Source organism: Pantherophis guttatus, chromosome 1 (genome assembly GCF_059756535.1).
Source record: "Pantherophis guttatus breed Tessera chromosome 1, ASM5975653v1, whole genome shotgun sequence".
Taxonomy (NCBI): domain Eukaryota; kingdom Metazoa; phylum Chordata; class Lepidosauria; order Squamata; family Colubridae; genus Pantherophis; species Pantherophis guttatus.
The window spans coordinates 46094223-46161631 of NC_142063.1; the positions used below are offsets into that span (position 1 = coordinate 46094223).

The 67409-nt window shown below is 36.9% G+C and overlaps 4 protein-coding genes across 12 annotated transcripts in view; 3 read left to right on the top strand and 1 right to left on the bottom strand.

Annotated features, from left to right (window-relative positions):
- Positions 1–4888: 4888 nt before the first annotated feature.
- Positions 4889–21274, bottom strand: CPSF2 (cleavage and polyadenylation specific factor 2). 2 transcript variants are annotated; one of them, XM_034418351.3, is made up of 15 exons: positions 21172–21274; positions 19550–19658; positions 18248–18407; positions 18039–18144; positions 17096–17225; positions 15291–15406; positions 13941–14128; positions 13407–13697; positions 12640–12740; positions 11576–11776; positions 10930–11082; positions 8296–8521; positions 6359–6661; positions 5581–5715; positions 4889–5483 (listed from the first exon to the last, which is right to left on the bottom strand). In XM_034418351.3, the coding sequence occupies exons 3-15, from the start codon at positions 18323–18325 to the stop codon at positions 5391–5393; spliced, it is 2121 nt and encodes a 706-aa protein (XP_034274242.1). In that variant the 5' UTR covers positions 18326–18407; positions 19550–19658; positions 21172–21274; the 3' UTR covers positions 4889–5390. The 2 variants fall into 2 exon arrangements, with proteins under 2 accessions (XP_034274242.1, XP_034274241.1); XM_034418350.3 differs by having other exon boundaries at positions 19473–19658.
- A 261-nt stretch (positions 21275–21535) lies between these two features.
- Positions 21536–25810, top strand: NDUFB1 (NADH:ubiquinone oxidoreductase subunit B1). The gene is made up of 3 exons (XM_034418355.2): positions 21536–21658; positions 23063–23207; positions 25372–25810. The coding sequence occupies exons 2-3, from the start codon at positions 23071–23073 to the stop codon at positions 25406–25408; spliced, it is 174 nt and encodes a 57-aa protein (XP_034274246.1). The 5' UTR covers positions 21536–21658; positions 23063–23070; the 3' UTR covers positions 25409–25810.
- A 1024-nt stretch (positions 25811–26834) lies between these two features.
- Positions 26835–46636, top strand: ATXN3 (ataxin 3). 8 transcript variants are annotated; one of them, XR_015728644.1, is made up of 14 exons: positions 26835–26985; positions 29496–29660; positions 31028–31072; positions 34662–34747; positions 35225–35291; positions 37137–37224; positions 37454–37586; positions 38384–38559; positions 41445–41568; positions 41660–41752; positions 41862–41945; positions 43084–43169; positions 44207–44367; positions 45059–46201. XR_015728644.1 is itself a non-coding variant. In XM_034418352.3 (11 exons), the coding sequence occupies exons 1-11, from the start codon at positions 26920–26922 to the stop codon at positions 44299–44301; spliced, it is 1131 nt and encodes a 376-aa protein (XP_034274243.1). In that variant the 5' UTR covers positions 26835–26919; the 3' UTR covers positions 44302–46636. The 8 variants fall into 8 exon arrangements, 3 of the variants coding, with proteins under 3 accessions (XP_034274243.1, XP_087728988.1, XP_087728984.1); XR_015728639.1 differs by having other exon boundaries at positions 44207–46201; XR_015728645.1 differs by lacking the exon at positions 41660–41752.
- A 6720-nt stretch (positions 46637–53356) lies between these two features.
- Positions 53357–67409, top strand: part of TRIP11 (thyroid hormone receptor interactor 11) — a 43140-nt gene continuing 29087 nt past the window's right edge. The window contains exons 1-7 of the mRNA XM_034418337.3: positions 53357–53593; positions 53714–53879; positions 59442–59518; positions 59667–59777; positions 62180–62455; positions 64805–64873; positions 65303–65468. Coding sequence (XP_034274228.2) covers positions 53738–53879; positions 59442–59518; positions 59667–59777; positions 62180–62455; positions 64805–64873; positions 65303–65468 — 841 coding nt within the window. The 5' untranslated portion in view covers positions 53357–53593; positions 53714–53737. The remainder of the gene's footprint in view (positions 53594–53713; positions 53880–59441; positions 59519–59666; positions 59778–62179; positions 62456–64804; positions 64874–65302; positions 65469–67409) is intronic.

Consider the following 67409-nt stretch of genomic DNA (forward strand, 5'->3'; position numbering starts at 1 on the left):
CAAATACCCTTAAACTCTTAGAAAAATCACTCTCCTCGGCCAGAGGTGTCAAACTCACATTGTCATGGCAGTGTCACGTGACTTATTTGGACTTCCCCTTCACTAAACTGGGCATGGGTGTGGCCAGAGTGTGACGCATCTGGCCCGCGGGTCGGGAGTTTGACAGCCCTGTCTGAGGCTATTAACCCTGTTAAAACTACAATGTTTAATTTAGAATTGCATCCTCAGCCATTTCATCAAAGAAATAGGGAATATCATGTGAAGGGGCTCCAATGGTGGTGAATTCTTCTTTAAGTGAAAGGGTTCTTCCTTTATCTCTTAAGGAGGCCTTAGTTTGCTTCCTCCTAAATAAGTTGTTGATGGATCCCAAGTACTGAACAATTTTGGATGAAGCAGATTATCTGGACACATTTCAGTCTCCTACACATATTTCTAACATGAAAATAAATTATAAAGGCAATAACACAAAGAAGCCTTTAATGATATTGCTTCACAATAGAAATACAATTATTCAGATGTTGTTCTTTTAGAAGCCAGGCACCTAGGAAATAAAGAGGATTAAGAGACAGACAGGAGTGCTTTAAGAAAAAACATCCCTTCAAGTATTCAGTAAGGATGAATGTAGTCCTTGTATTTTTATCCTTAAAAAGTGGGCATCATTATAATATATGGTCTCTATTGGGAATGATACATGGACAAGGGGACCTAAGTATTTCAATGTCTTATAACTCAAATCTGAATTGCCAGTACAGGGCAGTTGCTAAAGAAGTTAATGCTACGTTAGGCTATATTAATATTAGTACTTCAATTATAAGAAGCAATACTTCCACTTTCTTGTTAGTCAAACCATATCCCAGGAGACATATTTTAAAGTCACTGAGAAATGAGAATTCATAATAATAAGGCTAAGAATGTAAAGGATCTGAAATAAACGGCAAAAAGCTAAATAAGATTTTGATGTTAGAAAATTATAAATGGACTAAGCAAATAAATTTGAAATACTGAAACTTCTGGAATACGATTTTGGAAATAGTTATAAACAACTTCTCATGGGAAATAGATTTTGTTTGTTTTTGTGAGGTTTTTTTTTAACACAAAACAAAGTTATGCAATGTCAAGGTTTCAAAAACTGGACACTAGAGGGGACCAAAGATTTTAGATAGAGGAAAAATTGACAAGCTTGTAAAGTATTGCAAAACGTAACAATGAAAATTCTGGACACTTTTGAAAAAGGGAATCAGAAAATAGGAGCCACAATATCAATAGTGCAAGGCATTCAAATCTTTACTATCAAAATCATCTGCAGAATTAAATGATTTTCACATTCTGACATTAATTCTAAACTAGTCTTCTCAATAATACAGTGCTAAATGCAGAAGAAAAGTAACTGCAGGGATAACTTTATTTATTAAATTTATATGCGGCACATTTTACTTTGCAAAGCGACTCTGGTTGGGAAGAAGATAGGAAGAAGAAATCTTCGTACACAAGTCTAGTGAGAAGCTGGAATAAAAGATTATAAAATATTTTGATGAATTTTCAAGAATTAAGCTTAAATTAATATGATTTTCTGGAATTCAGCTTTTCATCTCTTGCAAGTATAAGAGCTCTGTGCTATTTAAAATCCTCATAGTTCACAAAAAACTGCAGTTAAACTTAGTTATATGAATTTAATCTTCTATATATTGCCCCAAGGAAAAGTTGATTTTGTCAACAGAATATAAAAAAAAAACCTTTAATATCCATAGAATATCAAAGATTATATGAACTACAAAAATAGTTGTCATAGAACAGCTTCCTACACTATGCTTACTTAAGCTGATGGAACATCTCTGTCCAAGTTTTTTTGCTCAAGCCAAACTAGGACAGTCTGCAATAATTAACTTTTTCTATAAAACAGATGGCATCCTGTACCTCCAGTATTAATTATATTTTCTATTTAAATTAGAGTTCTGATAAATTCTGAATCTGAATATTATAAATCTAATCTGAAATAAAATAATCATATTCATTGCTTCTCTAGTTTCTCATCACACCAATTTACATTTATATTTAATTAAAATTAAAATTTTGCTGGTAAGAGGACTCTCATCTCACATATTTAACTTTCCCCTTCTATTGTTTTAAAAACTGTAATTTGTGTAAGTTTTGGAGAGAATCATACCAAAGTTTTTAGAAGAATATATCGTACTGGAGTCTCAGGCTTATACTCTTTGTATAAGGGATATAGAAAGAATTTCATGTGTTCATGTTCTTTCTATTACATGCATTAAGCTATTTCCAACATCAATATTAAAATTACATGAAAAATCTATGTACTGGAAATTGATTGCAGGATACCTTCCTTTCAGTCAAAAAAGATTTCCTCCTTCTGCAACTAGCTCCCCCCGGAGATACGGAGGATCCCGGACCTGCACGCTTTCCGCCATGCCATCAAAACATTTTTTTTTCAGCAGGCCGGCCTGGCCTAACCTCTCTTTTAAACTGTTTTTTAAAATTTTAAAATTGTCTTATGAATTTGGGGCGTTTTAAATTTCGTTTTATGGGCCAATTATTTAATTGTATTTTAATGGTGTTTTAACATTTGCATTATATGTATTTTATTTGGCTGTTCACCGCCCTGAGTCCTTTGTAGGGCAGTATACAAATTCAATAAATAAATAAATAAATAACTACAAATGTAAAAGTAGCTCAAGCTAATAACATTTCTTAATCTGCATAAGTAGCTGATTAAAACTGAGATCAGGAAATCTACTTAGCACTTGCAGAGATTAAAGCAGGAAACAAGCAACTTCACTCTAGCAAGAAGCACAGAATTCTGTCTTGAACTGGGATACCAAGCATACCTTTACCAATACCAGAAGAGATGGTCTGAAGAACTAAATTTTGTTTCAGAATTATTCAAAGAAGCAATATTGTATCAGCTTATTTGTGGACTTTTATGCAAATAACTGAAGGTGGGATTTCAGCATTAGTACGTTTTGCTGTCTAGAGTCACTTTTCAATTGTCAGAAAATCCTTGAAGCAAACTTCCAAAACTAATTGAAATTCAGTACTAAATGTAAAACTTGTTTGTTCTACCATGCATCATTTCCCAATCTATATTTAACCACTTACCATATATTTAAAAACTTTTTTACAACTGAAAATAAAGGAACATATAGTATCTTTGGAGAACATATTTTATCAGTGTGTGTCTGTGAATGTATGTATGCTTCAATTTAGCTATCAGAAACTATGTTCCTATAATGTTCAGGATATATTAATTCAGCATTTAATTTTATTCAGGATTTAATTCTAATTTTAAAGAACAAAGTATTTTAAGGGATGCGATAGAAACAATGAGAAAGACTGCAGGGGTTTCCAATACAACAATATACCTGAACTGGAATTATTTTCAGATGGATCCTGATAAAGATAGTATACCAGATTTGACAGCAGAGTTAAATATTACCAAAAAAGGGGGAAATAAATTTAAGAGCCAAGCATATGCTATAAAAATATAATTTTTACTGATATTTATTCTATTAATATAATTAAATAAGCCATTATACTCTTGAAGCATTGTGAAATGTAATCTGATCAGAAACAAGAAATTTGACAAGCCTAATGTACAATGCTTGATAGTAGCATTAAAAAAAGACTATCAGTCCTGGAAGCCATCTTTTACATTGGATCTTCAGGGCTGCCACATTTAGTGCTGTGGGAAACTGGGAGTGGGGATTATATGGAGTTGGGGAGATATGTAGCCATAATAACATTCTTTTCTCTGAGAGTCAAGGACATTCTGCCCTGCACCTGGAGTGGTGTGACTGGGAGGCATCTCCAGTTGGGATGGTGCATTGATTGGACCATGTGATGGACATGTGGGTGCTGGGGCAGGAATTTGACTTTCTTTTGGGTGGGTAAAAACCTGGAAGCTTTCAGATTCCCGTTTTCCCAGATGTGCCAATATGACATCTCTAATAAAATGGAATTTTGAGGAATTTCTAGTCTCAGAGTCTTCTTTCGTTGGGGGGTGTTACTTGGAAGCATGACAAAGACTTTTCCATAAAATGTTTAAACGGTCAGCATTTTTAAATCTGGCAATCTTATGTCAAAAATGGCTAAAATGATATGAATACTTTTGAAACATTGAATTCTATGACATGGATTCCAAGAACTACAGGAAGACAAAACTACATTAGTTGTAGTAGTAGGAGCCTGGTGGCGCAGCAGACTAATAGCCTGTTATTATCATCCAGCTGCCTGCAATTACTGCTAGTTCGAATCTCCCCAGGCTCAAGATTGACTCAGCCTTCCATCCTTTCTAAGGTAGGTAAATTGAGGACCCAATTTGTGGGAGCAATAAGCTGACTTTGTATAAATATACAAAAGTATGAAGGCTATTGCTTAACGCATTGTAAGCCGCCCTGAGTCTCCGGAGAAGGGCGGCATATAAATCAAATCAAAAAAAAAAAAAAAGTTGTTCAGTGAAGTCTCATTCTAACATTAGCAAAGGGTTTCTCAGACTTCCAAGCAAATATAAAAACCTTGTTGGATTTGTGATTATTCCCCCCTATATTGGAAGCTGCTGTTCTGCTAATGGAAGCAGCTATCTGTTAACATAGGTACCTTATAAAATATGTCATTTTAGTAAGTACCAGTATATATTTTGGAAACAGTAATAGCTGTATTTTAAAGTCATTGTACTAGCTTTTTGCTGTGGTAATAAGACCACTTTCATTATATACCTGTAGGAATTTTGTTCCATTAGGAACTTTTTGCCTTTTTTTCTGCTTCTTTTATATTGTTCTAAATAGAAAAATTATTAAGAAAAATCAGTTAAGGAATAGAGCTTTAGAGGATTGTGAGAGAGGAATTACTCTGAAGAAACATTCATTCTCAATGAATATTCACTTTGCTTTTATCAAAACAAAAATGTACAATTTGCTACAAAAATCAAAGGATGGACATAAACAATTTAGTTGCAAATCAGGGACATTTTTAACATATAATTCTTTTATATTTTTTAAACATAACCTTAATAGGTTACATTCATGCTAACTTAATTACCTTTACTTCCCACTGAAAATAATGGAAATGTTAATCATGCCAAATCCCATTGTTTTCAACAGAGACTAAATGCAAATTTGTCAAGATGAGATCTCAAAAAGTTCTGTAAAACGATCTATCTGCAAGTTGAAAAGCTACAACGTGAAAAGTTGTATTATTATGAAAAATATAACCAGCAAAATATACAGGATATTTATATAAAGTAAACTTTCTCGGACTGTATCAACATTGGGTCATCAACTAGAAAGGTTTAGTAATGGCTAATTATTCTTATGCATTCTGTAAAAGAATCTGATAAAAATAAAACAAGTCCATATATATATTTACACTTCTCCTTAGACAATAGCATACTGTTCATATAAAAGGTCTCTAATTTTATAGAAATCTTCACAGAGACAACCTTCCAATCCAATACGTCCAGTTTCAGTCTGTAACAAAAAACATACCCAGTTATTTACTTTTTTGAAAGATTTCCTACAATTGATACATTAAATGTACACACACATACATTCCCTATATACTTACCCTGCGAACAGCGACCAAGTTATTACACACTAGAACTCCTCCCACAAATTCAGCTTGAACTCCTTCTCGCAACAGAACTTGCTTAAAATCAGACAATCTTGGCTCATTCATGAAGACCGACTGATGTCCAGGAACCTTTTGTCAAGAGGATACAAGCCAAAATAAAATTTCAATATATTTCAAATACCTGAAGCATCCCACCGGTAAAGTTATTCTGGTTTTGTATCACAAAATTCATACACATTTGTACAAGGCCATATGTTTCATAGGGAAAAAAATGGCCTATATATTGTACATCATGGTAGAATTTATTAAAAGCCTCAATTCTGGTCAGGGCTATATAGCATAAGCAATTTCAAAATCTTTAACAAACATGCTCTTAGAAGTGGCATGGTAATTGATAAAGTCATTATTTATTAAATTTATTTGCTGCCCTTCTTGTATTGAAATAACTCATTTCATTTGATTCAGAGATCTGACACATTTGAGGCTTAGTGATTTCTTTTTTAAAAAAAGCTCAGCTTTCATTTAGAAAAGAAAAAAATCCTGACACAGAGAAAATGCTACTTTTTAGTATTTCATATGTACATGAAAGACAGTAGCTCTTCGTTTTTTTTTCCATTACACAAGGAACTGCTTTTATTTTGACGGTCACAGATCTACAATTAAAAAATAACCAACTAAGAACCTGGGTTCCTGTCATGAAATGTATTTCAATAATTTCTTTATATACAAGACCATGTTCCCAAAGCAATAAAAGTTCACTTTTAAATCTTACCTCATTGGGTGGTAAGGGCTCCAAAGTAGGAATAATTTCACTCTCCTCACAGATTTCTTTGTCATCATCACCAAAGAGACTTTTAATGGCCTTTTGCTGTGCCACAGCACTGGAATCTGAAGATGGTGCATCTACTTGCATTTCAGTGTCCTCACCGTCATCTCTCAGTTCCCCTTCTTCCAAAATTACCCCTGTGTCTACTTTTGATACTCGCATGTCCAGAACTCCATCTATCCATGCAAGTTCTGCATCTTTAGCTTTACAAAACTGAAGGGAACTGACTAGGGAGTCTTTTAACCTAACCTAAAACAGAATTTTAAAAAAACTGAAATAAACAAATGAGAAAGAATTTACATTCTCAGCAGCACTGCTTGCAATACATCAATAGCCAAAGAAGACAGTGTGAAAGACAATGAAATCACACTATCAAGACATTGTTTTTATTTTTGCCATTTATTGTTAAGGAGTGCAATGGTTTAGCAAATAACCATTCACTTACTGGAGCCAGAGAACCATTTATGTCCTGTAGCAGACCAAGCTTACTACATACTGCACTAAGCAATGATTTGGCAAATTATGTAATTTATTGAAAGAACACAATTGCCCGAGTCTTTATAGTTCAGAAAGCCAGAAATTACTCTATCAATCACAATTAATTCCTATAATACTCCAAGTTAAAACCAAAGGAATGATGCAATGACTCAGTGCAAGGCTAAACAATAGGAAGACCTTGTAGCGAATTATCTTGTTGGAGTTTCAAACAGGAAAGTATCAGCCTTGGGAAAGCAATAAAAAAGGAAATATTGCTAATTGTAAAATTAACCTTGCTATGGATGGACAAATGTTTATCACCTTATAAACCAACTAAAAAGTATTTATAAATAAATAAATAAATAAATAAATAAATAAATAAATAAATTAATTAATTAATTTATTTATTATAAACCTTTCTTTTATAATAAAATATATCCAAAATATATTCTTTAAATTATAGTAGACCACTGAAGTACATGATATAAATAACAATTGCTAATAAGTACAGTAAAAAATTCTATAATATTAATATAGCTAACATAGTAATACAGTTAAATGACATAAATATATGCAGCAAAAATCATACCTTACTATTGGAATATAAAAGCTCTACCAACCCATCACAATCATTTTTAAGGAAACACTTAAAAACAAACAAGCCTTTCAAGGTTCTTTTTAAAAGGAGCCAGTGAGGAGGTGTGACATTTCCTATCAGGCCAAAATATAGATATGGTACCATTCCCTCCTCTGCCCCCCTCCGCCCCCCAAATATCTTCCTGTGGCTAGTCACAAATGTTCGCGGATGGCCATATAACGAGGCTTCAAATGCAAATCTCAAAAGTAGGGCAGGCTGACAGAATGACTGCAGTACCACAAGAAATGAGCCCACAGATCCTTCAAAACTTAATACCAGAACTTTAAAATGCCCTAGAAATGCATCTTGAGGCAGCTCAACAATACAAATTCATGATCAGACTACTGGGCTTACTTTGCTTTCTCTTGCATACAAATCCTTTGAAGTAGGTTCTTTGTAACATGTAGGAGCATGTCCAAATCACTTTTTTAATCATTAAAACAGTGGCATATTGTTCCAGGCTTATATTTAGTATAGTAGTTCTGGAAGGTGTTGCTAGGTGCCTCAACATGCATATCCACCAGAGCCATAGGATACAGCTGAGAGCAACTATGTGCCTCCATGCACATAGAAATAGTCAGGAGCAAGCGCCAAAGCATATCTACAAGCCTGGAAAAAGATGTGGCTGCTTTAACAATTCAAAAAAGTGGTTTGTATATACTGTTGCATGTTCTAAAGTACATCTTGCAAGTGTTAGTCCTTTTATAAATACTTGGAAATGGCTGAATTGTGCTAAGTATATCTTGTCATACAAACATGCAAGTCTTACTTGATATATGTGAGTCTCACTGGTTGCATCTACGGTTTCATGCAGTTTGGGCATGTAAACTTTAATGTCTTTCCCTCCAAAAGCTCTACAAGATTCAGTGAGATCTTGACTGGCCTCAGGAGGTCCATGGACAATAATCAATTGCCGTGGCTTCATCTGATTAATAATTTTTTTAATGGAGTCTCCATCTGAGCGGCCTTCATAATCTATGTATGTAACTCGAGCTCTAAAAATAAGATAGAGAAAAAAAAATAGAGATGAAGAAAAACAAAATCTAATCTTTACTGGCTGAGCTGAATATAAACATGTCACGACGTAGCTGTCATTCAAGCATACTAAACTATAATCTTACATTTTCATTACTATAACGTCATTATGATTTGCAAATGTTTTAATAATAATGTAACCTTTAACTATTAAGCCAGATGGTGTTATTTAAGAACTGCAAAATGCTGAACGTTTTACATTTAATAACAAAAGGCTGCAGTTCCATTTTTTAAAATGCACATATTCTGCATTGTTAACAATGTTTTTTGCGAAGTGAAAACTTGTATCGTTAACTAATTAGAAATTTGAGGGTTGCAATCAAGATGAAGTGATCTACATATTTAAAAAAATATACTTAAGCCTGTAAAAATTAGTCATCAAGAAATAAAAGGTCAACTGTTTTTATAGATCAACACTACCTTAGAAACAGTGTAGAAACAGAAAATAATGTTTTTACAATGTAAGAAATTGAACTCTTCTGTATTAAATATTTTTATCAATTATTTAGTTATGAAGATCAGCAATTTAAGTATTGTGTATATTCATTAACTGTCATACAGAAGAGCTTCAAAAGGATCTTTTCAAAGTAGCAATGGAGGTTCAAGGTAGATATGTCATTAAAAAGGAATGTGACTCCCAATAACTGCATAGATGCATCCATTAAGTTTCCTTGGCAACAGCACAGAAGAGGTTTATCACTGCCACCTTCTGGAATTTTTGTTTTGTTTTTATCCAATCTATAGATGTAGAATTCCTGATACTTGCACTCATTATGTGATCATGTGCCTGCAATGTTCTCATGTTAATACAGCCTATTGGTTAGTATTAAAGCAAAGACATATTATTCTCTTGTACATTTTTAGACACACTTCAGTAGAAAATTATCAGCCAAACAAAACAGTAATTCTGTAGAAAGATTATTCTCAGTTGTTTGTCTCCCAACTGATGCCAACAGATTTCAAGTGTCTCATTACTACAATTTCATGCTTCTTTGAAAGTTTTGCAATATACTTTTATTAAACATCATCTGTACATCATTCTCCTTTGTTACACACGTTATAGACACACAAATATTGTCTTGATGTGTTCTTACTATAAACCAGCATACTTTTTACAATATTGGCAAATTTATTCATTTGTATTTGGGAGCAGGGATACTTTTAACATATTGTAAACTCTTCTTCTCTACATACAGATTGGCCCATTCTCATCTACTCTTAAAAATTTAATATCATGTTCCAATGTATCTTTATCTTAGCTGAAGGGGGAAATAGGGTTGCAAAAGTTTGAAAACCTGTTTTTAACTCCAGCAACGCAGATCACCTTTTACAACCCTCATTTTTGGTAGTTACTTTTATCCACTGGGCTTGTTCCTGTGATATTTTAAATTTACTGTACTCAGCATTAATTTATTTGCAATTAAACAAACTTATAAATCAAATGAAATAAATGAATTTCTCCCCTATTATCTAATCAATCTAATGCAAGACTCATTGCAATTTATTTGATCAATATATATGTTAGTATCTTTATTTTCCAATATTCTCCAAGACGCTTACTTCTAATGTTTTGTGTTCTGCTTTGTATTCTATACATTGTCAGCTAGAATTTTATTTTATATAATATCACATAGTCCATCTCACAGTATTTAGTCAGAAGAAAAAACTATTTTGAATCTGCTGAACAACTTTTTTTCTTCACAAATTGTGATTACGCAATGTCTCATTTAACAATTGTATCGCTCAACAATTAATTTTCCGGTCTCTATTGTGATCATAACCTCAAGCTAGATATAGGTTATAGAAAAATGAACAATAAATGCAGAAGTGAACATTTTCACAATATTAAAAACTAAGGATCATTTCGATACATCCATAAGGGATATGAGGCAGGCTCAAGTAGGGTGAAAGAGATTGCAATAGATTAATACACATCACACTCTATGCCCTTGATGGCGAACCTATGGCATGTGTGCCACAGGTGGCACGCGGAGCCATATCGGTAGGCACGCGAGCGTTGCCCTAGCTCAGCTCTGATACATGGGAAACAGTCTGTTTCCGGCCTCTGGAGGGCCTCGAGGGGGGGGGGGCGTTTTCGCCTTCCCCAGGTTCCTAGAAACTCTCTGGAGCCTGGGGAGAGCAAAAAAAATGGGCCTACCAGGCCCACCGGGCCATCACATGCAAAAAGCAGGATGAGTGCAGGGGGTCGCACGCACATGCGCGGGGGGATGGGACACATTGAATTATGGGTGAGACACACGCAGGTGCGACCCCCCACACTCCCCCCGCTTTTGGCACACAACGGCAAAAAGGTTAGCCATCACTGCTCTATGCTAATACCACCTTCAACAAATCTACATGTACTCACTTTATTTCCATTGATTCCATTGCTGAAATGCATTTAGTAGGAACATCTGATAAATCTTGATCCATAGGTTCTTCTCCATTTGTAAGGCCAGATTCTAATTTGTTCTTTTCTTCTTCTGTTGCCTGAAGTTCTGGAACGAGGAAATCCTCAGGTCTAAATACAGGAACATTATTAATTTTATATTCAGGCAGATTGTCAAGAAAACCTGTGGCACTTTTAGAAATGAAAGTATTATATATACTCTTCATTTACTATATATAACATAGATTAATAATATGTTACTAAAAGGTATTCATCCAAATGTGGGCATCTCAATACATCCAGAATTCTACCTGCAAAATGGCATTTCCCCTCAGAGCTGCTTGCTTCCTTTTCTCTAAATCTGCTTTAGACAGCTTCCCTGTCCTATGGCAGCAAAAAGAATTGTAAAAGAGCCAAATAATGTGTTCCATCAAAGGTGTTCATTATTTGGTGAATTATCAAGGTTCGATACATACATTTAAATGTAGCACGTTTTTTTCAGAGAATTATTTCATTTGAGATAAAAATGTATTTGAAAAAATGTGCATTCTACATGAAGACAGTAAGTCAGTATATACCAAAATGTAAGAATGTTAGAATAGGGATTCCCTCATCTCCCACTTACTTGATAATCTCTCCATATTCATCCCATTTAATTCTCTCCTCTGGAGCAGGAAACATAGGATAAGATTTTTTGGCTTGTTTGAAGAAGCTTCCTTTTCGATTCCCTTCACCTTTCATCATGAGATCATGTTTGGTCTTATGAACAGATGGTTGATCAATATCCTCTTCAGCATCACTCTCATCACTGGAATCTATATCTGCTCTAAAGCAGGAGTCCAGAATAATTATAAATATGAAGCAAATCAACAAAATATTTATATTCTGATTAATTCATTGGCACCTCAATTCTTTGCTATAAAGGTAAAATAAACTTGCAAAATATATTCTACATAGCTATTAATTTTGAAGCTAACAAACCACAAATTACTATATTTCTGCTAAGGGGGTATTTACGTTTAACTTGCAGATCATAAACCATATTTAAAGGTAAATTTCATTAAAGTCAAAGTAAAAGTAAAGCCTCCTTTAAGCTGAAATCAGTTCCTGATGACTTTTATGGAAGTATCTGTCCGGTTTCCTTGGCAATGTTATGGAAATTACCTTCATGCAGAATCTTTTTTTCAGCTTCCGAATCAAGTTCACAAATATGGAATTCCTAAGTGGTTCCCCTGTGAATTCTAACCAAGGCCAATCTGGTTTAGCTGTCTAAACCATCCAAGACTGTCCATGTGCTGCTCCCTTCTGGGGTAGTCAATAAAGCCATTTCAAATATGTTTTCAACTGGGCTATTTACATTGTAATTCAAATTGCTTTACTAGTGTAACGAAACTGGAATACTGGGAGTTCTAGTCCCGTCTTAGGCCACCGGTATATCTCGGATCAATTATTGTATCTCAGATCTAGGAAGGCAATTCTGAAAATATTCCAAGAAAGTTGCAAGGACTCGTCCAGGCAATTGCCAGGAGTTAACACTGACTTGGAAGTCAGAAAAGCACAAGCAAATCTTAAGTAATCCTGAAACAAGTATTCTAAACTGGATGTTTTGGAGGATCCATTAAGAATGTGCATTAATGAACAAGGGTCTATGTTAATGTATAGGAGTCTTGAAGGCAGATAAATACTCACTCTTTTGACTGTTCTAACTTTTTTGCTGCCTCCTTTTTGATTTTTTCTTTTTCCAGGTATTCCTCAAGTTCTTTTCCTTCAAGTTTTACACGTTTCCTGAGCTAAAGGAAAAGTATACATTAGTAACTCTTATATTCACCTACCTTACATGTTCAGATTTTACAATGAATCCTTAAGTAACGACGGTGGTAAACAACGGCAATATTCAATAGTACATATTGAATAAAAGTTCTATCTGCAATAAAGTATGCAATGACTTCTAAAATTATTTTGGCATTATTTTGCTTTGCACAAAACAGACCGCTTAACATCAATGGAAAATTTTTCAAGAAACTCAGGCATTTTTATATGCATGTGTGACTATTTTTCTACACTTTAAATCTCAAGCAAATACATATATATTATATAGCCACAGTTAGTATGAAATGCTTATGCCTCTTCACAGCTAACTGATCAGCAACTTTATCATTTTTGTTTTCTTCAAAGTGTGAACATGATTTATATAATTCACCAAAAACCCCTGCACAAAAGTTTGCATTGCATATGCACTGGCCCAAATGTGCATATTTCTTAAAATTAATTGTTCACTAACAAAATTCAAAATACTGTAATGCATGCATGGATTTAGGGGTGGCTATCTAGCAGTTCTTTTATTGCTTTGCTCTGCTTTGAGTCAAGGCAAACCCTTGCACAAGATCATTGTGTTGCTATTCTTACACTAGCTTAAAGATGCAATATTTTTATTAAAAAGTACTGCATTTGCTTACCTCTATGTCTATAACTTTTTCAGAAGCATTATCTATTAAAAACCGTGCTAGTGTTCCAGGAGTTGTTCTGTACGTCAAAATAATAGAGTTTTTGGGATCCTGACACCATTGTATAAAGAGATCCCTTGAAAATCCACAGTCCAGATCTGGCTGGCTAGCAAGAACAACTTTGGGACTAGGAACACGAGCCAAATCTGCAAGTCCATGACAAAGAGACAGATGACGAAACTGGAAAGGATTGTTTCTCTTATCTTCAAAGCACCTCATTAGCTTGTCACTCATCCATTCCACCTGTATATTGAGAGAGTAGTACAGGTCAGTTGCCCTTTTTAATACTAAGTGATAACAAATTTCCACCAACATTTTAGACAGTGATTTGGAAGGACAATTGGGTCGTTTTGCAAAGCATGCTTTATATGGTCCATACCTTATAATATCTAATATCTTATTAGATGTTATGTTACTTGATACATAAGGTTAAAATAACTGCTTTACAACAGTGAATTTCATTATAAATAACCTGACAAAACAAACCTGAGATTTTGAGAACTCCACAACGTTGTAGCTGACATTGTTTAAAAGTGCCAAGGAATACACGCCTAAACCAGCGTCTTTTGTCCTCCATATTTGATCAAGCAGTTGGGCAAGTTCCAAAACTCTCCCTGCAGTGTCCACAGCTATTAGGACATTTCCATCACCCCTCAATGTTTCCAAAATATTTGCTAGAAATAAAAAGACAACGAGTAAATTACAATATTGAAACCCTTATATATACAGAAGTTTCATGTTAATAATTAGAGGAAAAACCAAACAGCATTAAGAATAACTTCTAATCCACATGTGATCAGTAGCAATTTGATGCCTTAACATAAATGACCCAACTACAAAACCTTTTAAAATAATTTATGGAAAAAAATCATGCAACAGACAGTATCTAACTAAAAATCACTACCCATACAACACACGTCAACTAAATGATAACTGAGGTTACCATTTAGTACTTTAAAGGTAAAGGTTCCCCTCGCACATATGTGCTAGTCGTTCCTAACTCTAGGGGGCAGTGCTCATCTCCGTTTCAAAGCCAAAGAGCCAGCGCTGTCCGAAGACGTCTCATGTGGCTGGCATGACTAAACGCCAAAGGCGCAAAGGTGCACGGAACGCTGTTACCTTCCCACTAAAGGTGGTCCCTATTTTTCTACTTGCATTTTTTACATGCTTTCGAACTGCTAGGTTGGCAGAAGCTGGGACAAGTAACAGGAGCTCACCCCATTATGCAGCACTGAACCGCTGAACTGCCGACCTTCTGATCGACAAGCTCAGTGTCTTAGCAACTGAGCCACTGCATCCCTCTTTACCTCAAGCTAAATTACTAAAAAAACTCTTTTTATGGTTCTGGAGAAAGAGTCTTGTTTTATAGATTTCTGAAGCTTTAAGACAGAAAGCTACATGATTCCATACTTAATATTAAGGTTGTCAAAGAAAAGTTCTTAGCATACTTAAAATTTTATTTTAATGCCAAGAAAAGAATGGCTTTTCATAGCTAAAGTAATATTCAAGTGAGGAGAGGCACCTTTTCAAGTAACAACATCCCAAAAAACAAAAATATATTCTGAGTATCCATCGGAAATATATTTCCATTAAAATTAATTTATGATATAAAATCAGTCATGTTTCACTTAAAATATGCATATACAGAGTCCCCTTTTAAATTAAAACTGAAATTATTTCAATTTTCTAGGTCATTACTGATCTTATCCAAAGATCGTCCTGTACATTCATGAACATTATATAAACAAGAGGATGAAATCCTTGTCCAGAACAAAAACCATTCCATTCTGAATCCCACACTAAATTGTTATTTCATTTGTGTCACAAAACACATACTTAGCAGTTGCTCATCTCTTTGTTTCCGCCTTGGTTGTACATAAGTAGCATTGAACGAATCAGTGATGAGCAAAGAAGGTCTACTTAACATTTCCAAGGAACATCCATTTAAATGACTGAAAAAGAAGTGATATCAATTTCAGTGTATAATTACACAAATATGACAATTAAAACTTGCTGAAAATAAAAGATTCTCTAATTTTCAAAAACATAAGTTTTTTTAGAACACAATTTAATTGCAATCATAAATTTAACTGTATTTATAAATGTAAATACATTTATATACAAATGTACATGGTGCTATAAAAATTACAGATATAAAAAAGTCAATTTTTTCTGCTGCAATTTAAAAATAAATAGTGGAAGGAAATGGAAAAATAACAGGTAAAGTGGATTGGTGCAAGGAAATAGAGTTACTAAAAAGTCACTAGAAGGCTACGGTTCTTGTCGCTTTAGTTTGGTTGATGTATTATTTACCATATCCTGTGCTGCAAGTAAAAACTAATGGTATTCTATATGCTGCAAATATCTGAGCTCATGAGTATTTACTTAACAATGAGAATATAATGTAAAAAACAAAGCAAAGAAGGAAAAGCCTATAGAAGAACCAATTTATTTGGGGAAAAAATGTTTTAAAGTTCATTCTTAAAAAAGGAACAAACGTTATAAACAGATTTCAAAACATGTCATAATTAAGAATAATTTAAATTTAGCATTTTCTCCCATGTCAGATTTCAAATTAGTTTCACTTTTGTAACATTTGTCAATTCTCAAAATAAAGGTGTAATGACATCCTAAAGAAATGAATATAAAACAATGCATTATCCTATAAATAAAATCTGATCTACCACTGTTGACATTATAGACAGCTCTGTAGGTAAAATATGGAATCTACTTCTATAATTAAAGCAGAGACAACACTTCTATAATTAGAACATGGATGTCACTGTAACACATTTCTAAATTTATTGCCTTTTTAAAAATTAAAATTAAACATTAGGAAACTTATTTTCCCTCTCCCAATTAGATAGCATATTTTAAAAGGAGAGTTAAAGAAACCATCTTTAATTACTTAGAAGAGCTGTGCAGCACTTCTGTTTCAGAAGGAAAAACCACATATAAGAAACTTGATAAACCACGTTTCTTTTCATGTAATCATACTGGAAGTAAGGTTCACCACAATGCTAGGAAAACACTTCGATGATTTATGAATTTGTTGACAGGTCCTGCAGGAGAATCCTCATGTGAAGCATCTTTTCTCCTTCAGATCAGAATTTATTTTGAAACTGACAACTGAACAATGGCATTGCAGAATGTAGGAGGATATCTTTGATTGAGGAACATTATGCATTTCTTAATGCATTTTAAACATTGTCTAGTAATTTTAAAAACAGGAATTACTTCAGATTTCCTTACCCTCAAATTTAATTTCTGCATGTGCAAACCCTGGCACATATACAGGATTCTTAAGATTATGAAGTATGGAAGAATAAGTAAATAAGGGTCCTCTGTAGTACTGATTTCAACTCATTGATTTTTCCACTTGCAACTAAGACAAACCAGGTGTGCAAGTTCCAAAAATATCACAGCCTCAAACTAACATGGGAAGTTCTCCCCAGGCTATGCCAACTACTTTCACACTACTGCCAAGACAATTTTATTTGCATGTTCACTAAATCACCAGAAATACAATCTTGATTTTAAAAGACTATTTTCACTCACAAAACCATCCAGGACCGAGTGTCTTTAGACACCAGAAATGTTAAGAAGCTGTAATAGGAAAGTAGTAACATCTGTGTACATACATCTCCCTCTTGTGGTTGAAATCAACTGCATAAACAATTTCCTCTTCTCCATCTTTAACTATTTTCCATATTGTACCTCCTATCATGTGGCCTGCTGGTAGTGGAGTGATTGACAAACCATGCCCTTTACCTAAAGAAAAAACATAATTTTATATACACACTCTAATTACATAATAGATAATGCAACACCCCCTCCCACCACGACATAACTTGGCTTCAATTCTTCCTACTAATACAATGTATTAAAATATTATTTTTTCTAATTTATTTTTTTGCTAATGCAATTCATAACAACAGAACCTACTTCTAAAGAAAAATGGAAAGGAAAACCTTTCATACAAGTATTATGAAAATAATGAACAGGCTCATGGAACAACAATCTGTCTCCTGATATTAAGAAAATAAAATACAATTCTGCAATAAAATGTGGCCACATGGGGTACTTCTGATCAGGATTCTAGCAATTCTTCATTCCTTACTCCCGTATGTTTTCTCTTACCCATCACTGATTCACCCCCTGATGTCCAATGATTCTAAGGCCTCACACAGCCTTATATCAAGAGTTGTTATAGCTACTCCCTCTCCCATCTTGTTATTAGTTGATCTTCCATGCATTCACGGAACATGATTTTGGACTGCACCTCTTATGGCCTTTCCCCTTGATTTTTTTTTTATATATCTAAACATTTCAGGATTTTAGCATTTTTAGATTAAGTAGTGGTTTGGACTATGTAGTCACAAATCAATATCAAATCTGGGATCAGAGAAAAGGAAAGGATAAATTTTTTAAAAAAGGAATATTATGTACTTCAGTTAGCTTGACATCATGCAATTGTATAACCACTTGCTAAGTTTAAAACTGGAAGATTTAGATTTCAGAAAAAAGAAACAGAAATCCCAAACAACAGGACATAACACTGACTTTAAGAGTGTTCTTTTTCACCTTTCAAATTGACAATCTGAGAAAATTTTAGTTGTTGTATTTTATCAAAAGCTGCATCCACATCATCCAAAGTGAACAAGGTGAAATCTTCGGTATTATGGCGTGACTAGTCAAAAGAAAAGAAAAAGAAAATATTCTCAGTTAAAATTAACCGCATTGGGGAAAAGTTTAAAATCATACCTCTCAAAAAACTGAGACATGAGCTTTACCTGGTAGAGGTCATACATGAACATCTGACCCATTTTGTATACAGGAATAGTTGCATAAATAGCACAGTTCAACCCCATCTTTCCTACTGCATATGGGAGAGCACCCAAGTGCAGAGGATCAGGATGTGAAAGAAGTACTGCATCAACCTGGTGAACATGTCTACAAAACAAGAACAAGGGGATAAAACACTCAATTTCACTATTTAAAAAACACCTATTTCAATGACAGTATAGTGTATATCATTTGAGAACTGATACTTTTAATCTAAAATAAAATTTGTATCTATTTTTAAGGAGGAATTTCCAATGAAAAAAGCTCTTCTCAGAAAATGCTCCCTTCAATAGATGGGAAAATGCTTTCAATAGAAAGATGTTATCTTGGTAGTCTCTAATGTCCTGCTCTCCCAATATGCTTTAGAGAACAATATATTCAAACAAAAGGGAATATCAGCAAAATTGCATTAGCTGTCTATAACAGGATATTCAACTGCACTAAAAGCATTCGTGAATTGAAGAAATCAGTCAACATAGAAAAACACTTAGAAATCAAGCTTTTGCTTCCATGTTTCATTTAAAAGGACTACTGCAAAAAACTTCTAGTAGTAGTTGTAGTGATGAAATTGAATTTGGAGAACAATGTTCAAAACACTTATCTTTTAATAAATTTTGCTGATTCTGTCATCCAAGACTAAAGATTATGCAAAGAAATGCAAAGTCTACATGTATTACATTATTAGAGTATACATTCAAGAAACCAAAGCTAATGAAAATCTTCCTCTGTAGATCTACCCTTATCAAATACATGCAAAATCTCCACACTGGGAACTCTGATCAAATGGCATTGTTTCTGTATTTGAGAAGTACAATAAACTGTTCCATCATCGCAACATTTTTCTTGCATTTATAAGAAAATAAATGTAATTCCAACCTAAAAAGTAGCACAGACTATTCTTTGCAGATTGATTCTGCAATTGTTGTCCCTGTCTTCATGAACATTTTATGTTATTAAGTAAAGCAATTCAAAAGTCAATATAAAGTAGAACTATTCTACCTATGCTTAGCAAATATATAGTAAGAAAAAAAAATCTTGATACAAATAATTTTGTACCAAAACTTTAATAATTTAAACAAAAGTGCTTTATGTTATATAAATATGCTATAACAAAAAAGCATTGCAGTACATTTTTCAAGGTTCAGCACTTTAACTGAGTCAGATTCTACTTACTTCCTCAGGGAATCAATGATGTCCATAGAAAAATTCTCATCCCAGCCACAATCCAACAAAAAGCGAAACTCATCTACCTGAAGTAAGTAGCAGAGAGCGGATTCTTCCTGAACCCCTGAGAGGGTTGTTAGCTTGATAATTGATGTCATTTTTTTCTTCCCCAAATGTTCTCACTCAAAATAGTTACTATAAGAAATAAATTTTGTTTTAAAATCCTTTTTGTTAGTTTTCATATACAGCTGTGAATATTTAGAGATACTTAATATTATATTATTTCAGCATGTTTCATAGATATAAGGCCCTAATGATCAACACAAGCAAACTGAAAATTTCCCAAAATCAATGAATCAATCTATGATAATCAAGACTTCAATGTGATTGGTTTAATTATGAGGTTAGAGATAAAATCAAATGCTTTCTTTCTTAGAACAATTGTATCACTTTTTCTCAAGATGACAAACAGGGTTACCAGAAGGGCAAGGCACACACACACACACACACCTCAGAAAACAAAGAATCCAGTACTTACTGCCAGGTATTACAATAACCTGGTTGTAACTATAAAGTGTGATTCAACATATGAACAAGGCTCATTTATCAGGGTCTGCACTGCTCCATTTTGATATAGCCTGAGAACTAATTTTCAGTGTTTCAATATAACCCTACCCCAGGAGTGTCAAACTTGTGTCGTCACGTGACGTATTGTGACTTTTTCCCCCTTTGCTAAATTGGGTGTGGGTGTGGCCAGCTGTGACGCATCCAGGCTGCAAGTTTGACAGCCTTGCCCTACCTATTACTATATGTGTTTCTCTACTCTTATATAATTTTGTTAAACATATTTTTACTTAATTCTGACATTTATGGTAGCTATCTACATTTTTATTTATTAATAGCTATAACTGCTAACCTTATTAGATTTTTTAATCTCATCTTTATTTTTTTTAAGTACAGTAACTCAAGGTAGCAAATATACATAGTACTCCTTCCTCCTATTCCCTCTCCTCCCAACAACCATCCTATAAAGGTGGGTTGGGTCGAGTGTATGTGACTGGCCCAAAATCATCCATTATATTTTTGTACCAGAAGATAAAGTTCGTCCAAAGCATGTAGCTGATACTTTGGAGCTATCTCTAATTTTACAAAATCAAGTTGGCTTTCATCCATTGCAGTGGCATTAGAGAAGTCAGCCAAAGGTATGCAAAATAACCAACCAAAAGTTAAAAATGAAATTATATTGAAGCCATTCCATCCCAAGGAGTAAAAAATAAAGAAACTAACAAACTCATTCATTGAAACCCGGGTGGCTGGAGCAAAATTAAACTGAGGTTGTACACAAAGGAGAAACTACTCCATTTACTCAGGACAGGTACTGGTTTGACAGATACAGCCTTTTATTACAGGCACTCTTGTTGGTCTTTTGAGAGGAGGCCTAAATCTAAATCTAAAGATTTAGATCTCTAAATCCTGATAGGCAGGATTCACGGATCCTGCCCAACAGCCCGAAATTCTCGATGTCTTAAATTGCAGGGAAGTCTTCCTTTCACAAGTTCGAGTCCAGCTGTTGTACCCGTCGCCTTAATTCTTCTTGGGAAGGAAAGCGGGGAGTCATGAGCCGTGTTCATTGAGGACTGAGCCGCACTAGGGGAAATCCAAGTATCCCTTAAGCGGCTGCCCTCCGATACACTTACTTCGTTCTTACCTGTTTAGCACCCCTGGTTACCTCCGGGCACCCACATTTATTGGGAAAGGGAAAGGAGAAAAGAAAAACCCGCACGTGCCCATTCAGTCACCCCCAGCCCTGCCTCCGACTACCACCGCCGCCGCCATTTTGGGGTAAGAAACCGGCAAGTTCGTTGGAAGAGGTGGAGCCGCCGGGAGGAAAGAGAAATCTGGATTGTACTACCTACGCAGTTAAGGGGGGGGAAGCATCGTCAATGCTATCGTGAGGCATAAATATATCATCCACCTGAACTGAATTTCTAACCATGCTTTAAGGAAACAAAAAAAAAATACATTGACCCCCCCCCCAAGGGGATGCGTGAAGTAAAATAGCTTTATCCGCCCTTCCTTTCCTGCTCGTCTTAATGGTTCCTCCCGGATACCTAGCTTTCCGAAGCCTCAGCGGTAAACTGTGAGGTCGTTTTGGGTTTACTTGACCCTGGATGAGGCCTAGGTCGTCTGGACCGGTAAGATTAGTGTTGTGGTGAATGCAGGGGGAAGAGTCAGAGAGGGATTGATGAGGGGAGACTGGAGGCCACATTGGTTTGCCAATAGTGGACGTGTCATGTATGAAGCCATACACACTGCAAGATCTGGGGCTTCTATCACATTATTTTTTCAACCACTAATTCAGACTGGATGCATGTGTAGCTTAGTATCATCTATGCCCAAATAAGATGCATTCCTGGGTTGGTTGCTCAGGGCGTACAATCATATTCTGGGCAAAATACATTGGGGAAGGGGACTTCTTCCTAGTATAAGTTTCTCCCGTGAGAAAGGAGTTAGACATCTTGCTTTCATCTGGAGCAGACTGGGAATTAAATACCCATTTCAGAATGCAATACAACTCTGCAATAGAAAAGGAATTCCAGTAATAAATCAGATATATTGCCCTGTCCTGGCCAATGTCACACTTTCAAGCAAAGCATTAGACTGCAAGCCATCCTTTTTAAAAAAAAAAACTTTCTAAGAATACATGTGGAGCCTGTAGATTCTTAGAAATAAAGCTGATTGATTAGATTTATATACCCACCCATCACAAATCCCCTCTCCATATAACTACAATTCTGGATGAATACAGTTAAAACATAATACCAAAACACTGAATAAAACTGATGGCAAGTGGCCTTTTGTTTTTGTAGCTCCCAGATTTTTTAGAAGTTTTTTTTTAATTGGATGAGGCAAGTTGTTAAGTGAAATGTTTGCAGTTCTGTTTGAAGGGCAGGTTGGCAATTCTTTTTAATGCCACAACAAAGTGTGGTTGTTGTTATTACGGTATCATCATCATCACCATCTGTTTTGGACTTTTCATTAATCTGTATTATACTATAGTAAATGACAGTAAATTTACAAAATGGAATATAGTAAACAACATCAAAATATTTATGTATTTGGGATTACAAAGTTTTGGGATTTGTGCACAGGATTTGCACATTTCAATTACATTAATTTTTTATCAAGTGCAATTCCTTTGACTTGTTCCACTATTACAAGGAAGTATGTATGGGGCAAGCCTGGCAAATGATGGATACATTTGATACAAACTTGGCTCCTTGTGTATTTGTATCATATGTAAGGGGAAAGCTTGCATTGTGACATCCCCATACATGTTTCATCATTTTACAAATGCCAGCATTTGTGGATACTTCTATACCACCATCTATGCTACAGGCAAAATTTTAAGTTAAAATAAAATATTGTCCACATAAAATATTATGTTTCCTCCATAATTTACATCAATCCAATAGGACTTGTTTCACAATAACAGTGAACATGCAGCCAAATAGTTCTCATGTTTTATTATAAGCAATGATGTTCATGTGGAAATATGTTGTTACTTGTAATCCTTTCTTTGTCCTTTTTCTTCATAGTAACTACCATGAATATTATTCACTTGGTACGAGATCACTGGCCCATTGCATTGTGTCCAATAGGATTCTTGGTGGGGTGGTACTTTGACAAGAGGAATGATGAGAAACTGGCAATGTTCAGAAACAAGAGCAAATTATATCAAAGGTTAATTATTTTAATTGATTTTTTACAAGCACCTTATTCTTTCTGGATGATGAAATTGCTTCTGAAAAGTATACTTGAGAAAAGTATTGGTAAATATAGCTGCTACTGCATTTTTATTGATGCGTGTAAAAGATCACAATTATTAAATTCTTCCTTTAAAGAATTTATATTGTAATATGTTATGTATAGTATTGCTCCAAATATGGTTTGAAGCTATACATATCGGTAATACCAAATATGGTTATTGTGTTCCTAGACATACCTGAGTAATATTTATCCTTACTGATTTATACCAAGGCAGATGAAAAAGTTCATAATAGAAATAGCAGTTACATACATAATATATAATTAAAAGAATAAAAAATAGTACTAAATTAAAATACATGTAGAAAGATGATTGGTGGGAAAAACTTATTTCCAACCTTTACAAAGAAGTTTGTTATCAATAGTTGCAGTAAGACACCCTTGGAATTCGGTAAAGTAGTATTTCTGAGCACGGATACCACGATTATGAAAATGAATCTCTGCATCATGGCTTTATTTCTAAGCCTAATAATAGTACACTGCTCAAAAAAATAAAGGGAACACAAGCAGAAGACATCCGAGATCTGAATGAATGAAATAGCTTTATTAAATACTTCGTTTGTTACATACAGTAGTTTTGTGTTCCCTTTAGTTGTTTGAGCAGTGTATAAATAACTGTATGTAAAGAACAAAGTATTTAATAAGGCTATTTCATTCATTCAGATCTCGGATGTCTTCTGCTTGTGTTCCCTTTATTTTTTTGAGCGGTATATTTACCCTCATCCTAAAAGTTTAGAACCAAGAACAAGATTCTGAAAATGTCATATTCCTATATAGTATCTTTCTTTGTTATATTTTGTTATTTTATGTTACTTTAGTTCCAAAAATATGCCTCTCTCATTCCCTTTGTTTTACTCATGGCTATCTTGGGCTTTAGAAAATGACAAATTTACTGTACCTCATTTTCTTCTTGTTCTTCTATACTTGACTTTCCTTCCTTTCTTTTTCATTGTTACTAATTTTTGTTGAGTACCTATATTTCAATAACTATTGTGAATATCTGTGTTTAATAGACTTATTTCACCTCTTGATTACTGTGCTAAAGCTTATTAGGATGTTCCCTTTGCCATTGCTTCCGTAACTTCCTTTGCTTGTATTATCCTATTGACTTTAAATTTATCTGTAAAGAAAGATTTGCCTTGTTATTTTTTCACCAATTCTAGAATTTAAAATAAAGTGTCACCGCCTCTTACCCTATTTGCAAATGCTGCAGATTTCCTTAACAGTTTCAACTTTTATATCAGATTGTTTAGTGCTTTAAACGTTTTTCTTCCTCTTACCCTTCAATCCTTGCTTAGCCTTGGAATATGTTTACAGAACATCCCTCAGTTAGTAAAAATAATAGGTGACTTAACTTGTTCTCTCTGTTACACAGTTGAGAGAATCAGCTGCCCCAATTATATCAGCAGTAGCATCTTGGATACATTGCAATCCATCTTTTTGGTGGCTATCTAAATGCTATTCCTATTGCTATAATTTGGGGGAAATGTGAGGCAGCTGAAAGCAAAGCTCTGTACATTGAATGGAGGAAGACTTAGTTTTCCCTATCCATTTATATCCTCATTTTGTTTCACATATGTGCAGCTGTGGATGGAAGGGGGTGAAATAAGTTTTGCAGCAGGAAAATTCAAAACAGTCATTTTTTGGATGTATACATCCATTTTTCTGGATGTAGACAACATGGGGAACTCAGGCTAGAAACTGAGAGACTGAGTTCTAGTCCTGTCTTTAGGCATGAAAACTGGCTGGGTGTCTTTGGGCCAATCACTGTCTCAGCTCAACCCACCTCTAAGATTTTTGTTGTGGAAAATAGGAGGAAGAGGGTGTGTTGGATATATTTTCTGCCTTAAAAAAATAATAAAAGTGGGATTAAAAAAATAAATACCAAATGGGAGAAACTATTCACAAACATTTGCAAGAAGCAGCTAATTATGCATATAATTGTATTTAGAGAATACCTGTCCACTCTATCTTTGCTTTCCATCTTTAAAGCTAATTATTTAAGCCTATTTTAAAATGTATAATGTTCCAATCTGTCATACTTTATTTTTAAAATTGTAATATTTTTTTTTTTTTATAGGGAATTAAAACCTGGTGAAGATGTCATATGGAAATAATGCATCAAATGAGAGTTGATTTCCCTACAGTTTGAATAAGTGATTGTTCCATAATGAAAATAGAATCTATTTGTTCAAAAAACCTTTGTTCAGCATAGGATTACTAAAAAAGTATGTAGTCCCAACTACATGATGTCATTCAAACATACAATTTGAAGTAAGGGTGATATAGTATTAAGAAGGCTGGTACAGTGTGTTCCTGAGAAACTGTTAGTCTCTCTGAGTTTGAACCTTTCAGTCAGCTTCAGAGGATATAGTTACACCCTGTAAACTATAGGATTGTAGTTGGTAGGGATCAGATACAATTATGTATATTTTCTCCATAAATTCTTCTGGAATTTCTTCCTTGACAATTGATCTTTTTGTGCATTTAAATAAAAGTACCCTGAAATAGATTTAAAACACGTATTATTATTATTTTTACAAAATATTATTGATACTACCTTTAGGGGGGTGTTATATTTTATGGTGACTGTAATATTTAGTTCTTTAAAATATTTGGTGTCTGTTACTTACATACTATATTGAATATGTGCTTATAGAAAACTTAGCATGCTAGGCTTTGGCACATTATAAATCCAACCAATTATAATTACTGAAATCAGCTAAACAAATCACAGTTTACGTGTGTTTTGGATGTCAGACAAACTGACATCTATTACTCCATTCATTGTCACAGTTGATTTGGCTGGCTAGGCAGATGTCCTTTTCTTCGAAAAGTAGTCTGTTCATTTGCCTCTAAACTGTTCTTTTAAAGTCCTCCAAAGGTGCACTCATCACACTATAACTGAGCACCACCTCACAAAAAGATTATTTTGATCTTTAAATCTAGGGCTACTATATCTTAGCTGCCAAAGTTCTGGCGACCGTTAAACTGAAAGAGAATAATAGAAAACTACATTTGGCAACCCAGATTTGGTAGCCCTGCACATCAAAACGGAAAAACCGGTAGTATAAAATCGCAGTGATAGCAAACCATTGCGACCAATTGTTGATGGTTCCAACAATCAAACAACGGAACAGCTTGCCTTCAGAAGTTGTGGGTGCTTCATCAATGGAGGCTTTCAAGAAGAGACCGGACAGCCACTTGTCAGAAATGGTATAGGATCTCCTGCTTGAGCAGGGGGTTGGACTAGATGGTCTCCAAAGTCCCTTCCAACTCAGTTATTCCGACCCAAATGCAGTAGGCAAATAAGAGCTGCGTTCTTTTCCTATTGCTGCCCTTCCTATCCTCGTTTCCTCTTGAAAATGCCCCGCTGTTGGTACGACGCGAGCCCGCCCGAGCGGGGTCTCCCACCCCCGGCGCTGTCCGCTGTCCCTCTCCGCGACCCCAGGCGACGCCGGAGCACGACAGCAAGAGGCGCGCATAGCGTTGCGACGGACTACTACGGGGCGTTTGTTGCGCTCATCGAGGCGGATCAAGGGGAGCCCGGCGGAACGCAGAGGTAGCCTCGGCGATTGGCTGCAGCAGGTCACGGAGCAGAGCGTGGTTTGATTGGCTGGGTCGGATCATGTGGTGTGGAGCCGATGGTGGCGGTGGGAGACACATAAACATGGAGGCCATCTTTCACGAGAGGGTGAGTGAGCCTCTTGCCTTCCCTTACGGAAGGTGGGGTGTGAGGTTAAAAAAAAGGGCGAAGCGAGAGGAAAGAAAAGCGGCTCGCGGGGAACTTGCCCGGCAAGCGAAACTTTCCCGTTTCGGTTCCTTGGGTCGTTCAAAGGCTACGAAAATCTCTTTTTAGTCTTTTATACTTTTGTATTCAAGCTGCCGAGGGGAAGAATAAGAATAAAGCCCAATTTCTTGTGATTCGGAGGTAGTTAGAAAGGCAAGGCGGGTGAAGGGTTTCCAATAGGTAGGAGAGGATGGTGGTGGTGGTGGTGACGGTTGTTACGATAAAGGTCTGAGCTTTTGAAACATTGTTTCCTTTCCCGTCGCCTGTCGAAGCGGTCACGTTTGTTGAAAACGGACGCCTGCTCTTTAAGGTGATACTTGTAAAGTATATTCCTGTAGCTGGGTGGTGCAAGGAAGCGTTTTCTCTCCCATGCTTACTAGTGAATCTTTTCGGAGCATCGTCGCCCCTTAACCATGCTGGCAGGAACATTGAGCAAAAGACAAGGAAGTGAGAGCTGAACATGGAGGACCAGAACACATGAATTGGTGTTACTAAACACGAACCTTTTATATGAGGTGCTGCTGCATGTGTGTGTGTGTGTGTGTGTGTATGTATATATGTATACATACATATATATATATATATATATATATATATATATATATATATATACACATACATACATACACACACACACACACACACACACACACACACACACTCCGTGTTTCCTTTCAGCTATTTGTGTTTATACACGCAGAATGATACACAGTACATTTGTTTCCTGCCTTACTGATGGAACTGGTTGTTTTGAAACTGTGTGCCCCATGCATCTCTGCCATTAATTAATATGATCCCTTTTTCCTTGACATCAACATTATGTATAACCTGAATAATTGCTGCTGGGGGAAGAGAATGGTTTGGGTTTCTTTTCAATCTTTGTTTTGTCTAGTATTGACATCTCTAGATGTAAATTTTTTTGGGAAGATAAAATGTTACATTTCAGATTGATTCTGAAGGCAGCCACTTGTCAGAAATGGTATAGGATTGTCATTTTCCTGTCAAACAGATTTTCTCTGAGGTTTTGGAAAGAGGGCAGAGATTTAATAGCATTAAGTAATGGTATTCAACTAATCTAGCTATTAAGGAAGAACATTTTTAAGCATAACATAAATTTGCTAATTGCTTGCCCCTCCCAAGAGCTGTATGTCCCTAAAAACATCGCAGAGGGTTGGGTGCCTCTGGCATGAAGGGAAAAAAATTAGCTACTCTGGAATGTATAGAAATGCTTTTCTTTAGGTATGTTTAGGTCGGAGAATCGAGAAAGAGCTGTATTAAGAAGCTTAGTCCCATTTCTTCAATGGGCTACCAAATGCCTTCAAGCAGGATATGAGTGTAATAGCACTTTGGCATCTATGTTGTTTACCAATTGATACTGAGAGTTATTTAATGCTGGAGAAGTTTGGTCTAAGTCATATTGATTTAAACTAATCAGAAAGAAAGACTATAATAATTTAAATCATAGTCAATAATATTCTGTTGTTGATCATGATTTCTACTAAAGTCCTTCTGCTTTGTACAACCTTAATACCTATACTTCAGTCCTCGTGGAGAAATGCGACTTTTATGTTTAGAAACAGATACATGTTATATATTATAAATTCATGCTTCTGATTTTCTTATGATTAATTTTACATTAGAATTGTTATTTAGTGCTAAACCAGATATATATCACAGTTGACTGATGTGCATGTTTTCTCTTGATAATAAGTAATAAAAATAGGTTATAGTCAGTATTATGTATGGCTTAATGTGCTGGAACAATAAAAAAGCTATGTTGGAAAACTAAAGATGTAATTTAGGAAACTTAAATGATAAAGATTATGAATGTGTTTCTGCAATTGCATGCAGAACTAGTTGGACTTGTTTGGGTACATACTTATATATAAATACTGTGTGTACAAGTACATATGCATGCATAGGCATAATTGTAGCTGAATGGTTTAATGGAAACAATGAGCCTACAGATGAGAATGTGATCAGGAAAATATTAGAATGTGCAGAAATGAATAGACTAATGCTAGCAATCAAGGAAAAAGAACAAACTGAATATTACATGACATGGGACTTATTTTAATCAATGGTTAGATAATAAAATCAGAAGTTAGAAACAGGGAAACAAAAGAAAAAGATTAGTGAAATGAAGATATGTTAAGAGAAAGAAACAAACATGATTATTATGTTTAATATTATTTTAATATTATAGAATTAATTTTAAAGTAATGAATATTGCTATAAATTTTGATTATTACTTTACAAAGATATCTGTCCCTGGACGACACACTGTTTAATTGAAGATGGAATTATTATGTTGAAAAAAAAAATTTAAAAAAAAGGATTATATTTGCTCTGGTTTTTGAACAATAAACATGAAAAGATCATACAATATTGTCCTTTTTTTTTTCATAATTTAGCAAGAAGGTTCTCTGTGTGCCCAGCATTGTTTGAATAATTTACTGCAAGGGGAATATTTCAGTCCTGTGGAACTGTCTTCTATTGCACAGCAGTTAGATGAAGAAGAGAGAATAAGAATGGCAGAGGGTGGAGTTTCTAGCGAAGAATATAGAACATTTTTACAGGTAACAGCTCTTCAGGTGGTTTTACATTTATTTGCCAGTTTTTGTTCTGCATATTTTCTTACTGAAAGAGCTTATATTGAAGCTGAATTTCAGAATGATGAAATGTAAAGTTATCTATTCTCCTTCCTAGAATAGCATTTCCAGATATACAGGCAGGGCCGGATTTTCCTATAGGCTAACTAGGCTTCAGCCTAGGGCCTCAAGATCAAGAGGGGCCTATATTCAAATTGTTAGCAAAATTAAAATTACACTTTCACTATAGGTGAAAGGGCCTCATAAGTGGAATAGCCTAGGGCCTCTTTTCATCTAAATCCGGCCCTGTATACAGGTAGTAACTTATGACCACAATGAAGTTCAAAATTTCTGTTGCTAAGTGAAACATTTATTAAGTAAGTTTTGTCCCATTTTCGACCTTTCTTGCCACTGTTATTAAGTGAATCATTACAGTTGTTAAGTTAGCAACACAATTGTTGACTGAATCTGGCTTCTCCATTGACTTTGCTTGTCAGAAGGTCATAAAAGTGGATCAAGTGACTCCAGGATACTGCAGCCATCATATATATATATATATATATATATATATATATGTCAGTTGCTAAGCATCTGAATTTTGGTCACATGACTATTGAGATGTAAGTCAGTTTTTTCAGTGCCGTTGTAACTTTGGTCACTAAATGAACTGTTGTAAGATGAGAACTACCTGTACCTTGTTTTCCCGAAAATAAGACATCCCCTGATAATAAGCCCAATCGGGCTTTTGAGCGCATACGCTAAAATAAGCCTCTCCCCGAAAATAAGCCCTTCCCGAAAATATTTCAATGCAGAGCTGGAAATCAGGTAAGACGGCAAGAGGAGCCCCATCTTGCTCCACGCGCCCCAAAATAATAAGACCTCCCCAAAAATAAGGCCAAGCACTTATTTTGGAGTTCAAAAAAATATAAGACAGGGTCTTATTTTTGGGGAAACACGGTATTAGAATTACAGTCAATTTCTTAGTGAAACTTCTGTTTACCATTTTTAAAGATTTTTTTAGAAACTGGAGAACTTCAGATACAGAATTTATTTTGTCCCATGCTGCTTTTAAATACAAAGAGCAAAATGAAAAAGGCTACCATACTAATCACTAGATTCTTGTATTTGCTTGGTGTTGCATAATTTATCTGCTGTTTCTCATTGACATAACCTGTAAATCCAAGAATGTTACCTTTGTTCTCATGCCTTCAGAATGGTTCATTAAAAGTATTTTTAGAGTGAATAAAGTTTAAGATTTACTAAGATTAACTGAATTTATTCTCTATCTATGATTTTCCAAAAGTTTCTGTAGCACATAAATTAATCTTCTTTCCTTTGCATTCTTTGTTGAACAGCAACCTTCAGGAAACATGGATGATAGTGGTTTCTTCTCAATTCAAGTAAGCAGTTGCTCTATAATTTGTGAAAACTTTGTTAGAATACAACATTTGAAAATGCTTATTGAAATACCCTGGGCTCCTATTTTAAAGCTGTTTAGGAAACAGCTGTGCTCAGTGAATACATTTCTTAAAGTAAATGCATCCCAAAATGTACAAGGAGCAAATCCATGGTTACAGAGAGTTCTTTATGTTTCAAATCTACATTGTGATTGCAATTCTGTAAATAGCTTCCATGCTTTTACATCCCACTGATTTTCAGTAGAATATTAGCATTCTAATAATTTATATAATTTTTCTACATAAGTTAGGATGGGACAGATTTTCCCAGGGCAAACTGATAAGGTAATACATTATTTGGATTTTTCCCCCTGCCCCAGTTAAGCTGTCCTTTGGGATTTTAGAAAAAGTTTTTTTCTGGACAAACATATGAGCTTATTTATCTATAATGATGTAATTAATAAAAATCTTCCTCTGTATTATACATCAAGGATGGTGGAAATGTACTTTTTATAAGGTATATGTGTATAGTATTTATATTTTCCAAATAAATCATTACAAAGTGAAAAGTTTGCATACATAAACATGTGGGAATAACTTCAGGAGATGGAGAGAAAAGATGCAGCTAGGGAATGATCAAATAAGAGAGGGCATAGCTTGCAGCTGCATAATAGGCAGAGAGAGAGACACTCAGAAAGGAACCTCACCAACTTCTCAAGCTGTAAAATAGACAGCGGTAGATTGATATTGAAGTTTTTATCCTGCCTTTATGACATTTATAGAAAAACTCAAAGCAACAAACATACTTAATACTCCTCCCTTCTCCTAGTTTCCTCATAACAAGAACCTTATAAAGTGAGTTGAGCTGAGAGAGAATGATTGGCCCAAAGTCACTCAGATGGCTTTCAAGCCTACAGTGGGATCAGAACTTAGTCTTCTGGTTTCTAACCTGGTGCCTTAATCACTGCAGCAAACTTGCTTCCTAGATAAAACCGGTTCTCTCTGTGTGCAAATATGTGCTCATACACACATGCACAGTTTCTACTCAAAATTGATGTCAGCATTTCCAGGTAAACAGGACAGGAAACATGACCAGATGAGCTAATTCTACTTGATTGTAAGATTACATTAACAGAATCATGTAAGTCTAATAGTACAAACCTTCTACTTTCTCTTTGGCAGCATCTCTTTCCCCTCCCATAACTAAGCTTATCCTCACATACTGGTACAACATCCCTGTATAATTAATTACAGGTTGTCCTTAACATACAGTCACAATTGGGACAATTGCCAAGCAAAGCATTTGTTAAGTGAGTCATGTCCAATTTTACCTTGTTAAAGAAATCACTTCAGAAATCACTTCAAGTCTGGCTTCCCCCATTGAGTTTGTCAGAAATTGACTGGGAAGGTTACATATGATGATCACATAACCCCAGGGTACTGCAGCCATCCTAAATATATGCCAGTTGCCAAGTGCCCAAATTTTAATCATGTGACATGGATACTACATCAGTTGTACCCTGTTTCCCACAAAATAAGACATACCCTGATAATAAGCCCAATCGGGCTTTTGAGCACATGGCAATAAGGCCAAGCGCTTATTTCATGGTTCAAAAAATATAAGACAGGGTCTTATTTTTGGGGAAACACAGTAAGTGTGAGCACTAGTTATAAGACATTTTTTTCACTGCCATTATAACTTTGAATGATCACTAAACAAATAGTTATATTTTGAGGAATATCTGTATTTATCTTGTCCTTATAGTAGGCTGCTTTGGGATAGATTGTTGTATGTAATAACTAGGCTAAATAAATAATAAGTAAACTAGGAACAAAGACTTCAGAGCCATGTACGTTACATAGTATATATGCTCTGCAAAGTACAGTAGTTTGTAACAACAAAGTAAACTTTATCCAAAGCTGACTATATTTGTTTCAAGTTTGAAATCACTGAAGGTGGCAGACTTGATCTGCAATTTATCATTATACTTTTCTATAGATTGTGTTTATTTTCTCCTCTTCTACAAAATGTGAAGCAGGGTGAATTTCTCTCTTTAATTTCCCAATAGTTGGCAAACAAATTTTATATTAATAATGTATTTCAAACAAGAAATTTAAGAACAAATGGACTACTTTGTCCAAAATATGCAGAATATACTGAGTTTTAGTAGGACTCAGTGATGTCCAGAAATATACCTCTCATGAAAATAGTCACTCAACATGTCTATGGAGATTCTCAGTCATCTGGGTCATGGTTGTCCTAAAGGTGCTTTTTCAAAAGGCAGCTGGACTTCTTTTGTTTTTCCTTGAAAACGTTTCACTTCTTATCCAAGAAACTTCTTTAGTTCTGAGTGAATGGTGGAGAATGGAAGGATTTATATTCGTTGCAATCATCTGCTTGCTAGCACTTTCTCTAGGAGTTCTTGAGGTTACTTGGAAGTTTATCTGTGTCCTCAGGATGATCTTAATAATGCAAATGGATGTGGAACCTTCTTGGAATTGCTGATAGGACTATGTTGTAAACAGGAGATCAGTGGTATCATACGAGAATATTTATAGGAATATAAATCCTTCCATTCTCCACCATTCAGTCAGAACTTGAAGAAGCTTCTTGGATGAGAAGTGAAATGTCTTCAAGAAAGAACAAAGAAAGTCCAGTTGCCTTTTGAAAAAAACATCCTTAGAATAGTTACTCAATATTTAATTATTTTACTGACATTTTAAAATGGTTGTTAATATCTTGTCCTTGAAAAAATGAATGTATTTTATAATATTAAGTAAAACTATAGTTTATAGATCTCATTACAGCAGACTCATTCACAAAGAACTTTCTACAGTGATTTACAGCATTTGCATCGTAATTTGGGTAAAGATATAAATCATGCATTCACACAAATGTCACCTATCGGTATAATAATGTATTATGTGTTTAAAGATATTCCTGAATTAGGGACACTTCCTCCCTAAAATAGTCAGCTAAAATGGGATTTCACTATATAAAGAATTAGACCAATAGGTTTTAAATATCTTACCAGCTACACATAATGACCTGACAGTCAGAATAAAATTGATGCTTCCAGAGCAAATTGATTGTATATAGCTGCTGATAATAACAACTCAGGTGTATAATGTGACTTTTGGGGGAAAAAATCAAATTGTTTCTTTTTTCTTCCTATCATTTTCCCTGCAAATGCATTTGGTTTTCTGAAAGACCAAATTAGTTTTCAAATTGTATATTTGTTATCCTCCCTTAAATGTATTTTATATGTGGCCTGCTCAGTGTAGATTCATGAAGGTTAATTCTTAATTAACTTAGTCCAGTGATTTTCTTTTAATGAAATATGGTTGTTCCCCCACTCTCAAATTTAGTGGAAACAATAGGATGGGTCCAGATTTAATCAGAGCAAACCAATTAAAATCAATGTGATTTTAGTCCTGACTACTGGAGTTCCATTGATTTCAGTGGTCTGTTCTGAGTATGACTGTGTCTGAATTTAGTTAATATATTTGTCTTTATAGTTCTAAAATGGTTGCATTGCTTACATTTTATAACTGACTGATTTATCTCATGAAAAGTGCTGTTTTTTGACAGGTTATAAGCAATGCCTTGAAAGTTTGGGGTTTAGAACTAATCCTCTTCAACAGCCCAGAGTATCAGAGGCTCGGGATCGAACCTATGTAAGACTTTATTTTTTAGCTCCCTGCTTCCATTTAAAAAATAGTAACAGTTATGCAAGGAAAAAAAAACCCTTATCCTTTCCTTCAGAACTCCTTTTGAAAATTACTATTTCAAGTTCTGGTTTTATCCGCTCAGCATTTTCTGTTTCATATTATTGAGGCCTTACATGTTCATTTGTCCCCTGAGCCTTCATGACATCTCAATATCCGTAGCATTATAGAATGCTGCTTTTGAATGGTATCTGCTTAATGACATCACCAGTATGTCTGTATTTATCAAGCATATGTAATGATTAATATATCTCCAAAACAATATTACTAAATATTCTGAACTATCTGTGGATGAAAAGTTCACATAATCCGAATGATAGCTTTAATACTACAGTATGGTGTTTCTAAATGCAAAAATGGTAACACTGATTAATATTTCTGTGCTCAAATATTTAATTCTCTGAATACTTTGTGATTTATTTTCAGAAATGAAAGATCTTTTATTTGTAACTATAAAGAGCACTGGTTTACAGTTCGAAAATTAGGGAAACAGGTAAAGTTCTTTATTTTCCTTCTTTAAAATCGATGTCAAGTTTGTCATTGGAATCTGCTATAAATCCTGTCAAAATTTAGTGCCTGTCTAATGACAAACACTGCGTTCATACATAGGTAGGTAGGTAGGTAGGTAGGTAGATGATAGATAGATAGATAGATAGATAGATAGATAGATAGATAGATACTGTAAGTAGGTAGGTAGGTAGGTAGGTAGGTAGGTAGGTAGGTAGGTAGGTAGATAGATTCAATTGATGAAATATTTTGGCTCTATTCAAAATGTTATTTCCCAGAGCTGCTTTGTTCCTACTATTCAGTATTGTAGGTGAATGTTCATGTTCATTCATGTCTAATGTAGGTGTATTAGACAACCTACAACCTTTTGGATCATCCTTTATGAATATTTACTTACCTAAATATAAGACAACCATGGGTCGCCAGAACAGCAGTGGGAACGAGAGTGATTTCCAACTTCCTGCCAGTTTCCTCACTGACTTTTTGGGAAGCTGGCAGAGAGCATTGGAAATCACAATCACGTGACTGCAGCTGACTGTGGTGTTGCTGCAATAGCCGCATCTTAAGATATTTGAAATTTCAAATCCATGGGAGTAATGGGTCCTGGATTTTGTACACATTTTTTTAATTTAAAAACATATTTCAGATATCTTGATTCAAAAATTGTTGCCCTATGATGCATCGTTTTGCTAATTGAAGGTTAAAAGAGACAAAAAGGAAAGTTTTAGCAATATGTAGATTAGATAGGAGTAGCCAGATTTTTTCCCTTGATGTTTCTGATTCATCAGTTTTTCTAATTTAAAACCAGGCATTTGCATTGCAATAAATGTTTCTAAAGCAGCAATTGCAATGTATTAAGTTTCCTGCTATGTATTCAAGGCATTCCTTTGATTACAGCCTTGTTTTTTCCCCCATAACTAAATGTTAATGCATCCATTAACTTGTATATACTATCTGAGAATGACTAGAAGAGACTAAGAGTTTTGTATCTGACAAGCTGTTTGCAGGCCATCAGATTTATACAAATAATATCATATCCATGTTTCCCCAAAAATAAGACCAGGTCTTATTTTCTTTTCGGCCACAAAATAAACACTAGGGCTTATTTTTGGAGGGCATCTTATTTTTTTTCCCCACGTATGAGAGGCCCACTACTTCTTCTTGCTTGTGGCGCGGCAGAAGGCTGCACAGTGTGCCAGTGCCACCATTGTGAGACCTGGGGGCATGGAGCTGCCCCATATGCTCTGCACCGGCTTACCTCAGGGCCGCACAGCCAGGCCACCCATGCCGAGATACCTGCCTTGCCTCACGATGGCAGCTCCAGCAGCCCCATCCAGCAGGACCCTGCATGGCCGCTGGCCCACTTTTTCTGCTTGCTCGTGACCACAAAGGAGCAGGAGGCAAAGCGACATGCTGGTGCCGCGGCCATGAGGCAAGGTATGGGTGGCCTGGCTGCGGGGGCCCTGAAGTAAGCTGGTGCGAGATGTGTGGGGCAACTCCACCCCTCACCTCACCTCATGGCCGCGGCACTGCAAGCAACCAGCTGTAATGGGCGGCTGGCCAGCTGTGCAGGCTCTTAAGTAGGGCTTATTTTGAGGTAGGGCCTAAATTAGGTGCACACGGAAAAACATGCTGGGGCATATTTTCGGTATAGGTCTTATTTTCAGGGAAACAGGGTAGTAATACAAAATAGTTCTTTTATTTATCTTTGATTGCATATACCATATATTTACTTAATTGTTTTAATCCCGGTAATAGGTATATGTTTTGCTATGTATTAAAATATATTATTAATAATCACACTGCGTGTTAATTTTCTTTCTTTGAACAGTGGTTCAACTTGAACTCTCTTTTGACCGGTCCAGAACTAATATCTGATACCTACCTTGCACTTTTTCTGGCTCAGCTACAACAGGAAGGTAATGCTAATTTTCAGATGCTAAATGCTGTAATATTGCTGTAATATTCATCTAAGGAAACACTTTTCCTGTGTTGTTTGACTGAGTAATGCAGAATGCACAACCAAATTGCCTACTATTGATAAAGAACATTCTTCTATCCATTACTGCCTTGGCCACTAACCCCTGTATTTTATATTAATTTTTAGATTATCTTCCTAATCTGTTCATATCCTTTTATCTTTCACAGGTTATTCAATATTTGTTGTAAAAGGTGACTTACCTGATTGTGAAGCTGATCAATTACTGCAAATGATTCGGGTGCAGCAAATGCAAAGGCCAAAATTAATTGGGGAAGACACGCTGCAATCAAGAGATCAGAGGTAAGGTAAATAAACGCTTGTATTTTAATGGATTCAGTGTAAGTATTTTTGAGGCCTGATTATGAACAAAGAAAATAGGAGCTAAAAAGTAGAAGGTACTATTGTGTTTACACATGGAATAAACCAAAATATGTTTTTGCCTATAATAAAGATATTATCTATGTCTAATAGGAGATATACCAAATACAAAATAAGTTTTGCATCATTTCTGTATATTTTCTTAAGAATTGGGAATTTTTTAAAAGTAAGTCTTTTAAAAAAGGCTTGGACTACCTTTATAGCTATCTGTGCAAATGCAGCTATTAGCAGAATCTTAAATAAAGATAGTGTCAATGGTGCTGTATATAAATTCACTGACTTCATTAATAGACTCTGCATGGGTACAAGATCCAGAGACTTCTGGCTTCTATTCTTTGTGATTGTGGTGACATGGAGACAACAACACATACAGTATGTAAAGCTGCCCTTTGTGTCCCGATCAATGTACACTTGAGGACCTCATGGCAGTAGCATAACAACGCAATTAATGTTGCTAGTTTTTGGATAAGATCTATTTAATTTGGAGATATATTAATCTTGTATTTAATATTTTAAATTTTATGTCATATGGTATGCCTTATTTTAATTGTGATGCTTCTGACACGAACAAACAAACAAACATGAACAAACTGATAGCCATCTTTTTTCTGCCCACTGTATCTTTTAAAAACTAAATCCTTCTCTCTACCACTCATCTAGACATAGTGCAGCATTTGGCTTTAGAGTAAGAATGGTTTTTTTCTGTTTAATTTTTCCAGGGTGCAAAAAACAGACGTAGAACAAGTACTAGATGTTAACCAGTCCTTTGATAATAGCAATATGTTAGATGAAGATGAAGAAAATTTCCAAAAAGCACTTGCACTCAGCAGACAGGAAATTGATATGGAGGATGAAGAAGCAGATCTCCGGAGGGCTATTCAACTTAGTATGCAAGGTGAAAGATTATATTTTGATTTTAAAAATGAATTGATATTTTGTATGCTTAATCTTATTCAAACATAATACAACAAACCAATAAAACTACACTGAAGCTTTTTGTGTGTGTGCCTTTGAGTCAGTGTTGACTCCTGGTGAATGCAAGGACTAGTACCAGCAGTTTTGTCTGCCAGACATTAGACATGTTTGCCATGACTTACTTTCTATTGCTGAGAGACAGCAATTGGCCCAAAATGAGCCAAGGTCACCCTTACACCAAGTTTTCTGCCCACAGAAGCATTATATACTTTTAAAATGTCTTTATAGATAAGATTTGCACACTTTAAAAATGAGTTAGAATTTATTTAGACTTAGCACAATAAGTCAAAAGCATTTATTCCAAATCATTTTCAAACATTACACAACTCCAATAAATAACAGCGTTGCATCTAGTGAGGTGCTTTGGAGTCATTTAAGTTTTTCAAAGAAATTTATTCTTTAGAGCAGAGTGGGATTTTTTCTGAAGTGACCAAATGCAAGGATTTATTCTCAAATTTGAATGATTTAATACTAAGTTGGTGAAGAAAGCAAATAGAATATTTGGCAAGAAATTATTTCTTTTTTACTTTCAAACATATGGAAAAGTATGAAGAAAGTTGAATGATAAGGAACAATTCAGATCTCTGCAATTAGAGTGCTTTGGTGGCAGAAGGGTTGGTTAAGTGTCAAAATTAGCTTCTTGCTTTTTCCATCCCATCAGAGCAAAAACAAAAAATCTTACTTTTTTTTCTTAATTCAGTAACCAAATTTTGAAGTCTAAGGTAGGAATAATAATTTCAAAATATTGTGTCTCCCATTAATATTATTACAAGGTGACAGTATTTCAAGACTGTTTTAGGCAGTTATTAAAAGATTTAACTATCTCTGCCTTTCTATCTGCTTCATGACAGGCTGAAATTCCTGACCCTAGCAAAAGTCTTCCTAAGGGCATATTAATTCAGGAGCTAAGCCATAGTTGCACCTGTCTTTCAGAACTACAGTACCACTTCAATTCATTCATCCATCCATCCATCCATCCATCCATCGCTCCAAAACATCAGACACTTTTCTTTACTGCATAAAGGCAGTTTAAAATAGTATAGTCCAAGAGAATTGAGTGACTAAAGTGTTGATATACAAATGGGGAGAGCTAGTTTCTAATCCAGTTTCTATTATGGAAGCACACTGGATAAATTTGGACCAGACACACACACTCAGCTCAGCCAACTTCTCAGAATTGTTACTGGTCAGATAGCAAGCCTTGTACTATGCTTAGATATAATTGCATATCAAATAAAAATACTAAATGCCAAGATAGAGATGCAACTATTTCACTTTAGTTTTAATTGCCTAGAATTCCCAAAATTGCTGGCCTAGCTTTAGACTTGCCTTCTTATAAATTCCAATTATAGGGCATTTACTGTGAAATATAATCATTATATAAGTAGTCGTCTTTTAGCAACTGCTTTGTTTGCTAAGCTGTCTTGTTTAGCAAACTGTTCAAAGTTACAGTGGTGATGATCGTTAGCTACATTTATGATCTTCACAAGCCTGCAAAACAAACAAAACTAAAGCAATTTCACAACCACAGTCACAATTTAACTTGGCAACTACTGCTTAACAATTAAGTTGCTGGTCTTTATTGTGGTCACTAAAGGAGGGCTACTGTAATGTTTTTTGCAATCCTAACAATCTTGATGCACTACAGTACTCTAGATTCATGTTGTCTAACCTCAACAAAGGTGTTTCTCAGTCTCACTTTCCAAGTCAGGCCTCTACCCGTTTCACTGCTGTACCTTACCTGAATAGTTTTTGTTCTGCCAGATTATTTTTCTGCTCCAGTATACAGAATCCAACCTGGAGAAAAATACACAATATATTGGCATTGTGTGGCATTGTCCTGCCTGCCTGGATCCATTGCATATTGAACTGGTCTGGCTGAAATGGAACTAGCAGCTAGATACATTTAGAAGATAGAACAGACATGAACACATTGAGACTAGATTTGTAAGAATTGGCTTTATTGCTCACCCAAAGGAAATCGGACTTTTGAGTTAGAAAATGTGTTTGTGCAAATACAAATCTGCTATTATTGATTTTAATTTTGAGCAGCCCTTCCCTATTTCATATTAATCATAATCAGGTAAAATATATTGATAATCTCAAGATTTAACATATATATATTGGTATTTATTATCCATGCTGTTATAATGTCCAAATCCAACTTCTATTTACAATGTAATAGGACTTCCTTTAAGATGATACGAAACATTCAGTTAGTAGTCCAGCTACTAAGTGGGATTATACCAATACTGTTTTTAAAATTTATCTTTATAAATAAGTGAGTTGAACTGAAAGTGACAGCATTAAACTACACAGTTGGCTTTCATTACTAAGGCAGGACTAGACCTCTCAGTCTCCTGGTTTTGAAATGCAATATTAAAAAAACCTGATTATTAGTACATGCATTATTAGATCACAGGTGAAAGTGTTCCTTTTGAGCTGCCATTTATTCTATAGTCAGGATGAAAGCCAGGATTTTGTCCTGGTTTGTGGAATGTCCCCCCTGAGCATGTCTAACTGGCACCAGCCTTTTTATTGCCAGCTGTGAAGGAAACCAATCTGGGGATGTTTTTGGTTTGATTTGGTTTGTTCTAGGTTTTAAAGTATGATTGATGGCATTTGCTTTTGTTGCTTTTTTTTTTAAAAAAAGATTTTTATATTGTTTCTTGTTATTACTGTTTAATTCTTCTTTGATTACTGTACAAATGTGTATTGTAGATTGCTTTTGTTATTTTATGCGAAACATAGTAAATATCCTGGTTAACTTAACCTTCCCAATAAGTGGGTGTGTGTGACTTTTAGGAGAACATCGAAGTGGCTTCTCAGATTGTTGCACACAGAACATTCCACACTCATCTGCAACAGGTCAAACTGAATCTCTCCCATCAGAAGAATTGCGGCGTCGAAGACAGGCCTATTTTGAAAAGTAATGTAAACTGTGTAAAGCATAATTTGTGGGTGGCAAGCCCCAGAAGCCTTTGTTAAGTGATATTACTTTATTACTTGATGTTTTTCAGATATTTTGAATTACAGTTCCTATATTTTCTAATACCAACTATGCTGGTTAGAACATAGAATTATAGTCCAAAGTACTAGGCGAGTGCTGAGAGGTGTGTTTTTTCCTGAATTAACTCATACCAGTGTTTAACTGGTTCTTAAACTCCTGAACCACTCACTCAGTTTTGCAAATATCTTGATTCTTTTGGCTTGATATTATAGTACAAGACTGAGGCACCATGCTGGCTGCAGATAGCAGGATTCCGTACTTGGGCAAATCACGCTACCTACGTAACTAATTCATTGGTCAGTTATATAGATGATTGTTCCAGTTTGAAATGCAAATGAATGTATGATGTTTTATCATGATCACTTAAGTATTTTTTATTTAGGGCAGTATAAATTATAAACTAGTAGCAAATTGATAATTGATCTCTATTGCCATATTTATGTGTTCATTGATTACTGCAGTACTGGCAAACTTCATGTCGTCTTGCTCAAAAGTGGCAGCAGTGTTACTATTTTTAATTGAAAATGCTATACTGCCTGCCTCTTGATATCATTCTTTTTAGTGCTTCTTTCACAAGCATATTACTGTATCCAATTTCTCTTTTGGCTTGTTCTAGACTAAAATTAATTTGGATATGGTACCAAAATACATCTCCTGTTCTTATTATGTAATGATAAAATACATTCATTAGCAATTGGTACTCCTATAATCCTTATCTATTTTATGTACATGCATCTGTGATTATCATTTTTATTTTGAAGAAAGTTTTTATGTTGAATTAATTCAAAGAAAGGTAATAACTGAAAATGCACCAACAGGCAAACTTAATATCCTCTAATAATAATCACTATACTATAATTATTATCCAGAAGCACATTCTACCATAGTAATGTGCCAAACTCCATATCCTGATCAGAGAACTTTTAGGTGCTCCTGGCAACATTGTTCTTTCTTTTTTTTTCTCTGAGAATGCACTGGTTTAGCCTTTTCAAGGATGGTTTGTCATCTCCTGGCTTTGGAATTAGATGTAATTCCCAATAGTCTGATCTCAAAATATTTTTGTGTTGTATATTCTGTGTTAGGAGCAAAATGGAATCTAGGAAAAAAGACCAAAATGTGGAGTTTTGTCAACAATTGTTAGTAAGCTTATTGGCTAATTCTTTGGGATCAATATACTTTAAATATTACATCCATCTGATCAGTTTTTAGAATTGAATATTTTAAGCATACATACATACACATACGTGTGTGTTAATGTGTGTAGTGCAAAAATTGAAATACATCAATCCAGCTCCCTGTACTATGAACTTTTCAAATATTCATTATTTAATAGGAAAAATTAAATTGGATGAAGAAAGACAAGGAATAAAGTTAAATGCTTTTCTACATATAATAAAAATTAATGTGGCATATTTCTCTCTTTGATTGTTTTAGACAGCAGCAGCTGCAAAAGCAAGTTCAGATTCCACAATTCCATGGTGAAGTAGCTACAAATTCACACACACTAGTTAATGACACAGGTACTGCTTTTATTTGCCAGATTTCAACACATTTTTCCAGTTGTTCTTTCAAATGATGAACCAAGGATATATTTTACTTTGTTTAATACATTTTACCAAATATCTTATTAGCTTTCTGTATCATTGGTCAGCATATCCTTTGGGAAATGCTCTCTGAAATTTAGACAACTTGTTTCAGAAAGCACTGCTGCTCTGCCCTGTGGCAGTTCCGGGGGGCGGGGGGGATGTCTTCCATTTTGTTCTTTGTGTTTGAGTATCTACTTTACAGAGGTTATGTAGAGAATAGCAATGAAGAACCAGTGTGTGAATGATGCCAAGTTCTGTCCTTTTTCATCAAGTAGAAGCATGGTAGTACTTGTTCTGAATTGATGTTTGAATTTGGTAATAGATGAGGACTAATAAACTGGGAAAAGAATCTGTTCAGTCTACTCTAAATTGGATCACTCCTCTTGATTACATTTGTAACTTGGGAGTGCTCATAGAATCAGTTCTAAGTCTAATGGTCTCAATGGCATGGTAAAATTCACCCTTAATAGCCAACCTATTTGGATGCCATAGATACTTATCTGCCATATGTTGAAAATCTATGGCTGGAGTTCACAATGCATTATATATGAGACTAACTTTAGAGAACTCCACTTAGTGCAGAATGCACATTGGAACTAGCCATCTTGAATATCATCACTGCAATGTTGTGCTAAACCAAGAGTGGGGAACTAGATTTAGCTCCCAAGTAAATGAAGACCACAGAGGATTAATTTACATCAGTCAGTCAGATCATGTTCTGACTCTTAACTTCATTTTTTTTTAAAAAAAGAAAGACATAGGTAAAGTGGATCTGACTGCCTATACTGCACAATTAGGAAATGATTAATAGGTCTTTTGAGAATTCCTGGATAGGCCTGTCTGACAGCAAGAAGTTCCTCAGTCCTGTCTTGGACTAGTAAACTATGAGCATCAGAACTAGATCTTTTTCTCTCTTTTTAAATTGTTGATCTTCTAGAATTAATATATCTTATTTTCTTGTTTCTTCTCAGGAGGTAATATGAGTGAAAATGATATGCTTCAAGCCGCTATGAATATGTCCTTGGAAACTGTTACAAACAGCTTGAATACAGAGGAAAAGAAATGACAAATACTTATATTTATTCTAATCTGAACGATACATTTGTATTAATTCTGTGTGGGTGGCATAAAGGTAGGGTTCATTTCATTGATGTACCAAAGCAAGATACTGTTGTGAGATTTCAGACTGAGGATCAGAATTAAAAAAAACAATTTGGTTACTATACAATAAAATCTCATTAGTTTATGGTTATACTGTTGACCTTCTGGGTAATTTCTATTTAGTCAGAAGAACAGTGAAAAAAGGGTTATTAATATACAATAAAATCTCATCCAATATTTTTCTGATCCATAGATGTTCAGGTTGAGTTTACGGGATCTGCAGATTTTTGTATGGGGAGCAGCTCTTTCAGTTGTGATGGCTTGTTCTTGCAGGATGTATTCTTAACAGGAAGATCAAGCATCACCTGATTGCAGAGCAAGGCCTTGGAATTTTGCTAAATAAGATTATGTGAAATCTAAAAATTTGTAGTTTCACATATATGCTCAAAGGCATTCTAAGTATCATGTTTACAGTGCACTTCCAAGATTCCAGATTGACGGACTGAATATAAAAAAAAATCACCTTTCACTTTTGAGAAATATTTGAATTACATGCATTACTGTACATCATCTTAATTCCAGAATTTAATCAGTTAACAACATTTTGACTTAAGAATAGCAAGAGATTTGCTGACCATCAAACCTATTTTGGAAGAATGCTAGAGTATTACAATCATCATCATAAAATGGAACATCCTACTTTTATTCTCCTGCTCCTCCAGATCTGCCTTCACGCATTCCAATCTTCCAAAGCTGATTTGATGGGCACACAGGAGGAACCCGCTCCAATTGCAGACTCAAGACTTATTTCTTCCTTGTTTTGCTCTAAAAATGCCTTTAGTATTTTTTTACTAAATGTTGGGCCAATACTGGCTATGATGCACTGATCTAGTATATATATTCAGCCAACACCTAGAATCCAATTAACTGAAGTCAAAAGTGTTGGATATAGTTGATAAATGTTGTTATAATTCTTATTTTAGTTGGTATTAATATTTTATCTTCTGTTAGATATTTCTGTAAGTATTAATACTATCAAACTGGACATAAGTTACATTGTACTGAATCAGCTTATTGGTCCATTTAAGTTAGAATTATCTACTCTGGCAATGATTCTCCAGTCTCAAGCAAGAATCTGCTACCTGAATTGCTTTTAATGGAAGATAATTAGAATTAAACCCGGATTTCCTACATGTGTATCACGTGCTTTGCCATTGAGCTATATCCTTTCCAAGATTCCATGTTAATTTTGAAGTGAGGAAGTTAAAAAAGATTTTGATGCCATGATTTCCGTGCCACGTTATTAATATGCATTAGTAACATCTGAAATGAACCCTGCACAGTTACTTATGTGTTAAAAAATGGATATACATAAATGGATGTGTATGAGTATGTATTATATCAGATGTTAATGAATGTCTTCTTGTAACAGATTTGCAGCTTTTCATGAATGGTCTTCATTCATGCACCTTACTGTTTATTCAAGGGAAACTGGGAAGCAAATTCTGCAAGCTACTTTTATTCTGACAGTCAAATGTTACATAACAAATATTGCAGGATGACTGAATTTTGCATTTTGTATTAAGAATAGTTCTTTTTTAAAAAAAAATGCTTTAAGCACACATTCTGTTTACATATACATATTAAGGCTATAGTTTTGGATACAGATGATATACTCATTAAATCTATGGATACTTGCCAGATATACAAAACAATCTTGTGAAATTGATTAGGTTTTGCAAATTATTTTAAAATTATTATATTGCACCATGTTGATGTGTCATTCTTTGCTACTGAATAATTAATAAATGTACACAGATTATGGTACTATAAAAATAACACAATATTAAAATTGATTTTGATAATATCTGTTTACAAAAGTTATTTGAGAGTTAAATATGAAAGCCAAATGCCTCTTATTTTCATGTTTCATATGCTGTTGATTTCTGTGAAACTATTACAGAAGTACAAGCACTACGATTTGGTCCAAGGATAAATACTATAAGAGTGTATCTAGCTTTGCCAGTCAGTAAACTGAAGGTAGCTATTTTAGATTTGCCTAATTTATTTATTAACAAAAAATTACCATATTTACTGCACGTTCTTTTGGGGTGAAAAACAGCATTAGTTACATAAAGCTACATGCATTCATTTTAATTGTGTTTAAGTTACTACTTGAAAAGAAATATATGAAAAGATGTATAGAAGCCATGAAATGAAATCATACTAGTCTGTAAAAACCATAGTTTTATTTTTTCGTACTTTTCCAATAAATTGTGTCCTTGTGGACAAGTTGAATCTGGATGAATTTAGGTCCACTTCTTTCAAATGTATCTCTTCATCAAAGCAAAGTATCTCTTCAAAATATGTACAGTATATATACCATATCAATTATGAAGCAAAGATTTTAAATATATTTTTTCCATTTAATGTGTGCGCTTAAAAAAGGTGGAACCCTTCTTTAAGTGTCAACTTGTGGTAAAACATTTACATAAAGTTTACATAAAGTTAATGCAGTAAATTTTGGGAGTTTTTTAGTAATTTGAACATTTCTCTACTTGGGGATTACATTAATGGACAGCCTTGAAAATTGTCCATTTGTAATGGTGAACATTCCTAAAACTGAAGTTATAGAATCCACTTTTGGTGGAAAACCTAAAAGAAATCTGGATTTCCTTCATAGCCAAGGCCTTTTTTAATAATGTCCTCTAAGGGTTTTTTATTCCTTTGGCATTATAACCAGATCAATGCTCTAGAATTTACTTATTTATTAATTATTAATATTAAAATATATTTTAATTTCATAATTATAACATACTTAATTGCTAGAAAAGATTAGATGTTACAAGCAATTTAGCTACCTCATTAAATCACCACTTCCTTAAGATCCCCAAGCTTATCGACACAGCCAGGTTTTGGGGGACTTCTGCAAGGACATCAGAGATGGAGCCAATCTCACTCCCCGGGAGGGATGGGCATAATATTCCATAGGGCAAAAATGTTTGGTTCATTGTTCTCCATCAAACGTTGGTGTTTGGGGAAATACATGCTTCAGATATAGTCCCAATCCCTTAATAATCTGTAGCTGCCAAGAGTTGCCTTATAGGGGAGATGAGCAGCATAAAAATGTAATAATAAAATTGAAAATATGTTGTGATATGTAAGATACAAAAATTACCTTTGTATAAATAAGAACAAGCTATACATTGAGGGCAAAGCAAAGCCCAATTTACCTTCAGCTCTGTGATAACTAATGGCCCCTTTATGAACTTTTTGAAAATAATAGGGCATCACACAGAAAAAAATTCAAGCTCAATGTAAAACAAACAAGCAAGCAAACAAATAAAAAGGACTGTGACCACAGGGCCCAGGAATATGATGTACTATATTATTATGGCCTAAATTAGCTTATATAAATTAACCCTGTTGGCTTCAGAAAGGATTTTGAAACCTGGTTATCCCCCTGGGCATTGGCCCAGGAAGAGCACAGCTCCATGGGGAGGGAAGTATAAATATTTATTTATTTTATTTTATTTTTGAATTTGTATACCGCCCTTCTCCCTGAGGACTCAGGGCGGTGAACAGCCAAATAAAAACATCAAATACAAATATTAAAATACAGTTAAAAAAATATATATAAATTTGGCCCCATTAATTAAAACAATAAACCAAACAATTAAAAACACTTAAAAAGAATTAGGCCAGCCCGGCTTGTTGGAAAAGGAAGGTTTTAAGGGCACGGCGGAAGGCACTGAGGTCATGGATTCTCCTTATCTCAGGGGGCAACTGATTCCAGAGGGTGGGAGCCCCCACAGAGAAGGCCCTCCCCCTGGGGGTCACCAGCCTGCATTGTTTGGCTGATGGCACCCCGAGGAGGCCCTCTCTGTGGGAGCGCACGGGTCGATGGGAGGTCGTCGGTGGCAGCAGGCGGTCTCGGAGATAGCTAGGCCCTATGCCATGGAGCGCTTTAAAGGTGATAACCAACACCTTGAAGCGCACCCGGAAGACCACTGGGAGCCAGTGCAGCTCGCGCAGGAGCGGTGTTACATGGGAGCGCCATGCTGCTCCCGTCACTACCCGCGCTGCTGCGTTCTGGACCAGTTGGAGCCTCCGGGTGCTCTTCAAGGGGAGCCCCATGTAGAGAGCGTTACAGTAATCAAGGCGAGAGGTCACGAGGGCATGAGTGACTGTGCACAGGGAATCCCGATCAAGAAAGGGCCGCAACTGGCGGATCAGGCGAACCTGATAAAAGGTCCCCCTGGTTACAGTCGTCAGATGTTCCTCCAAGGACAGCTGTGTATCCAGGAGGACTCCCAGATTGCGAGCCCTCTCTGTGGGGGCCAAAGACTCGCCCCCAATAGTCAGTGATGGAGTCAACTGACTATATCGGGATGCCGGGAACCACAGCCACTCAGTCTTGGAAGGGTTGAGCCTGAGCCTGTTCCTCCCCATCCAGATCCGTACAGCCTCCAGGCACTGGGACATCACTTCAAGGGCATCATTGGGGTGGCCTGGGGTGGAGATGTACAGCTGAGTATCATCAGCGTACTGATGGTATCTCACCCCAAAGCCATGGATGATCTCGCCCAGCGGCTTCACATAAATGTTGAACAGGAGGGGCGAGAGGACCGACCCCTGAGGCACTCCACATATAAGAGGCCTCGAGGTCGACCTCTGCCCCCCTGTCAACACGAACTGCGACCGGTCGGAGAGAAAGGAGGAGAACCACCGTAACACGGTGCCCCCCATCCCCAACTCTTCCAACCGGTGCAGCATGATACCATGGTCGATGGTATCAAAAGCCGCTGAGAGGTCTAACAGGACCAGAACAGAGGAGCAACCCCTGTCCCGAGCCCTCCAGAGATCATCAACCAACGCGACCAATGCCGTTTCCGTGCTGTGCCCAGGCCTGAAACCAGACTGGAACGGATCCAGATAGGATGTTTCCTCCAGGAATTGCGGAAACTGTCGCGCGACCACACTCTCAACAACCTTCGCCAGAAAGCGAAGGTTGGAGACAGGACGATAGTTGGCCAATATTGCCGGATCCAGGGACGGCTTCTTGAGGAGAGGCCTCACCACCGCCTCTTTCAAGGCCGCGGGGAAGTAACCCTCACTCAATGAAGCGTTGATAACACCCTGGAGCCAGCCTCGTGTAACCTCCCGGGAGGCCAGTACCAACCAGGAGGGACACGGGTCCAGTAAACATGTGGCCGCACTAAGTCTCCCCAAAATCCTGTCCACATCATCGGGAGTCACAGCATCAAACTCCTCCCAGATAACATTCTCAAGACTATTCCTCGTCACCCTGCCCTGATCTACCCAGTCAGAGTCCAAGTCCCCCCGGATCTGAGCGATTTTGTCATACAGGTATTGTCCGAAATCCTCCGCCCTGCCTTCCAAGGGATCCTCCCGCGCTCCCAGATGGAGCAGGGAGTGGGTTACCCTGAACAGGGCTGCCGGACGATTCCCTGATGACGCAATAGAGGCGGAAAAGTAATTACACTTTGCCGTCTTTATCGCCACTAGGTAGGTCTTAATATGCGACCTTACCAGTGTTCGGTCAGATTCAGCGCGACTGGCCCTCCAACCGCTCTCTAGGCGTCTTTTCCGGCGTTTCATCTCCCTCAGCTCCTCGGTGAACCAAGGAGCCGCGAGGGATCGACAGCAGGTCAGAGGCCGCAAAGGCACGACTTGATCCAAGGCCCCACCAGCCGCCCGATCCCAGGCAGCTACCAGGTCCTCGGCCGAGTTGTGTGCCAGATCATCAGGAATTGGCCCAAGCTCCGTCTGGAACCTATCAGGATCCATCAGGCGCCTGGGGCAGACCCATCTAATTGGGACCGCCTCCCTGCGGCGGGGTGTAGCGGTACGAAGGTCCAGACAAAGGAGTGAGTGATCTGACCATGACAAGGGTTCCATGTCTATATCCCCTATAACAAGATCACTCAACCACTGGCCAGAGACAAAAATCAAGTCTAGAGTGTGTCCCCCCCCCGTGAGTGGGGCCATGAACTAACTGGGTCAGGTCCATGGCCGTCATGGAAGCCATGAACTCCCGAGCCATCCCAGACGTTTCACCAACGGATGGCAAGTTGAAATCACCCATGACCATAAGCCTGGGTGTATCAACTGCCACCGTGGCTATCACGTCGAGTAGCTCAGGCAGGGCTGCTGCCGCGCGGCAGGGAGCCAGGTACGCAAGCAGCAAGCCCATCTGAACCCCATGACCCCATCTCACGAAGAGGGACTCACATCCGGCAGTCTGAGGCAAAGTGGTCTCCCTTGGACCAAGACCTTCTTTAATAATAACCGCCACCCCCTCGCCCCTCCCCTGGGCTCTCGGCTGATGGAATGCTCTGAAACCTGGTGGGCACATCTCGACCAGAGGGACTCCTCCCTCCGGTCCCAACCAGGTCTCCGTAATACCAGCCAGGTCCGCTCCCCCCTCCTGGATAAGATCGTGAATGAGGGGGGCCTTATTTACCACAGACCTAGCGTTGCACAACATCAGCCGCAGGCCCAGGTCCTGAGTATCCAAGCCACCTAGTATCCGAGGGGAGCTTTGAGGGCCGGGGCGCGCAATTGCTCTCAAACAGCAAGTGCGCGTCCCCAACACATGATGTGGCCCCCTGCTCCCGCCATATCTGCCCCTCCCAACCACCGTGCTGATGGTATTTCCCTCATTGGGATAGCCCTCCGCCCCCTCCCCATTCCCTCGTCCAGTGTCCTCCAAACTGTTACCCCGTGCCGGGCTCGGCTCTGACCTTGGTGGATTACCCCCCCCCCATCCCCTTTGGTCGTCCTCCCGGTTCCCCTTAAAAAATTATTAAAAACCCTAATTAAAAAACCCCTTAATCCCCGCTTTGAAACATGCCACCTCTCAGGGCTCCAAAACCCGTCCTTAAGGTAGGCCTTTGATAACATGGAAGGCCATCGCCGCGAGAGGGGGGCATCTCGCAGCGCAAGCAGGTCTGCTGAGGTATAAGCCATACATAGATGAGAGGTAGAAAGTCTGGTCAGGAGTTTGATGAATAGTCTAAGGTATTGGAGCAAGATGGACCTCAGAGCCGGTGGGCTGGACTCCACTGCTCTCTCACTGCAGTGGGAGGAGTCCCGTGTCAGTTCATCAAAATTGGAGGTAAGGATCCAAGCCACCCTCTCACGGTGGCTAGCCCAGATGGAAAGGGCTTGGGAAAGTTAGATGGTCTATTCCTCCGTTGGTGAAAGGCAACAACTCCCTCAGCTCCCGCATGACAATTGCCCAAACACCCTCCAGCTTGGGGCACAAGATGGAAAAGGAGCCAAACCATAGAGGCATGATGATATTGAACCCGCGGGAGAGAAGATATTCAAAAGGGAGGAATAACATACAGCTGGATACAGTCTGGAGGCAGGGAGCCAAAGACCAAGTCAAAGGCATGGGGGGGGGAGAGGAGAGATCAATCGAGGCGACCAGATGACCAGGTTTTTTTTTGTTTTTTTTTTTACGATTTTTTTACTATTACGATTACCAATTGCTTGGTGTTTTTTTAAAAAAAATGGATTGCTTTTTATTGCAAGCCACCTAGAGTTGAGAGAGGAACCTTCATCAGGTTTCTGACCATATCTGGTTTGAATAATCAAATAGTAATGTTTCCCTTAAATTTGAACTTTTTGAACCTTGGCTGAATTATGCATTTTCATAATTTAAAAAAATGCAAATGGGGACTTCTAAGGAAGAAATGGCAAACTGAAGACTGACAACCATGGCAGAATGAAGAACTAACAAGTAGACTGTCTTCATAATTCCTCTTTGGACAAAGAGAAGTCCCAGAAGTGCTCCTTGTGAGGAGAACGTAAGACAGTACTCTCTAGTACTGTTTTGAGCTCTGGCAATGAGAGAATAGCCATCTCTCAAACCAAGTTGGTGCTTTCCAAATGACCCTGGGTTCACATGCTTGCTTTTCTAACCACTTTTAGAAATTGGTTGTTAACTAAGCTATTAGGAACCTTTGGAGCGACAAGTTCTACAGCACCAGATTTCTTACCAAAAGACATTTTAAATCCAAGTTTAAGGGCTTAATTATTTTTTAAAGAAAATTCTTTTGAAATAAACAGCAAAAGGTGATTAGCACTATGATTTTGGATTTGAAATAAGATTTTTTCAATTAATTATAAGACTCTTTCCTGTGAGAAAATTATTTTGTTTTGAAGTTTCTTGAAAAGAAACGTGATATGATTTGAATATTGGACACTAGAGGGAACCTGAAAAAAAGATTACAACTAAAAACACTTAAATTTGACTTACTAATAAAGAATGGAGCAAACTATTTTAACATTGGACCTACTGAAGGATATTTTTGAACAATGGACCCAGAAGTTAATATTAACAGTGTCTGCCTCTATAACTAGACTGTTTTAAAATGTGATGGAAGAGGAACAAATTTTATTGGACAAGACTGAAACTACAAAGTTCAAGGCTACAAAAACAATATAGAAAAAGATGCTACATTGGACAAACATGAGACTGACTGACATCTTAATAATTACCAGGGGTACACAAATAACAAACCAGTGACGTGGATAACTTTCCAATTGTTTTAGCAACCATTCAAAGTTTATAACGGCACTGAAAAAAGTGATTTACAACCGGTCTTCGCACTTATGACCGTCTAAAGATTTGGGAAACAGACTTAAGCAGTATTTTTTTTTTTAATCGTACTGGAACAGAATGAAAAGTACTCTTACTGTTCATATATACTGATGAAATCACAAAGGAGGGGCAGTCACAAATATTTCTGGATACCTCGTAATCCTGTGAAATATTTCATATCTGTCTACGGGGGCGGGGGGGGGGGGGAAGTCTAAGATCTATCCTCAAAGAATAGGCATTCAGTTGCATGTCGAGTTGGGAATTAGCCACGGGTAAAATGGATTTTCAAAAAGCGTCCTGCGCCACCCACATTTTTGGAAGGACTGGGGGGGGGGAGTGGGATAAAGCCAGGTGAAACTAAAGCTACCTTTCCGGTCTTCCTTAGGCTGAGAGCGCGCAACCTTCCCACCCTCCAGCGTCCCGTCGACCTTTGTTTCTTGAGACGCATCCCCCGAGCGCCAACAGGGCGCTCTACCCTGCCGTGCTCTATGATGAGCTGGAGGTGTCATGGCGGCCGTTGAGGTGGCAGCTCGGTCTGGAGGCCTTACAGCTGATTGAGAAACCCCGGTCGGGATCGCAGGCCGGTAGAAATCCTACGATAAGAGCTTTTTTAGACCACCCGGTAGCTTGCTGCTCTGCTTGAAGGGGCTAAACCGAGGGGCGCACCCGAACTTGGGTTGGGGAAAGCGGCGTCGGAGACCCCAGCTGATCGTTACTGTCGTGCTTTCTCTCTTTCCCCGAGGACTGTTGCTGAGCCTTGACTGGGATGTCGTCGTGGCTTGGGGGCCTCGGTGCGGGTTTCGGCCAGTCCCTGGTGGGACAGGTCGGAGGTAGCTTGTCGACACTGACCGGGCATATCTCCAGCTTCACCAAGGATATGCTGTTAGAAGGGACAGAAGAGGTGGGAGGTAAGAAAAGGCGGCGATGGGGATTGTGTGTGTGTGTGTGTGTGTGTGTGTGTGTGTGTATATATATATATATATGTGTGTGTGTGTGTGTGTGTATATATATATATTAGGGTTAGTGGCAAAGCCCCAGAAGGCCAGGATATGACAGGTTTTCGGACTGGGGACGGGGATTCTTCCCAAAAAAATTCTCCAACGAGGTTGTGGAGATATTCTCTGTAAATATTAACCTGTGTCCTCCAGGTGGGGAATGGAGGCATATGTTTCCCTCATGTGGGAAAAACAAGGAGGAGATCTTTTGGATTAGGTACTTCTGAAAGAGAGGAAGGCAGGTTTTTTTTTAACCTAGGAAGTTTTTTCTTTAATTCACCCTTTCTGTCTTCTGTCCCTTAAACCAATAACTCTGAATGTTTGTGAACAAACAAGCAAAAGAATAGCTCCCACCTGGTATACTACAAAGAACTTGGAACTGCAACTTCCATTATTTAATTAAAATATTTATATACTGTAGCCACTCGACTTATATCAAACTCTGGGTGTCTCCCGATCAATAATTAAAACAACATAATACATATATGAATTAAAACCATAAATCCTCTCATTCCCCTCATCATATCCCAGCAGTCGGTCTTAGGTACTTTAAGAAGGCTAGGAGGGTAGAGACTGCCATGGAAAAGGCGTACTTCCTAGACCCATAAGATGGCAATATTCAAGGGAAGGGACTAGGAACACCCTATCTGGTCTGGTAGGGAAATGGCAGTCCTGCAGATAACCTGAACTTGTGCCATATAAGCTTTTAAATCTGGAATGAAACTGGGAGTCATTTCAGCTCACAACAGAGGGCTCATATCGGTAAACCTATGGACACTGATCACTCCTCACACCACCATTTTCTAGACCAGGTGTAGCTTTTGGGTAGTCTTCAAGTGCAGCCACATGTACAGGGTGTTGTAGTAATCCATATGGGAAGTGGCCAAGGCCTCACAGTCCAGGAAAGGATGCAGTTGGCATACCAGATGAATCTGTACAAAGACAACCTTCCCATACATACACACACGGTTGCCACCTGCTCCTTGAGCAGAATGTTGGGTTTAGAAGGGCCCCCAAATTGCGTACCCATTCAATGCCACCCCATCCAGAGTCAGTGATGAAATATCATCTGGACCTGGGAGGCCAAAAACCCAGAGCCATTCTGTCTTGCCAGGGTTGAGCTAAGGCCAGTTCCTTCCCATCCAGACCCATATAGCCTGCAGGCACTCGACCAGCACCTACATGCTGACTGGAAATTCTGAAAATTACTGCCCTAATTTATCTGAAAATGTCAGATTAGGGCAGGCTACCTTTAAAAAAAACATGGATACAGAGCTCAAGGATCATAGAATCTTGAGAAGCTTGTTTTAAAAAAAGTCTTGGGTGCTTGCACTATAAATGGATGGCTTTCTTTTTGTAAGATATTTTATTCTCTTATTTTAGGATCCAAAGAAGAGGCTATAGGTATATGAGATGGTAAATTATCCCAAAGTAGTTTCTTGAAACTATTTTTTTTTAATAACATTCGTATTAAAGATTTTTATAGTTCATGTACTAAAACATTCATTTGATCTGAACTAAGGAATAAATAGTGCAGCTGATCAAAATATTTAAGATGTCTTCAGGCTCGTCCTTTAAATCCTTATTATGAATAATTCTGTTACAATAAGCATGTCTTATGAGAGGAAGGTTTGCAACATTATAATATAGAGTAAGAAGACAGTACTGGACAAAACATGAGAAATGTATCAAAAGGCTCTTTAGATTGTAATTTTCCATAAATTATGTCACAAAGTAGTTTTAGAGAACTACTAACAGTGTGTAATAATTTTGATTCAAATATACAGAGAGTTGCTTGAATAAAGAGATGTACAGATTTAAATTAAACCTGTGGTGGATGAGTTTCTAGGAGATAATTTAATTGCTAATGATGCAAAGATAGAAGCAATGCACTGTCTTCATTTAGAAGTGATAGCAAGCTGTATAACAACAGATGGGATAGAAGAGAGAGAAAGTGCCAAAGTCCAAGACCCGTATTATAAATATTATTACGGTATTACATTCATACAAGACAACAGCATTCCATAATTTCTGTACAGATTAGTGTTTTCTTCCATATGGATTACTTTCTTTTAAGAAAAGCTGCTAATTAATATACATAGTATACAGGTTATAGAATAGATTCTATTCTCTATTTTAGGATCCAAAGAAAAGGTCATAGGTATACAAGGTAGTAAATTATCGCAAAGTAATTTCTTGAAACTAAAAAAATAATAGGTTCTTCCTGTACCTCATTATTTGTATAGTACTCATTCTTTTCTTGCATGGAAGTGGCCTTTCCAACAATCATGTATTAATAAAGTCACCTCTAAAGTATCATAATTTGATGTAGAAGTTCTTTATTTTCTGAAGAAATTAAGTTGGTTGGGAGGGCTTATATAGCTTTCAGTCTTACCAGTTTTGGGTTTATTTTTATAATTGTCCCTGTAGGCAGATGTTGTTTTTCTATACTCTGAGTGTCACAAATATGATGTCGAACAAGAAAAACAGTCTGGATAGATTTGTAAACCAAAGAAGCAGACCAGATGATTGGCATTATAGTTCCAGATTTGAAATTAATCTGGCAGATTGGGTAGAAAGGACCTCAGTAGCTAAATTGATGATTAATTGATGGATTATGTGTCCTTAAGTTTGTTTCCACTCTTTGCAAACATATAGATAGACTTTCTTCAGGATGGTCATGTCTTTAGTCTGGCCTTTTTAAGTTTTTCAGTGGTGTATTCATTGCTATTGTAATTATCCTTCTTATTGCTGGTTATTCTTTTAGCCTCTTTCTTTCTTCTTTTCCCAATGTTATGGACTTATCGGGATGTGGGTCTTTGCATAATGCATCCAAATTCTTACAGCTTGAACTTGGTCATTTAAACCTGAATTCTGATTTATTCCCTGATCCATGTGTTTGTTTTCATTGTTATTTGTTTTTTTCCAACACCAAAGTTCAGTGTTCTTTCTATTTTGCTTCTTCTAAGGTCCATCTTTCACATCCATGGAATATCACAGGAAAAGCCATTGTTTGCATGATTCTAATCTTTATAGATAATGACATGTTATAGCATCTAATTATCTTTTTCAAAGTTTATTTGGAAAATATAATCATATGCTATACATTTCATTTATACCCTGCTAAGTGCTAGCTTATAGTGTATTCCTTGACTGATGGTTCCTTTACTGTAGAGAGCTGATCCTAAAACAGAAAATATCCACTATTTCTGTGTCTTTGTTGTCAGTTCTAAAGCTGTTTACTGAACCTATTGACATTACTTTGGTCTTGTTATTTAATCACAGTCCTATTTTTTCACTATTTTATTACTGGATCTGCAAATAATTTGCATGTTAATAATAATAATAATTAAACTTGTATGCCACCCAACTCTCAATAACTGGTTGGCTTTGCAATTATCTAAATGTTAACCTCATGGAGCAGATTATTCTTCAGTTTTAAAACTATGCTCATTTTTTCCAATTCATCTCCCTTCAATATACATTATACAGGTAGTCCACACCATATGACCAATATTGGGGCCAGAATATTTGTTGTTAAGCAGGGCGGTCATTAAGTCAGGCATCACATGATTGCATCTGATTTTATAAACATTTTTGCCATGGTCACTAAGCAAGGCATCACATGACTGTGACTTACAACCTCCTGGCAACTTCCTTGTTGACTTTTCTTGTCAGAAACCAGCTGGGAAGGTTGTAAATGGTGATCATGTGACCCTGGGACACTGCAAGCATCATAAATACCTGCTGGTTGTTAAGCATCCAAATTACGTTCAGGTGACCACTACAATGCTGTAATGATCTTAAGTGCAAGGATTGGTCATAAATCACCTTTTTTAGTGTTGTTGTAACTTGAACAGTCACTAATTGAATGGTCCTAAGACAAGGACTACCTGTATTCAGAATATAGCTTGAATAAATAAGGAGAGAGTATACAGTCTTTCTTATTACTTTACCACTTTACCAAACTAGAGCCAGTCTGTTTTGCCATGTTCTATTTGGCTTGTGGCTATCTATCCTGCACATAGATTTGGCATGAAGACAGTATAATATTCTGGAATTTCTTAAGAACATTCCCAGAGCTGATGCAACTCAAAGCCTTTGTGTAGTAAGTGAAGTATATTTTGACTACTTTGGAGGATTTTTGGCTTTCTCATTTATCCAGCATGCCTTGACAATAATGTATCTTCTTCCTCAGTCTTTTCTAAAGCCAGCTTGAATGTCTAATATTTCCCTTTACATAGATGATTCAAATCTACATTGGATGAGCCTGTGAAATTATGGATATTATGCAATAGTTTGTACAGTCTGTTGGATCTCAGTTCTTTGCTATTGTATGTAACCTGGTCTCTTCCAATTTTTGGCCACTGTGGTTTTGCCAGCTGAAAGCCCAATTTGCACTAGTCCAGATAAACACTATCCAGATGCACCTGAAGTTGTGAAGCTGCTAAATTCTTGGTTGCTTTTGTGAAATGGGATGCTTGAAACTGACTTACACGGTAATTGCTCAATCTTCTGATGCAAGGAAATGTTTCTTCAAGAGTAGACTTATAACTTGTTTTTTAAAAACAGGATGGAATATACTTCACCTCATCTAAAGGAGATATTAATTATTTTTGGGGTTCAGTCTTCCCTGACTGATTTAGTCATTCAATCATACAGTTAGAAGGGGCCATTTAGGCTATTGAGTCTTAACATCTGTTCAGTGCAGGAATACCAGATGGATTGCAGTCTAGCCTTCTGTTGAATAGAAGGAGCAAAAGGAACAGGAATTTGTGAAAGAGGAGCCTGGCACTTTGTTGAGTATCTAGTTCCACTGTCACACTGTTCTTACTGTTAGGCTGTTATTTTGTAATATATAGTAAAGTTTCTGTGTTGGAACTTTGGAATGAGAAAGAACAATTCTTGACCTTATGTATGACATCTTTGGGATTTGAACAGTGCTATTTGTATCCCCCATTTGGATATATTTTTCTAGATTAAATTTGCTCATCTCTTTTAATATCTTTTCATAGAACTTAGTTTCTAGTCCCCTAATCGTTCTTATTGATTGGTCTGAATCTATTATCATTTTTTCTGATTTCTGTTCAAAGAGTGCAGGACTCAAGGGTGGGAATCTGATTAAAGAAAGATACAGTTGAATAACTACTTATTGTGAATTCCACAATTATATTTGTTTTGGTGCATTTGCATTTGCATTTTTGGAGCCACATCCCACTGTTGGCTTAATGTTGAAATCTAAAGGCAGATCTGATCAACGTTATCTGCAAAAGATATTAAAAATCATTCAAAGTGAGGCACTTTCATCTCCCTAGAATTAAATAGAAATCCCATGTTTGGTACTTGTGTTGCTGTAATGTATGTATGAATATACATACGTATGTACGTATGTACATATGTGTGTGTGTGAGAGAGAGAGAGAAACAGAGAGAGAATATAGTATCTTCATCTTCTTTCCTTTCCTGTTCTTTTCAGGTGCTGCAGTTGATTTTCCGGTATCTGACAATAGTCTGAGAGATGTAGAAAGCTTTCATTCCACACTGAGATCAGAGGTAGGATGCTATTTCTGAAAAACAAATAGAAGCAAATAGGAAAAAATACATTTTTGTTCTTGTGTTTGGGAGTCAGACCTAGTATGTACTCTGGGTTAAATTAATTTTAGGCTCTTGTTTATTAATGTTTCAATGCATTTTTCTCTAGAACGACAGGTTGAAAAAGTTTTGTAATGACCTTGAAGAAAAGAACGAAGTAGCAGAGCTTCAGATAAAGCAAAAATCTATAGATTACCGTAATCAGCTACAGCAGAAAGAGGTAAATAATGGCTCAAACTAATTGAACAACATTTAATTTGTAACTTTATGTACTTAATAGGATGGCGACCTATTTTGTAAAGACAGGCGTGCAACATGGCTGTTTGTTTTAGATGTGTGTTATGTGGCATCAAACCTTTTGACAAGTCATACTTTATCTTGAATCGTTAAGAATTGGCATAACAAGATATTCTTTATATTGCTCTACTTATGTTTAAGGAAGCTTATGGTTCATTTGTAATAGATTTTTTTTTTTTTGAAACAGGAATAGCTACTGTTCTTTATGAAGTCTGGAATTAGTTTAGGGAGATTGCTGAAATTTCTCTGGATATTGAACCCTAGAAATATGGTATATAGATACGTAGAAATCAGTACAACATAGAATATGTTCAACAACATAAAGATGTAATTAAGATCAGTCTGTGCTGCTTCGCTATGCATAAGAGTATGAGTCTGTTTTATCCTGTGAAGGATATTGTATTGGAGAGATTTTTGCAGAATTCCTTGGATCACAGGAAGAACAAATCATTCAGTAGCTGGTAAAGTAAAACCAGACTGCTTAATAAAGCTAGAGCTTAAATATTGTGAATATATAATGTGAAGGCAAGAGTCACTAGAGAAGACCATGGTGATTGAAAAAATAGATGACAATAAAAAAGAGGCCAGTAGAAGACAAGTTGCTGCTACATAGCCTTGATCAAATGATATCCATTCTATCTTGAAAAGTTCAAAGTGTTTGAATTATTAAACAGGTATTTTGTCCATGTTTGTTTTAAATACCAACAGTTTGGATATGCTATTATACTAAATTCCCATAAGTATGCATTTTACACTCAGCACTTGAGTTAGTAAAATTTTTAAAACATACATTTATTACATTAAAAAATAATTTTCCTTCTCTGACAAATCATTACATGTAATTTAAGTTTCCTTATGTCAAAGGAACATAAATGCTTTTACCATTGTTCGAAAGGTATGAATGGGAACAGATACTGTATGTTCCAGGCTGTGGGGATTTCCACCGCCCATCGCCGCTGTCACCACCCATCACCACTGCCTATCACCGCCTCCACGTGCCCCATTTTTGGCCTCCTCGCATCCCGTTTTCAGCCGCCGCACACCCCATTTTCGGCCCATTCTAGGTGGCAGGGATAGGCGGTGGCAATCCCTACCACCTGGAACAGGCCAAAAACGGAACGTGTGGAGGTCGAAAATGGAGCACGTGGAGGCGGCGATGGCAGCGATGGGCGGTGGTGATCCCCACAGCCTGAAACAGCTGATAGGCAGAATTCCAGAATTCAACCACCAATCAGCTGCTCATGCTAAATCAGGCTGTGCTGAAGCTGACCAGGCTGTTTACTGCAAGGAAGCAAATTGCTGGGAGGCAGAGGCAGATTTTTTCCCCCTTGTTTTCCTCCCCAAAAGCTAGGTGTGTCTTATAGTCCGGAGCAATTTATAGTCCGAAAAATACGGTAATTAATTTTATGGAGGGGTTATTATTGGATTCTGATAAAAAATAATCACTTAAGTGGTACTATTCAGCAGCCTTGCCTTGATCTTATTCATATAAGATTGCTGTAAGTTTGCTGGAACTGGGTATGTCTAGTCTGATGAAAAGAAGGTCTGGGGATGACATGATAGCAGTCTTCCAATATCTCAGGGGCTGCCACAAAGAAGAGGCAGTCAAGCTATTCTCCAAAGCACCTGAGGGCAGGACAAGAAGAAATGGGTGGAAACTAATTAAGGAGAGAAGCAACCTCGTTGTCAGCGTTCCAGCATTCCAGAAAGCCCCAACTCCAGTTAAAAACTTTTAATATGGCTTCCAAAGCTGCCTAGAACTAAGGAGAAATTTCATGACAGTTAGAACAATTAATCAGTGGAACAACTTGCCTCCAGAAGTTGTGAATGCTCCAATATTCTTAAGTTTTTAAGAAGAGTTTGGATAACCATTTTTCTGAAGTGGTGAAGGGTTTCCTGCCTAAGCAGAGGGTTGGACTAGAAGACCTACAAGGCCCCTTCCAACACTGTTATTCTATTCTATTATGAACAAGATAAGCTAAAGTGGGCTTGGTTAGTTTTCAGATGGGAGATAACCAATCCTATCTTGGGAAGCCAGAAATAAAAGTCTCAAGAGTGTAGTGACTAACACTGCTATGTTGTTGGCAAAAAATGATGAGGACATGTTCATGCAATTGAAAGAAGTTGGGCTTAATTTAAGGGATTCTTCTTAATACAATGAAACAAGAGAAAAAGGTACAATTAATGAAATACCTTAATGAAATAAGGATAATTTTAGTAGCTGTTAGCTAAATTAAACAATCTTTAAAAGAAATTAAAATTAAAAGTTGCAGTTAATGTTGGATTGAACATTTTCTTTACTGAAATGTACATGTCTTGATCTAGGTGGAAATCAGCCATCTTAAAGCCAGGCAGAATGCTTTACAGGAGCAACTACAGAAAATGCAGTCAGCTGCTCAGTCATCAGAGTTAAAACCAATTGTTTCTCCATCAGCCACTACATCAGCTTCTTTTGTTCCTGTTAGACATCATTCTTCTGATTTTCATAGAGATGATATGGATTTTGGAGATGTGATCTGGTCTCAACAAGAAATAAACAGACAGTCCAGTGAAATTTCTAGGCTCGAATCTGAAGTTGAGCACTGGAAACAGATTGCACAGGTGTGTCTCTTTTTTGAATAACGTAATATAGATTACATATATTGGGTGTAAAACTCAAGGCTCGGCGGCCGGATCCAGACCGCAATGAGGCCAGATCCGGCCCACATGGCCATCCTGGAAACTATAAGGGTCCGGCCCATGTCACTTCAGCCTGGCCCACGCCATCCTGGCACATGTGCACACAGGCCCAGTTCTGCATCGCCACGTGCAGGGCAACAAAAGTAGTCTATGGGACTATGATTAAAAAAATAGTTCAGACCTTCCAACCTCGCGAGATGATCTCTTTTTTTTCCCATGAGAAGTTGGAAGGTCTGAACTATTTTTTTTTTACCGTTGTAAAAAAACAGGCTACTTTAATTGCCCTGCACGTGGCAACAGAGAACGAAGCTGGAAAGCAGGTTAGTGAAGGGATGTGGCTGCCCTGGAAGGGGGCGGGGGGGGGTTTGAGGGTTTGGTATGGGTGGCCTGGCTGAAGGGCCCTCAGGTAAACCGGGGCGATGCAGCTCTACACACCCCAACGCCTCGCTTCGTTCTTCATTCTTGCTCGCTGACATAACCTAGCAGGAGGCTGAGCAATGCAGTGGTATGACGGCCACAAAGCGAGGCGGTGGGGGGTAGAGGACTAAGCAAGGGGGCGCGGAGCAGTCTGGCACTGAAGCACTACAACTCCTGCTGCAGGGAGACAGAGAGAGAGGGAGGAGGGCTCTCCAAACTCTGTGTGTGTGGATGAGAGAGAGAAAGAAAGAGGGAGAGAGAGAGCGATCCCTACTTCAGCCAGGGCACTCATGCTGTTGGCAACGGCGGGGGCAGCAGGAGCCACCTGAGCAGCTATGATCCCCCCCCTCCCCAAACAGCCAACCTCGCCTGACCTGCTTCCTGAGTCTTGCCGTTCTTCTCCTCATCCTCCCCACTCAAGTGGCGGTGGGCTCTGCGAGACAGCAGGACCCCTCATTTCTTCCCCGGAGTGGCAAACTCTGGCTTCAGTCAGGGCATTCAAGTTGCTAGCAGCGGTGGCAGCCACCTAAGCAGCCATTATTCCCACCTCCCCAACCAGCCAGCCCTGCCTGACCTGCTTCCTGGGTCTTGCCGTTCTTCTCCTCGTCCTCCCCACTCAAGTGGCGGCGGGCTCTGCGGGACAGCAGGGTCCTTCATTTCTTCCCCGGAGTGGTGAACTCTGGCTTCAGTCGGGGCATTCAAGTTGCTAGCGGCAGTGGCAGCCACCTAAGCAGACATGATTCCGCCTCCCCAACCAGCCAGCCCCACCTGACCTGCTCCCTGCCTTTTCCCTTTAAATGGCAGTATGACTCAGTAAGAGATGTATTATTAATTATCTCATTTTTAAATTCAATATTAATGGAACTTGCCTGAGTGGCACAAGAGTTGTTTATTTCCAGTGACAGTGTTCTGTGTAACATTTGATTCAGAGTCCATAATCTCTGCAGGTTTGTAGTGTAATTGTTCATTACATATTTTTTATTTGTGGCAATGAATAAAAAATATACAGGTAGTCCTCGACTTACAACAGTTGATTTAGTGACCATTTGAAGTTACAATGATACTGAAAAAAAATGACATGACCATTTTTCACACTTATGACAGTAGCAGCATTCACATGGTCACATGATTTACATTCAGCTGCTTGACAACTGACTCACATTTATGACGGTTGCAGTGTCCCAGAGTCATACGATCCCCTTCTGGAAAACTTGGTTCACTTAACAATTGTATTACTAATTTAAGAACTGCAGTGATTCACTTAACAAATGTGGTGAGAAAAGTCGTTATAGGGGGCAAAACTCACTGAACAAATTTCATACTTAGTGACATAAATTTTGGGCTCAATTGTGGTTGTAAGCTGAGGACTACCTGTACCAACATTGATAACTATGTTGCAGCTTTTTTTCCCTAACATCAGGAATTCTGAATAGTTAGCTGCATATATTTCTCTAACAGTTTCATTTTCCAGTATAAACATGAATCATAAGTTTACATTGGGAATGCATTGCTTCAGTATGTTTAATGGGGCAGGGTGGGAAGAAAAGGCAAATTGTAAACTGCTGCACATTGAGCTGAGCTTTAGCTTATGAAGCTCCTAAATTATTGACTGAAGCTAACATAGATGCAATTTGTGTAACACAAAACACATGTTTAATCCTTGTGGTGGGTCCTGGTATTCTGTTCACTAGGCCACACTCATTGTATAGCTTGAAACTTTTGATTTATTAAACACTGTTCAAGAATAATTTTCTTAAGATCCTGCCATGTTGCTGCTGCACACCATTTTTTAAATTTATTAAGCCTAAACCACTTTCAGCATTTTAAATCTTTTTTCTCCACCATCTCATTTAGTTTTCTAAGCCTCAAGGAGAAAATAATACAGATCAAAATGAAATCTGCAAGCTACAAAATATTATCAAGGTAAAACAAAACAAAACACCACCTCTTTTCCTAAGTGAGATCGCTCCTTATAGTTAGTATAGATTTGGGATAATCCTCTAATGCACAGACATTTATGAATGCTTTTTGAAGTTATTTTGAATAAAACACTTGAATATGAATATAAATATACATCTTGAAATACTTAGAAATAAAGCGACTATTTGCATTGTATCTTTTGAGGGCTCCTTAATAAAAAAACAAGGTATAACCTCAGAATCATTCATGAACATTTTTTTCTAAAAGTTCCATGTTTTCCTTTATAGGTGAGTCAGTCTTCAGATATTTTGCATTGTTAGTGAATAAAGTACCCCAGAATGCACTTTAAACTTTAAATTTAAAATTAAAAACCATAATTAACTTTACACTGTCAAGTCATGAACTTTGCTTTTCATTAATTTCACATTTTAGGAACTGAAACAGAAGTTGAGCCAAGAAATAGATGAGCACCAGCATGAACTTTCAGTATTGCAAGATGCACACCATCAGAAATTAGCAGAGATAAGCCGACGTCATAGAGAAGAACTAAGTGAATATGAGGAACGAATAGAAGAATTGGAGGATCAATTACAGAAAGGTTTTGTTTGTTCTTAAGAGTTCCAAAAGGATTTTTAAAAAGTTGTTACCATATTAAGCACGTAAAAAGAGTACCACATTTCAAATATAATATATTCCAAGCAGTACTTTATATAATTTACAAATTCTGGATTGCTGAGTACCCATTATGGATAATATGATACTTTGTAGGCATAACCCTTCTAGCTTACCAGTACAATACTTTTAAAAAAAACTGTAACTATAAAATTTGTGAAACAGGAAACATTAGCTATAATTAGTGAAATGGTATGGCCAGTTAAAATCCTTGGATATATAAAAACTGTATGCCTACTCTTTTTTTTAAGTTTTTTATTTTTTAGATAAACATTTAATACATCAGTTTTCTCTTCCCTGTGACATCTCGGTGTTATCTTCCAAAGTTCTTTCTTTTTCTGTATAGTTGTCATTACTTCTATCTTGATCCTTATCAAGTCCACAATATCAATTCATCACTAACATAATATTCAACTCATCACATATTTTACATACTTATATAATTAATCATTTATATCTCTTCTCCAACCAAGGATAAAAATCATTCCATATTTTAAAATATTCTGAGTCTTCTCTATCTTTAATCATCAAAGTTAATCTATTCATTTCTGCACAATCTAAGATTTTTTTTATTACTTCTTCTTCCAAAGGTATTTTCTCTGCTTTCCAATTTTGTGCATAGACAATCCTTGCAGCTGTTATTACATGTATTATCAGATAAACTTTTTCCTTGCTAATTTTTTCAGGTAGGATACCCAGTAGGAACAGCTCTGGTTTAAATTCAATACGTTGATGTATCATTTCCTCCAGCCAAGTCTTAAATTTAATCCAATAGTTTTTAGCTTCTGGACATGTCCACCACATATGATAATATGATCCTGGTAGTTGATGACACTTCCAACGTTTAGCTGATTTTTCTTTAAACATTTTTGCTAATTTCTCAGGTGGCATATGCCATCTATAAAACATTTTATATTGATTTTCCTTATTTGCAGTGGACACTGTTAATTTATAATTCCTTTCCCATAGTTGTTGCCATTTTTCCAAATCAATTGAATATCCAAAGTTTCTTCTTCAAGCTATCATTGTTTCTTTTACTTGCTCCTCCTTTAATTCAATACTAAGCAAAAAATTATAATTGTTTTTCTTGAATTATCATCTGTTCCCATGAGTGTCCTATCCAACTCAATCTTTTCCATATAAAAACCATATAATTTAGCATCCTTCTCATATCTTGTTTGTATCTGCATATACATATACCAGTCTGTCTCAATCCCCTGTCCTTGTTCCTGTTTCCCTTTCAATTCTCCCTCATCTGTTAGTAAGTCTTTCTATCTAACAATATTGCCGAAATTAAAAACATTTGGGTGTATCCTACTCCTGAAACTGGAAATACTGTATTTCCAATGCTAGAAATATTTTTGCAGGTGGGATTATTTCAGAGACTTGATGCTACCGTACGAACATTTGCAGCAAACAAAGATTTTGTCAAGATGATGAAATGTCCATTATAATCAGTGGTGGGTTGCTACTGGTTCTCCGCGATTCGGGCAAGCCGGTAGCGGAGATGGTGAGGTGAGAATGAACCGGTTCACTCCGACCATCAGTTGGGCCCTCCCGCCCGCCCCTGCACTATATCTACCTATATTCGTTCGTTTTTAGCCCAGCTGATAGGCGCCGCAGAGCAGATTGCCATGCCTCAGCTGTTCTGAAATTCAAAGTGTGTGCACGAAGCGAACCGGTGGTAACCCCAGTTGAAGCCCACCACTGATTATAATGTTATGATACAAGCTTTGACTGTTAGGAACCAAAGTGCAACATTGTGACACAAATACTAAAAATAGCATCAGTAAGAAAGTTCCTTAAACCCTAAACCTTGATTCTTTGATTCTGTTTGGCTGACTGCAGCCACTAATTTCTCCCTATT

Coding starts and splice junctions, on each gene's coding strand:
- ATXN3 (XM_034418352.3), top strand. CDS start 26,920: ATGTGGTGTGGAGCCGATGGTGGCGGTGGGAGACACATAAACATGGAG. Junction 34,748..35,224: donor AGGCTCGGGATCGAACCTAT/GTAAGACTTTAT, acceptor ATTTATTTTCAG/AAATGAAAGATCTTTTATTT. Junction 38,560..41,444: donor TATTCAACTTAGTATGCAAG/GTGAAAGATTAT, acceptor TGTGACTTTTAG/GAGAACATCGAAGTGGCTTC.
- CPSF2 (XM_034418350.3), bottom strand. CDS start 19,621: ATGACATCAATTATCAAGCTAACAACCCTCTCAGGGGTTCAGGAAGAA. Junction 18,145..18,247: donor TCATGTATGACCTCTACCAG/GTAAAGCTCATG, acceptor TCTTTTGACTAG/TCACGCCATAATACCGAAGA. Junction 15,407..17,095: donor TTCAACCACAAGAGGGAGAT/GTATGTACACAG, acceptor CTTCTTTTTCAG/TCATTTAAATGGATGTTCCT.
- NDUFB1 (XM_034418355.2), top strand. CDS start 23,071: ATGAATATTATTCACTTGGTACGAGATCACTGGCCCATTGCATTGTGT. Junction 23,208..25,371: donor AAGAGCAAATTATATCAAAG/GTTAATTATTTT, acceptor TTTTTTTTATAG/GGAATTAAAACCTGGTGAAG.